The sequence below is a fragment of the Triticum dicoccoides genome, chromosome 7B (assembly GCF_002162155.2).
Source record: "Triticum dicoccoides isolate Atlit2015 ecotype Zavitan chromosome 7B, WEW_v2.0, whole genome shotgun sequence".
NCBI lineage: Eukaryota > Viridiplantae > Streptophyta > Magnoliopsida > Poales > Poaceae > Triticum > Triticum dicoccoides.
The window spans coordinates 638,215,873-638,287,961 of record NC_041393.1 but is presented as its reverse complement, the minus strand read 5'-3'; positions in this window follow the sequence as shown (position 1 = coordinate 638,287,961).

The following is a 72,089-nucleotide window of genomic DNA, read 5'->3' as shown; positions in this document are numbered from 1 at the left end:
CTTATCTCCGTCTCGTTCTTTTGAAGCATCTCGGCCTTCGCGGACCTCAAAAACCTATTCACGATGCCTTCGGTCATCGTGCGGACCATGGTCGGCGGGGTAGAGCAAAACGATATTTTAGAACCAAACAAAAATTTGGCATGACTTTCCCTAAAAATAGGACCAAAAAGAATGCTTAATGCCAAAATTCTCGCCGAAACGGAAATGAATCAACATTCCGGCAAAATATTGGCAACTATCGCATTTCAAATACCGGTACACCTCCAAACACAAACACATTTGCAACACCACAAACATATGCAACACCACGAACATACATAGATCTAGCTAGGCCGTAAAAAGTGCATGTGCACATTGTTGTAGGGAGAACAACATAAATATAGCTTCCCCCCTTACTTACCTATTAAAACAAGGTAATTTAACCACTTAATTTGAATGAATCTATGGTGGAAATGAGGTGAAAAAGAGGAGGCACCCGAGACAAGGAGGAGGTGGAGAGAATGAAGTGGGGAGAAAGTGAGTGTGGGTAGGAGAGGGCTGTCCAAAATATCTTGTTGCTGCCCACTTACTAATGGCGCACCAGCACTAACTGCGCCATTAGTAATCCAGGTAACTAATGGCGCACCTTCTGGCGGTGCGCCATTAGTAGTTTTGCAAAAAAAAAAATACTAATGGCGCACTGATCCGCAGTGCGCCATTACTAGATTAAACTACTAATGGCGCACTTTATCCTGATGCGCCATTAGTATGTTTGGACAGGCGCACTAGTTAAAAAAAATTTAATACTAATGGCGCACCCTTTGCACCGTTCGCCATTAGTAGTTACAACTACTAATGGCGCACTATGTCCGGATGCGCCATTAGTATGTTTGGACAGGCGCACTAGTTCAAATTTTTTTTTTGTACTAATGGCGCACCCTTTTCCCGGTGTGCCATTAGTAGTTACAAGTACTAATGGCGCACTTTATCTGGATGTGCCATTAGTATGTTTGGACAGGCGCGCTAGTTCAAAAAAAAAATTGATACTAATGGCGCACTCTTTGCCTGGTGCGCCATTAGTAGTTTCAACTCTAATGGCGTATCAGAAGGTGGTGCGCCATTAGTATATACTAATGGCGCACCTACTCTCTGGTGCGCCATTAGTGTCAATCCCATCTATAGCCCTTTTTCTAGTAGTGGTATTTAGCTCGTTATAGAGACCACCTAGACATTTGACGTGGCTTGTTCTCTCCTTGGCTGTTGCATCGTGTGTTCGGCGAGTGTATTGCCGGGCAGGCCTTCCGGATAGTTGGGTCCTTAAAGTATATAATAAAAAAAAGGAAACGGCAGAATAGGAAGCCCCTAGTGCGGTTGAGCCGCATTCTGGGCGTGCCGTGGTTGTGCCCCTCCCCTTATTCCCATGGTATTTCCAAAGCGTAATTATGTACGCGTGGTACCGCTATCGCCATCTGGCGAGGGCTGGGGTTGGGGTGGCACTGCTATGCTTGCTCGGAACGTGCCAGCCGGTTTTGTTGTAGGTTACTTTGGGCGCGCTTGACGTTGTCCGGACGTTTAACACCCAGATTGGAGAATTGCCTTGAGAGGCTACTTTGTACTTCCGTCGCCAGGGCCGCCGTGTGCTCCTCCGTTCGGAGAGAGCGTTCGGTGTTTCCATTTACCGTAATGACTCCTTGAGGGCCTGACATGTTGAGCTTGAGATATGCGTAGTGTGGCACCACATTGAATTTTGCGAATGCGGTTCGTCCGAGCAGGGTGTGATAGCCACTGCGGAATGGGACTATGTCAAAGATTAATTCTTCGCTTCGGAAATTATCCGGGGATCCGAAGACCACTTCGAGTGTAACCGAGCCTGTACAGCTGGCTTCTACACCTGGTATGATGCCTTTAAAGGTTGTCTTTGTGGGTTTAATCCTTGAGGGATCTATACCCATTTTTCGCACTCTATCCTGATAAAGCAGGTTCAGGCTACTGCCGCCGTCCATGAGGACTCTAGTGAGGTGAAATCCGTCAATGATGGGGTCTAGGACCAATGCGGCGAATCTGCCGTGACGGATGCTAGTGGGGTGGTCCCTTCGATCAAAAGTGATCGGGCAAGAGGACCATGGGTTGAACTTTGGGGCGACTGGCTCCAACGCATAGACGTCCTTGAGAGCACGCTTCCGCTCCCTTTTGGGGATATGGGTTGCGTATATCATGTTCACCGTCCGCACTTGCGGGGGGAAGCCCTTCTGTCCTCTGTTGTTCGGCGGCCGGGGCTCCTCCTCATCATCGCTATGCAGCCCCTTATCTCTGGTTTCGGCACTTAACTTGCCTGCCTGCTTGAACACCCAACAATCCCTGTTGGTGTGGTTGGCTGGTTGTTCGGGGGTGTCGTGTATCTGGCACGAGCGATCGAGTATCCGGTCTAAACTAGATGGGCCCGGAGGGTTTATTTTGAATGGCTTCTTCCGCTGACCGGGTTTAGAGCCTCTGAATCCGGCATTAACTGCCGTATCCTCAGTATTGTCATCGTTAATGCGGCGCTTGTGCTTGTTGCGACGTGACCTGCCATTTTTGTCCTTGGTATCCGAATTGCCAGGGCTCTTGGTTATGTTATTGCTACGAGCTAGCTAGCTGTCTTCTCCCGCGCAAAAGCGGGTCATGAGTGTCGTGAGGGCTGCCATAGATTTCGGCTTTTCCTGTCCTAGGTGCCAGGCAAGCCATTCGTCTCGGATGTTGTGCCTGAAGGCTGCAAGGCCCTCGGCATCTGGACAGTAGACTATTTGATTTTTCTTTGTTAGGAACCATGTCCAGAATTGTCTGGTCGATTCCTCTGGCTGCTGGATTATGTGGCTTAGGTCATCGGCGTCTGGTGGTCGCACATAAGTGCCTTGGAAGTTGTCAAGGAATGCGGATTCCAGGTCCTCCCAACAACTAATTGACTCTGCTGGCAGGCTGTTAAGCCAATGCCGAGCTCGTCCTTTAAGCTTGAGCGGGATGTATTTGATGGCGTGTAGATCATCACCACGGGCCATGTGGATATGAAGGAGATAATCCTCGATCCATACCTCGGGATCTGTTGTGCCATCGTATGATTCAATGTTTACGGGTTTAAAACCGTCGGGGATTTGATGATCCATTACTTTGTCTGTGAAGCATAGTGGGTGTGCGGCGCCCCTGTACTGGGCTATATCGCGACATAGCTCGGATGAGCTTTGTCTGTTGTGTTCGGCCTGGCCGTATTTATAATATCCGGCGTGACGGTTGTCGTCACATGACGTGGGGCGCCCACGCGATCCGTAGATCGATCTTGTTTGCCTTGCCTTATCCTCCAATATGTCTCACAGGTCAGTTGCGTTTCCCCGTGCTCTGGTATTCTTGGAGCGGCGCCGGGGTGCGGCTTGAGTTGAGGGCCGAAAGGCCTCTCTGTCACGGCCACGGGGTTGCCGATCGGGCGCATCGTACGCTGGTGATGTAGGTTTAGTTGCTTCCTCCTCCAGTTGGGGTAGCAGCCTGTGCTTTGGGTAGCTCTTGGAGGGGCGTTCGAGTTTATACTCTTCGGCTGCCAGGACTTCAGTCCATCTGTCGGCTAGCAAGTCTTGGTTAGTTCTAAGCTGCTGCTGTTTTTTCTTGAGGCTGCTTGCCGTGGCCATAAGCCTGTGTTTGAAACGCTCTTGTTCGACGGGATCATCTGGCACGATGAATTCGTCATCATCGAGGCTTGCCTCGTCTTCGAAGGGAGGCATATAATTGTCGTCCTCGACCTCCCTGTCTACCGCTCTCTCATGAGGGCTGGCTCCTCCGTCCTCCTGCGCTGAATCCTGCTGGAGGGGGTTGTCTTCGGCACTGTCTTGGGTGTTGTTGTCTCTAGTGCCGGACTCGCCGTTTTTGCTTTGGCGGGATTTAGAGCGGCGCCGCTGACGTCGGCGCTTGGGTTGCTTCTTGGAGGGGTCGTCCTCCATTTTTTCATCGCCATCCCCTGCTTTGGGGGTGTCCACCATGTATATGTGATATGACGAGGTGGCTTTCCAGTGCCTTATAGGTGCTGGTTCTTGGTCATCTCCTTCATCGGCGTCCATACCGTCGATGTCTTCGGAGTCGAAGTCGAGCATGTAGGTTCGGTCGTCGACAGTGGCTACAAAGTGGGTGGTGGGTGGTTTTCGAATTTCTTTGTCGTCCGCATCCCAACCTTGCTGACCATAGTCCATCCAGGGCTCTCCTGAAAAAGAGAGAGACTTTAGTGAATTCAGGATATCGCCAAAGGGCGAGTGCTGAAAGAAGTCCGCAGCGGCGAACTCCATGATCGGATCCCAATCGGGTTCGATCGAAAGGGGTGCGGAAGATTCGGAGTCCGGCACCTTGGAGTCACAGGCCTCGCAAGGGACTAGGCTGGTATTCGGCTCTATCGTCGTAGAGATTGCGGCTCCTGGGGCGGCGTCCAACCGTCCGTCCCCGACTGGCGCAGTCGGCTCCGAGCTAATGGTCGGAGCGGACACCTGAGCGGCGCTCTGGGCGCTGTCCGGCAGCAGAGCAAGATCATGCCCATCGTGACAGTGCGGCACGCTCGGCCGTGGCTCGAGTCCGTCGAAGATCAAGTCCCCGCGGATGTCGATCGTGTAGTTTAAGCTTCCAAATCTGACTTGATGTCCAGGGGCGTAGCTTTCGATCTGCTCCAGATGGCCAAGCGAATTGGCCCGCAGTGCGAAGCCGCCGAATACGAAGATCTGTCCAGGGAGAAAAGTCTCACCCTGGACGGCGGCGTGGTTGATGATCGAAGAAGCCATCAGGCCTAAAGGTGACGACACAGAGGAACTCTCAATGAAAGCACCAATGTCGGTGTCAAAACCGGCGAATCTCGGGTAGGGGGTCCCAAACTGTGCGTCTAGGCGGATGGTAACATGAGACAAGGGACACGATGTTTTTACATTCGGGCCCTCTCGATGGAGGTAAAACCCTACTCCTACTTGATTAATATTGATGACATGGGTAGTGCAAGAGTTGATCTACCACGAGATCAGAGAGGCTAAACCCTAGAAGCTAGCCTATGGTATGATTGTTGTTCGTCCTACGGACTAAAACTCTCCGGTTTATATAGACACTAGAGAGGGCTAGGGTTACATAGAGTCGGTTACAATGGGAGGAGATCTACATATCGTATCGCCAAGCTTACCTTCCACGCCAAGGAAAGTCCTATCCGGACATGGGACGAAGTCTTCAATCTTGTATCTTCATAGTCCGGTAGTCCGGCCAAAGGTCATAGTCCGGCCATCCGGACACCCCCTAATCCAGGACTCCCTCAGTGCTCCTCTATGTTTTTGGGGTATATGGATATATATATATATAGGTGAAAGAAGTCGGTCAGGGGAGCCACGAGGGGCCCACGAGGGTGGGGGCGCGCCCCGGACCCTCGTAGCCACCTCGAAGCTTCCCTGACGTCTACTCCAAGTCTCCTGGATTGTTTCCGTTCCAAAAATAACTCTCCCGAAGGTTTTGTTCCGTTTGGACTCTGTTTGATATTCCTTTTCTTCGAAACACTGAAATAGGCAAGAAAGCAGCAATTTGGCCTGGGCCTCCGGTTAATAGGTTAGTCCCAAAAATGATATAAAAGTGTATAGTAAAGCCCATAAACATCCAAAATAGGTAATATAATAGCATGGAACAATAAAAAATTATAGATACGTTGGAGACATATCAAGCATCCCCAAGCTTAATTCCTACTCGTTCTCGAGTAGGTAAATGATTTTTTTTTCTCGAATACGCACAAGCATGCGCATCATATATTGATAGAAGAAAGGGTGAAGAGACCCATCCACAGTTTGAGTACAATGCCAAAAGGCAAAAACACACCACGCTAATCCCTGGGATTAGAACCACACCTACTACAAACGAGAATGAGAGAACTTGCCTTGCCCTATCCCTAGCCAAGAAAGCAAAGAAGACAGGGCACCGAGCAAACAGGTCGCGTCACTACCGTTGCAAGCAACATCCAAGCCACACTGACAACTACAGAACTAACTAGATCGACGTACCTCCCACCACTAGTGCCTAGAAGAGTTGGCTGGTGGATGGTAGAACCTAGCTGGGCCTGAAGAAGAAGTCACGCAGGATGCGCCGCGATGGCATACATAGCACCCTAGAGGCCCACGTCCCAAGGGGCAACCCACACCAAAAGCAAGACGCTCCAAACTCTAGCTCCGAGCACTCCGCGAGCAGCCAAGGCGGCGCCTTCATGAAGGTAACGACACCGTGACGCCGCCGCCACCTGTTCCGGAGGGCCGGAACAAGGGTTTCCCCCGGCGCTCGAGAAGGGACATGATCAGGACCATGGCAGCGCCCCCAAGAAGGAAACGGCACCCACAGCCATCATCGCTGCCAGCATCGGCAAGCCGTGCGGAGATTTCGCAACGTCCATGATCAAAGTCCAAACCACCGGAGCCACGACCAGGGAGCAGATTGCCGGGTGAGTTCACCACTACAGGAAGGCGAGAGACACTCATCAACATTGCAGAGAGGTGACACCGGATGCCGCCAGCCTCCCCTCCACCAACAGCGACCACGACCGGTCGTCCTCAAAGTATGAGGCGGACCCGTCGGACCACCACCCAGAGCCGCCGCTCTAGCATCCGGAATCCATAGCAGGCCGCGTAGCCTACCGGAATTCCACCGCCGGGCGTGCCGACCGTCGGACAGAGCCAACCTTGAGCATCGCCGGCACCACGCCGCCACCACCAACCATCCTCAGCCACACCGGAGAAGGGAGCAACCCAGGTGCGCAACCACTACCGCTCGGGGCCGCCAGCCGGCGCCCGAGCCCACACCACCCGGAGGAAACCGGATGTGGGCCAGATGCCCGAGATCCGTTGCCACCAGCCGCCAAGGCCGCCCCCACGCTGCCCCTGCAGCCGTGGTGGCACAGCCACCACCGTAGTCCCCTGGGGCCGCCGCCCCAGCATCCCGCATCCGCCGCGCCGTCGGACACCCAGGGACGCTGTCGCGCCGTAGCCAGAGGCCTCCTCACGAGGAACGGAGGTGAGCCCGCCACCGCCGTCAGCCAAGTGAGCTTCGCTCGCCGGCCTCCTCCAGCGGCAGCGGGGAGAGGAGAGGAGAGGAGAGTCAAGGGCGGCGGCGGCTAGGGTTCGCCCGAGCCGCCACCCTGGAGGCAGCGCCAGTAGGTAAATGATAAAAACAGAATTTTTTATGTGGAATGCTACCTAGCATATTTCTCAATTTAATCTTATTTATTGTGGCATGAATGTTCAGATCCAAATGATTCAAGATAAAAGTTCATATTAACATAAAAATAGTAATACTTCAAGCATACTAACAAGTAATCATGTCTTCCCAAAATAACATGGCCAAAGAAAGTTTATCCCTACAATATCATATAGTTAGGCTATGTTTCATTTTCGTCACACAAAATACTTCCATCATGCACAACCACGGTTTTAGCCAAGCAATTGTTTCATACTTTTGAACGCGCTTCAGCTTTTTTAACTCTCATGCAATACATGAGTGTAAGCCATGGATATAGCACTATGGATGGAATAGAATATGATGGTGGAGGTTGTGTGGAGAAGACAAAAAATGAGAAAGTCTCACATTGACGAGGCTAATCAATGGGCTATGGAGATGCCCATCAATTGATGTCAACATGAGGAGTAGGGATTGCCATGCAACGGATGCACTAGAGCTATAAATGTATGAAATCTCAACAAGAGAAACTAAGTGGGTGTGCATCAAACTTGCTTGCTCACGAAGACCTAGGGCATTTTGATGAAGGCCATCATCGGAATATACAAGTCAAGTTCTATAATGAAAAATTCCCACTAGTATATGATAGTGAAAAAATAGGAGACTCTCTATCATAAAGATCATGGTGCTACTTTGAAGCACAAGTGTGGAAAAGGATGGTAACATTGTCCCCTTTTGGGGGGGGGGGGGCTTTCTTTTTTATTTGGCATTTTTTTGGCCTTTCTCTTTTTTTAAGGGACAATGCTCTAATAATGATGATCATCACACTTCTATTTACTTACAACTCATGGATAACAACTCGATATTAGAACAAAATATGACTCTATATGAATGCATCCGGCGGTGTACCGGGATATCACTACAAAAAAAAGACACATCCGTGCCATTTTGGGCTGAACGATTTTTTTCTGTCATACTTATGACACTTCTATGACGATAATTGTGAGAAAACCCGGTATCATCTTTGATGTGGTGGGCTTCTACTTCTATGACAAAAAATCATGACAGAAAATGGGATTTTCATCCTGGGCGGGCCGGAGACACAGCTGCATGACATTCTTTGGGCCGTCCATGACGGAAAAACCGTGGTAGAAGCGAGAGCGAGGAAAATTTTGGCGAGTTCCCGGTTACGGTGGGAGGTCGGGGGCCGAGCGATGCGCGTTTCTGTTGTACACATACGTGCGTGTGTGCGAGGCGTTGGCTCTAACTGAACCCGAGCGAGGCATTGGGCTCTAACTGAACCCGAGCGATTGCACTGCAGGCTACGCGTTACTGAACCCAAGCGATCGATCGATGTCTGTTAATTGAACCCGATCGAGCGATTCCTTCTCTATTGCTGCTAACTGAAGCCGATCGATGATGCCTCTAGATGAACAGTGAGTGTTGCTGGGGGGGTGGATGAATAGTGAGCGGTGGGGGTGGATGAACATGACCCTATGGCGTTGCCTCTGGATGAACATGACCCCGATCGATTGAACCAGTTGGGGCTGGATGAACAGGACCTCGTGGAGGGCTGGATGAACAGGACGACCCCGTGGAGGGCTAGATGAACAGTAGATGGTGGAGGGGTGGATGAATAGTAGCCCATGGAGGGGTGGTTGAACAGGAGCCCGTGGAGAGGGGTGGTTGAACAGTAGCCGGTGGAGTAGCGCACGGTGGAGGCTGGATGAACAGGAGCCCGTGGATGAACAGTCGCATGTGGAGGCTAGAGGAGGTCGGCGGTGGATGAACAGTAGCCCGTGGAGGCTGGAGGAAGTCGACGGTGGAGATGAACAGTATCCCGTGGAGTCCCGTTTTGCGGTACGCCACACCCCTCCCAATGAACAGCACCCCCGTTTCGACCGTAGCGGTCCAACACAAGTCCATTTCGTCCGTCTTGTGGTACGCCATGCCCCTCCAGATCAACAGGACCCCGTTTCGACCGTAGGAGGTCCGTTTCCTCCGTTTTGTGGTACGCCAGACCCCTCCCGATGAACAGGATCCCGTTTCGAACATGGCCAGTCGAACACAAGGCCGTTTCCTTCGTTCTGCGGTACGCCAGGCCTCGTTTCCATCGCCTGTTCCGTCCAGGCCCTCCCGGTGAACACGACGACGCAGTCCGTACTGACCCAGCCGGTTGGCTCCCCATGAACACGACGACGACAATGTTTCTCCATTCCGACCCAGCCATGTACACGATCCCTGGCCGTACATATGCGCGAGTAGGCGTTCGAGACCCCGCCCGTATGTACACATACGTGGCCGTATTTTCTTTCTTGCACACTGGTCGTTGTACGTACGTGTACATGCTACGTGCGCGCCTCTACTATGACACGTGCGCGCCTCTACATCCACCAATATGTACATACATGTTCGCGACCAGAATGACAACGCTACATACGCTTCGACCAGGTGGGTCCCGACTGTCAGGCACTTCCTTGCGTGCGAAGATGTAGCTGGTGGGTCCCAGCAGTCAGGGGGCGAATAATTTTTTGCCCGGATGCACTTCCTTGCATGCGAAGATGTAGCTGGTTGGTCCCAGCAGTCAGGGGGCGTATCATTTTTTGCCCGTAATATGGACGCACTTCCTTGCGTGCAAAGATGTAGCTGGTACATCCCAGCAGTCAGGGGGAAAACGTATTTTTCACGCAATACGGTGGCTCGTCCGGTGGGTCCCTGCTGTCAGGTGGAGCAATAATTATTTTGCGCGTAATAAGGAGGCCCTTCTTTGCGGCTACCGTGGACCCAGCTGTCAGCCTCTCCATGTACAGTACTCTTCCGATGGAAGTCGGTCCTTGACCACATTGACCATGCCGCACCGCTAGCACCACGGCGGTGGACGACAGCGAGGCCTAGGAAGGGGACAACATGGAGCTGGGGAAGACGCATCAGTGGATGCCCACGCGAAGAGGAGTACGAGGGTTCACTAGTTCGGCTGTGGTGTGAGGCTGTCGTTGCTGCAGAATAACAGGGGGTGTGTGTGAGTAGAGGGATGGCCTGGCCAGCGTTGGGAGTAGTAGGGGCGGTGAGGCCTCCGCGGCATCATAGCCGGCCACAGGAGGCAGGAGCACGCGGCGCGAACGATGCTGGTTTGGGCGGCTGGAGCAAGAAGACTAGAGGTTGAAGAAGCACTACAGTCGTTGGATGAACATCGTATGGTAACAGGAGCTAGAATCGTTCATATTGACTAAGTTGACAAAGCCCTCCATCCCTGTCAACTTGGTAGGCCCACAAATCAGCCTCCCACTATGCCGGGTTCCAGCTGGCAGGGGGAGTATTCATTTTTTTGTGTGTAATAAGGAGGCACTTCCTTGCGTGCGAAGATAGCTGGTGGGTTCGACCTGTCAGCGGGGGGCACGTTTTTTCGCGAAATACAGAGGCCCTTCCGGTGGGTCCCAGATGTCAGGTGGATGAATCATTATTTTGCGCGTAATAAGGAGGCATTTCCTTGTGGGCGGCCATGGACCCAGCTGTCAACCTCTCCACGCACAGTCTACTTCAGATGGTGTCGTTCGTTGACCATGTTGACCACGTCGCGCCGAGCGCATCCAAGGTGGTGGACGACGGCGAGGCCCCGGACAACAACGAGCCGGAGATGGGAAGACGCGGGACTAGAGTCGCAGACGGAGAGGTGTACGAGGGTTAACTGGTTCTAGTGCGGTGTGGTTCGGCAGTCGGTGGAGAAGAACAGGAGGTGTGGAGGATGGAGGGATGGCCTGGCCAACGGTGGAGTAGCGCTTCATAGCGAAGCGTGCTAAGTAGAGCTGCTAGCAGCATGTGGCGGGAGGTGGTCCCGACGGCGCTGGAGGAAGAAGACGCGAGATTGAAGATGGATGCCGGTCGTTGGATGCAAATCCAACGGCTAACATGTCAGAATCATTTGTTGACTAAATTGACAACGACTTGCATTGGCTTCGACCTATTGGCCCACATTTCAGCCTCCAAAAATGTGACACGTATTCAACCCATTTTTTCAGAATTTACTGTCTTTTTTTTACACGGTAGAATTTACAGTCAATTTGATCTTTTTTTGAATTACAGTCCATTAGCTCGGCTGGGTGAACAAATAATGTAGCGTCCATGCGGCCCATTTATTTTATTTCCTAAAGAATTACAGGCCATTTGCACTTTCTCGAAATATACGATTTTGCTGGGCTGATTCTAATTATAATGTTGGGTTGGGCCTGCAATGTTATAAAAAAATAAAAAAGGGTTGAGCATTTTGTTATAAATATATTTAAATAATAAGTGATATTATTATATTCGTCCTTAAATCTTACTAAGCATTTGTACACAATCACTAGGATTTTCGTGCCAAAACAATCCAGGATTTTATTGTTAAGAAATTAGTTTTATAAGTTAATAAGATGTGAGATTTTTTTTACATATGTAAGTATCTATTAAATATATGATGACAATAAATAATATATAATAACATATAAAATAATTTAAATATATATAATATAGTTAGAAGGGAAACATAAGTTGGACCTGGCGTTCTTATTCTTATATAGAAAAATAGAACAGACCTTTGCGTTTTCTTCAAAAAAAAAAAACATAAATTGGGGTGCCGATATTCAGGAAAAATAAAACCTCGGATGGGAGGTCCATAGGCCGGTCGATACATGACGGCCCTCAAGAAAATACAAACAGGCCTATGCACCTCCCATCCGAGGTCGTGGGCTGCGCATGTTAAAAATGAAAGCCTAGACGGGGTAGCCCAAAACCCAGCTGAAGCTTGCTGCCCCGGTGATAATAAATGATACCAGCCAGCTCCCCGGCTTCGTTGTGAATGTCTCTCCTATAGTAACTACGTTGAAGCACCTAAAAAAATGTAACTATGTTGGCAAACCCGTGGGCCCCAATGTTAGTATAGCATTAGGAGGAAGTATTTTTTCACTGAGGCACTTGCTTGCATATGGCCATAGACCTGGTGGGTTCCGACTGTCCGCCTCTCCATGTATAGTCCTCTCCAGATTCCTCTCGTTTGTTCAGCATATTCACAACGGCAGACAACGACATCGCGGCGAGCGCACAAAGGCGCAGGAGTGGATCTGACCACCTAAGGAAGTGCCTTATTAGTAACGAAACTACTGAACTAGCCTGGTGGCCAAGTGACACTACCCGACAGTTGTTCCGCCTGGGTTCGATTCCACCTGTGCAGGGAAAATATCTCCAAATTTTTTGCCTCTGCCTTTATTGACATGTGGGTCCCCATTGTCATCTACGCACACCACGTCCAACACTTGACAAAAATTCGTCCCTCGTTTTCTCTGTGTTTCGCACACTCGACATTGTGTGGGCATTTTGACTGTGCATCATATGAAGATGTGCTATGCATGAATGTTGATCAGCATGATGTTAACTGGCTGGTAGTTCCATTTTCGACCATGAATAAAACTTCCAACATGATGATAACCCTGTTTGAAAAGGCCGTGTTAATATAAATGCTCTGCCTCTGAAAGTTGTAGTTTCTCATCTCAAACTGAACTTGCAGTTTCTTATCTGAAACTGAAACTTGCAGTTTCTTCTCTGAGAATCACATTGTCTACACTTTTATACTCCTATGAAACTACATTTTTTAAGTGCTAAAAATAGATCTCTAGAATTCATAAAATACTTCATAAGCTCAATACTACAAATCTGAAATTCAAAAGACATTCATATCTGAAAGTACTCTCAAAATACACAACACAAAACACAATTCACAACCTGCAAATACTGACAACCCTAAGCTCCTCCTGACAATTCACAACATGCCCGACTATTGGGCTGGGGGGGGGGGGCAGTCCCCTCCTATTCATCGGCGGCAGATAGCCGCCCCGTGAGACGATGTGAACGGCGAGGGAGAGGATGGCGAGGAAGCGTCGTCGGGCCAACTGCTTTTCTTGTCTTGCAGTTGGGTTCGGTCGACGAAGACTCCACCGGCTCGGTCTGACAGGACACCGTCACAAATGGCACCCTGTAGATGCTCGATCCTTCAATCTCTAGTGGATGCTCCATCTGGGATCGATACTCCCACCACCGCTCCCTCATGCTCGGATTTGGTGATTCTGTTTGCTCCATGGCCCAGAGGAGCAGCTCTATGTACTCCCGCGCGACTCCCTTTGGGAGTATCGCCGCCTTTTCGCTCTGTTGTAGATATTTGGCCACGGATGTCGCCGTCGCCACTAGTTGGTCCTTGTTGTCAAACCAGGACTGTATCTCCAACATCCTAGCTAGCTTCACAGGGTCGCTGTCGGGGGTTGGGTGCGACATATGCCAAAGGATGGCTTATCATGGTGGGAGCGAGTAGAACGTCGCCGGTGCGTGGAAGCGGGATAAGGCGTAGACACATACGCCGGCGGACTTTACCCAGGTTGGGGGCTCTCCGTGGAGATAATACCCCTACTCCTGCTCTGTGGGGTCTCCGCATGATCACTAAGGCACTAGTGATACAAGGTGCTCCTTGAGCTGTGTCTAGAGGTAGGAGAAGGCAAGGCTAGCTCTTCCCTGCCCTAGGTAAGTGGATAGTTCTATAATAGTTGGAACCCTTTGCATGGGTGCCCTGGGGGGTTTATATAGGCCTACCCCCCAGGGGTACAATGGTAATACGTCCGGGTGCTGGGCCCGGCTGTCAGTGTCTCCGGCTTCCGGCTTTTCCGCCGATCGTTGGGGCCCGCCGCCTGGCGGGCCCCGCCGTCTGGTTGGTGGCTACTTACTGTAGCTGTGCCGTCGGTGACGAGGGCTTGGTCATCTTTAGCGTGGCTACAGTCCCACCGCCTGGTGGGAGATCACTGTAGCCACACCTGGTCTCATCAGCGTAATGGCATGCTTGCCTCGGGGCAAGGGACGGCCGCCTACTAGAGGCTGGCCCTCCCCGAGTCCGACTGATTGGGCTTCCGCAGTCTTATATGGAGTCTATGACCGATAGGGCCCGCCGCCGGCAGGCCGTACCGACAGGCCGTCGTGGGCAACAGGACTCCGCCTGCTCGGAGCAATGTCAGGGGAGATATGGCACAGTGCCCCGTCGTGCGGAGATCTCCGCTTGTACGGAGCACTATAGCCACGCCTGTCCCGGGCGTCGGGGGCGACGTTCTTCACTGTAGCCATGATCTAACTTGTACTCTCGATGGGGGCTCAGTTGTACCCAGGCTGCGAGGTGGCCGCCTACTTAATGCCGCCCTCTCTAGAGGCCGGTGGGCTAGAGCCGGCCACTCGCAGCACTGTAGGCTGGGGTTGGCCGCCCTCTAATAGCCGGCCGTAGAGCCAGCCGGCCCTCAGAGGGCGGAGCTTCAGCTTGGGGTCCAGCTAGGCGGAGCTGGCCCAAAGTCTTGACAAGTCCTGGGACCTGGGTGACGCTACCCATGACCCATTACTCTGACAGTAGTCCCCGAAGCCGGCGAGGCATCGCGGTCGAGGGGCCGTGAAGACTCAGTGGCTTCCCCCCTCGCCGAGCTCCAGAGAGTTCTATGATCCGCCTTGCGGCGCACCGACATCTTGGTCCGACTTGCGGTGCGTCAGCCTCTCTGGCCGGCCTCGACAAGGCGGGGTCGTCGGCCAATTTCGAACTTCACGGTGGGAGAATAGGTGGCATGCCTGCTAAGCTTCCCGGGTTGCCGCCCACCATGGGAACGCCATGCGGCGCACGCCAGCCCGGCCAGCCTGCCACCCCACGCTCCTGATGGGACGTGGCAGTGGGCCGGGCCCGCCACCACCGGGCCTCCGCACGCGGGCGGATCCGCTGTGCTGAGGCGGGCGGTTGCAATTCCCGCGGGCATTCATGGCGTAGTAAGTGCGCTGGCGAACGTGGGGTCGTGGGGTCGTGGGCACAGTTGATCCCACGACCCACGCCCCGTCCCCTCGACTTCACAGCCCGAGGGCTATAAGTAGGGGGAAGGGAGGAGTACGGCGAGGCACGCATGCTCCCTCCTACTCCTTCTTCCTCCTCTCGCTCTTGCTGCCTCTCGTCGGGGTGCTATTGTTGCCGCCGCCGCCGCTGCGCTCTTGCCCCGTCCGCAGCCCCGCACAAAGCCATGGCACGCGAGAAGGGCGGCGAATAGGACGACTCGACGGTCATTGAAGACCACATCACCTTCCTCCGCGACATCCGCCGGATGCCCAGCGCGGCATTCGTCAAGGCGCGGGTGCCGCCGGAGACGGAGATCTCGCCGGCGCCCCAGGGGGACGAGCGGGTCATCTTCTGCTCGCACTTCCTCCGCGACTTCGGCCTCCCGGTGAGCGGCTTCTTCCGCTCATTCCTCGACTTCAACCACCTCCAACCTCATCATCTGATGCCCAATTCCATGACCCTGCTCTCCGCCTTGGTCACGGCGTGCGAGGGCTACATCGGTATCCTCCCCACAATCGAGCTGTGGGGAGCGTTCTTCTACGGGAAGCTCGGCACCTCCGCCAAGGACACGGCGGCCGAGTGTGGCGGCTACGTCGTCGTGCACCGGCCGGCGAAGTGGAATGCCTTCCCGGTCATCAAGCTGGCCCAGTCGGTGAAGATGTGGCAGCAATCCTACTTGTACATCGAGAACGTAGATCCTGCTGCCGACTTCCTCAACCTTCTGCCCTACGAGGCCGAACCCCCCACCGTGCTCTGGCCCAACTGGGGGTACAAGCCGAAACCGGTGTCAGCGGACGCGGCGGCCGCCATCGGTCGACTCCGAGTGCTCTAGGAGTCAGAGGGCCTCGTGGCCTCCGACCTCCTCGTCGCCTTCATTGAGCGCCGAATCCTCTTGCTCCAGAGCCGCCCTCATCCGATCTTTCGGATGGGCGGGCACCGCGACCCGTGCCGGCTATGCCTGAAAGGGATGCCGCCTACCAAGGTTGCATGGATGGTGAATGAAATCTTCGACCTCAAGATGTCGGAGGTGGACTGGCAGTACGGGAAGCGGCCGTACTCCCGCCATAATTCGCCGCCCGTCGTAAGTCCCTCGATTTCTTCCTTTAGATTTGTCTTTTGGTCTTGCTTTTCTTGTGATTCGACTCCTCTCTTGAGCGCAGATTTATATGTTCGCAGCGGCAGCCGCCATCATGGGGCCGGGTGGTGACTACCACCCGGACAGAGCGGTGAGCGACGAGGATGACCCCGACTTGGGGGCGGCCTCCCTGGCGGACGACGCAACAGGCGGCAGCGGCGGCGGTGGAGGTTCCGGCACCGAGGAAGGCGGCGGCGTGGAGACCTGGCCCGATGACGACGATGACGAGGACGAGCCGCGCCCCACTCGGAGCACGGCCAACACTGGCGCCGGCCCCTCCGCTGGGCCACCAGCCCGTGGCGTCAAGTGTAAACGGAAGCAAGGTGCTGCCCTGTTCGGCAGCGCGCTGAAGAAGCCCAAGAACCCGCCGCAGCGACCAGGGGGAAAGAGGCCGCAGCCAAGGCGGCCAAGTATCAGAGGCAGCCGAAGGTGCCCGTCATGGTATCGGCGTAAGTGTCTTTCTCTGGACTTCACTCCTTCTGTCGATCCGGCCTAAAAGTAAATTCCTTGTCGTGTCTTCATATCTCAGGGCCCCTCTCACCCTCGAGAAGTTGGGCGCCGCCTCGGTCATCAGGTCGGCGATGACCTCCTCCACCAGCCGGCGAGTCGATCCAGCTGCCGACCTCTGGGAGGCGACATAGCAAAATGCGCAGGAGGCGCGCGATGAAGAGGCCGTCCGCCTGGCGAAGGCGGAGGCGGACAAGGCCGCAGCCTCCGCAGTGAGAAGGCTAGCGCAGGGGAAGGCCGAAGCCACAGAGAGGGAGCGGCTCACGGAGGCCGCGCGTCGCCAGGAGCCGCTGCTCGTGACACCATTGAACACCGCGCCCCCTCCGCCAGAGTTTGAAGCGACGACCGGGGGAGCCGGTGATGAGTACCCAATCATGGAGAGGGAGGGCGGCGATGTGGCCATGCCGGAAGTCTTCGTGCCGCCGCCACCGACTAGTGAACCGTGGGTCGAGCAGTCAGCCGAGCCGCCAGTGCCACCGGCTGAGAACGTGGTGGTGACGGACCTAACTCCTCAGGTCCGCACACCTGTGCGCTGCCGTCTTGAGAAGGTGGCCTAAGCGCCGCGACCGCTGGAGGCCAGAGCCGCGAGCTTGTCGGTCCCCGACACCGAGGCATCCAGTGCCGCGCCGACCGGTTGGGTGCGTGGAGGCGGGACGGGCGCCCTGAACTGGGCGTCCCTCGACGTCCAGGCCAAGCTCTGGGCCGAAGCCGAAGCCCTCAGGCGCTGCAACGAGACGTTCCTGGAATCACGAGCTGCTATCCGCGTAAGCTTCCTGCTTCTTCTTTCCTTTGATCTTCTTTCAACGTTCGTGGGGGTGCGCCAGCGCACCCACTGGATGTAGTCCCCAAGTTTCGGGCTGGCTGCTGAGCAGGCGGTCTAGAACTTCATCTTGTCGGAGTTAAAATGTTGATCTTGTCTGATGTTCCCCTCTGCAGGACTACCACAACCTTCGCGCGGTCGCCTACAACTCCAGGGTCCAAGAGCTGGAGACCCAGATCGGCCATCTGTCCGAGAGCCGGAGTAAGATTCTGTTCCTTTCTTCTGCGGGGGCGCGCCAGCGCACCCGCGGGGCGTAGTCCCTGAGGTTCGGGCCGACTACTGAGCAGTCGGGCCGAATCTCCCCAGTTATCTGCATCCTTCTTTGTTATTTGACTGAAGTTCTTCCTTCTCTTTCTTTCTTCAGAGGCCAATGCCGCCTTGCAGCAGCAGCTGGGCGAGGCCAACACCGCCCTGTGGGGCAAGGAGGCGGAGTGCGGCAAGCTGGCCGAGGAGCGAGACCGCCTGGTCACTTAGCTTGCCGAACAGGCGGAGGCCCTCAAGGCGGCAAAGTTGGAGGTGAAGACGAAGGAGGCCAACCTCCTCGCCGAGTTTGAGGTAGACCACTCTGCCTGGGCTGATAAGGAAGCCCAGACGATGGCCTACTTCAGCAGCATTGAAGACTTGGTCGATGGTAAGCTTTATTCTCTTGGTTTTTTGTTTCAAACCGTTGGCCCTTATCCAGGCCAACCCCTTGCTTATAACTTTGGCCTTTCTCTTCTTCTGTCCCAACAGACTTCTTCCCGGGCCACTCTGTTGCCGTGATCCAGATGATCAAAGCCCAGCGCGAGGAGCGGAGGGCGGAGGGTGTGCAGATCGCTGCCGACGCCCCCCAGACTCTTGGTGAGCAGATCCTTAGCATCCATGCCTGCCTTCGGCCTACCCATCAAATGTTGTGCCGCCTTCAGCGCATCGGGGCCCAGGCCGTCTCCGCCCTCTGGCCAGGCCTGCCGGCTCCATGCACTCCAAGCCAGACCACCGACTGGCTGGAGGTGGCGGCCGGCCGCCTGGAAGCCTGGAAAGGCTCAGCAGCCCGGGCAGGAGCGCGTCGGGCCCTGGAATTCGTCACAAGGCGTGGTACCCTGGGCTAGATCTATCCCAGTTAACCACCTTCCGGCTGGAGGCGCAGGAGGAGCTGGCGGTGGTGGAGGTTGAGCTCATCAATCGGGAGGGGGCGATCGCCAACTTCACCGACACCAGCGTCTTTGTCCCGGAGGTGGTCGAGGAAGGCGCCGAAGCGCCACAGGAGTGGCTTGGGTTGAACCCAATGGATAGCGAAGATTCAGCTGAAGTCATCGTTTCCAGCGATAAAGGGGAAGAAGGGGAGGAGGAGGAGGAGGAGGAGGAGGAGGAGGAGGAGGAAGAGGAGGAGAGCGACGTTGACCTGCCGGAGGTCGGGGCGGACGGTCAGCCCCAGCCTGACTGGGCCTCAAGCAACAAGCCGCGCGCCAAGGCGCCGACTGCTACTGGAGATGGCCAGGCAGGGATCGACCAGCCGCCCGTTCCTCCAACGGACGCCACCGATTCTGTCCTCCAGCCCTCTGTCGTCCCGACTGCCGGTGCCGACTCTTCTGCCCAGACGGAGCCGCCTGCCGCGTCAGGCGGCACAGCCGACTCCAGCGTTCAGCCGGAGCCTTCTGCCGCACCAACTGGCACCGCCCAGCCGGAGCCTTCTGTTGCTCCTTAGGATTTTCTCTTTTCCCCTGTTTTACTAGAGTCTTGAACAACTTGGTTAAATTTCAGTTCCACCTGTGGGGTGTATGTCGAACTTTGTTTGAATGCCGCCCGGTAGGCCTTTATCCTTGTAAATATTCTATCATTGCTTATGCTTGTTGTGCCGACCTCTAGCTTTTCTTTCCTTTTGCTCCTTGGTTTTTTCCTTTGCCGCCCTCCCTTGGCTATCCTCTTGCCAGCAAAGCAGCCGCTCTGCGGACTGCGGCTGGGTTGAGTACTTTTAGCTGTTTGTGGGAGGGCTAGTACTTAGCCATTCGGAGCGTTGGTATTAAAAGCATAGGCCGGCCGACCGGCTGCTCCACAGTCGGACGACTAGGTGCGATGCCGGCCTCTACTATATGCGTTTCTTCCTTAGTCGTTTTTCTTGTGGGGCACTGTTTTGCAACCCCTGCCCGCCATACAGTCGCTCTGCGAGCTGTGGCTTCAGACAAAGGAAGTTTTGGGTGCAGACCCACTACTTGTCCGGCTGTAGGAGGCGGCATATAGCAGAAAGCGGCAAGCCTCTGGGCCGACTGGTCGAACCAGGTGCCAGGAGGAAATAAAACTATACATACTTATAGGCGCAACACTTATCATATAGATAATAGAGGGTAGTCCCCGAGCTCTTCTCGGGGACCCGGAGTCTTTATACATAGTACAAAAGGTAGCGTGATACATACTTCTTTCAACTGTAAAACCTTTGGAGGAGATTTGCGTTCCATGGCCTCTCCGTCTCTTTGCCCGAATCATATCTCTTGCGCGCTCTGGGCTTCTGGGCATCAATCAGATAGTAGGAATCGTTGCGCAACACCTTACTGATGATGAAAGGGCCTTCCCAAGGTGCCGAGAGCTTGTGCTGTCCGGCTATTCGCTGGATCAGCCGGAGCACAAGGTCTCCCTCCAGGAAGGTTCTTGGTTTCACCTTGCGGTTGTAGTATCGGCGCAGACTCTGCTGGTTGATGGCCGACCGGCTGAGTGCCAACAGCCGGCCTTCCTCCAGCAAGTCGACACCGTCTTCTCGCGCGTCCTTGGCGTCCACCTTGGTGTACATGGTGACTCTTGGGGAGTCGAACTCGATGTTTGTCGGGATGACGGCTTCGGCACCATAGACGAGGAAGAAGGGCGTGAAGCCGGTTGACTTGTTCGGAGTTGTGCACAAGCTCCAGAGGACAGCCGGCAGCTCATCGAGCCAGCAGCCGGCCGAACGCTCCAGAGGCTTGACCAGTCGGGGCTTGAGGACGGACAGAATGAGGCCGTTTGCACGCTCCACTTGGCCATTTGACTGCGGGTGGGCAACGGGCGCTAAGTCCAAGCGGATGCCCTGTGTTGCGCAGAAATGAGCCAAGGCTCCTTTGGCAAAGTTTGTGTCGTTGTTGGTGATGATGCTATGTGGTATGCCGTATCGCGTGGTGATGTCGGTGATGAAGGTCACAGCAGTCGGCCCATTCAACTTCTTGATTGGTTTTGCCTCTATCCACTTGGTGAACTTGTCCACAGCGAAAAGCAAATGAGTCATGCCACCACGGGCCGTCTTGAATGGTCCTACCATATCCAGCCCCCAGACAGCAAAGGGCCAGGCTATGGGAATGTTCTTGAGTGCAGAAGCTGGCAGATGTGGGTTGGAGCGGAATCTTTGGCACCCTTGACATTTCTGAACTAGTTCTTTGGCCTCTTCTAGAGCAGTCGCCCAAAAGAATCCATGACGGAAAGCCTTGGCCACAAGTGATCTTGAAGCCGCATGGTGGCCGCACTCGCCTTGGTGGATATCCCTGAGTATTGCTTGGCCTTGGTCCAGCTCCACGCAGCACTGATAAACCCCGGTGACGCTTCGTCGCACTAGCTCTTTGTTGACTATGGTGTAGGCTGCTGCTCGCCTTTGGACTTGTTGGGCCGAGATCTCGTCAGTCGGCAGCTCTTTATTCACCAGGAACTTGAGGATTGGCTGAGCCCATGATGGCGCTGCAATTTCTTTGACTGCCACTATTGCAATGTGTATGAGGGTGGTTGGGCCGGGAGGCAGCGGGTTGGCAGCTGCTTACGCCTGCTGTGATGAAGAAGTCCCCGGGCCGACTGTTGAAGTCCCCGAGCCAGGTGCGGCTGCAGCAGTTCCTGGGCCAACTGCCCAAATCCCCGTGCTGGCCTCTGGGACTGTCAAGTCGGATCCGACTGCTTCGGGAGGAGCCGGCACAAAGATGGAATCTGATTCGGGAGACGGCTTGAGAGGGCCACGCAGGGTGACGCCGGCTGGTATTGCTTGTCGGGTGGAGCCAATCCGTGCCAAGGCATCTGCTTGCTCGTTGTCGTTTCTTGGCACGTGAAGGAACTCGCACCCATCAAAGTATCCATTGAGTTGCTGTACGAGGAAGCGGTAGCTTGCCATGTTTGCATCCTTGGCGTCCAAGTCGCCTGACGACTGCTGGACCACCAAGTTGGAGTCACCATAGCACAGGATCCGGCGGATGCCGAGTTCCTTGGCAAGCCGGAGCCCGTGTATGAGTGCCTCATATTCAACTATGTTGTTGGAGGCGGCGAAGTGGACTTGCAGCACGTATTCGAGCTTGTCGCCCTTGGGAGAGGTGAGGACGACGCCGGCTCCCAGACCGGTGCGCATTTTTGGACCATCAAAATGCATCCGCCAATGGGTGGAGTCTGGTGCAGGCGGCAAATACTGGGTCTCGGCCCAGTTGATGAGGAAGTTGGCCAACACTTGTGACTTGATGGCAGTGCGAGGCTGGTAGTAGATGGTGTAAGGGGCCAGATCAATAGCACACTTGGCCACTCGGCCAGAGGCGTCTCGGCTCCCGATGATCTCAGCAAGCGGAGCTGTGCAGACGATGGTTATTGGGTGTTCTTGAAAGTAATGTTTCAGCTTCTTGGCAGAGAAATACACGCCATAGCACATCTTCTGGTAGTGTGGGTAGTTTTGCTTGGAGGCGGACAATACTTTGCTCAAGTAATACACCGGTCTCTGGACCGGCAATGCTTTGTCCTCCTCCTTGCGCTCTACCACCATGACTATGCTGACAACCCGACTGGTGGCTGCGATGTAGAGGAGCATGGGCTCTTTCTCAGTCGGAGCCGCCAAGATAGGTGGATTTGCCAACATCTTCTTGAGTTGGAGAAATGCTTCGTCCGCCTTGTCGTTCCACTCGAAAAAAGTGGTCTTCTTCATGAGTTGGTACAGGGCAAGAGCCTTCTCGCCCAGCCGGCTGATGAAACGGCTAATTGACGCCAAGCAGCCGGTGAATTTCCGCACGTCCAGCAGTCGGGTGGGCACTCCAATCCTCTCAATTGCCTTGATCTTCACAGGGTTGCACTCTATGCTGCGCTTTGAGACCAAGAAGCCGAGAAGCTGGCCGGTTGGTACTCCAAAGACGCATTTCTCCGGGTTGAGCTTGATCTAGAATCAGCGCAGGTTCTCAAAGGTTTCCTTGAGATCTTCTAATAGCATGCCACGCTTCTCCGTCTACACCACCACATCATCCACATAGACATGGGCATTTCTACCGAGCTGCTTGAGGAGGCACTTCTGCATGCAATGCTGAAAGGTGGCGTTGGCATTTCTCAAGCCGAACGTCATAGTCAGGTAGCAGAAGGCTCTAAATGGCGTGATGAAGGTGGTCTTCATCCTGTCGGCCGGATTCAGCTTTATCTGGTGGTAGCCTGAATATGCATCCAAGAAACTCAGCAGCTCGCATCCGGCTGTGGAGTCTATCACTTGATCAATCCTTGGTAAGGCAAAGGGATCTTTGGGGCAGGCCTTGTTGAGGCTGGTGTAGTCAATACACATACATCACTTCTTGTTCTTCTTCAACACTAGGACTAGGTTGGCAAGCCATTCTGGAAAGAATACATCCATGATGAATCCGGCTGCTAGAAGCCGGGCTATCTCTTCCCAAACAACTCTTCTCTTCTCTTTCGACAGGCGGCGCAAGGGCTGCCTGACCGGCTTGACATCAGGTCGGACATGTAGTTTGAGCTCGGCGAAATCCGTCGGAACACCCGGCATGTCTTTGGGAGACCATGCAAAGATATCCCGATTCTCATGGAGGAAATCGACGAGCTCGCTTTCCTATTTGCTGTCTAGGTTCGCACCTACGACAGCGTGCCTCTCCGGGTGCTCTGGGTCCAAGGGTATCTTCTTGGTTTCCGTTTTTGGCTTGAACGAGCCCTCTACGTCCGACTCCTTGGGGGTGGGTGACATTTCCGGCGTCTTGCCTGCCATCGCCACCACCCGGTCTAGGAGCCGCTTCTCAGCTGCAATCATAAGGGACTCGGCCAGCCAGCTACTCTCCGCGGCGCAGGCGACCGACTTCTTGTAGTCTCCGACTACAGTTAGGATTCCCTTGGTACATGGCATCTTCATCTTGAGGTAGGCGTAGTGGGGGACTGCCATGAACTTGGCCAAGGCCGTTGGGCCAAGCAGTGCATGGTAAGGGCTCTCTAGGTCCACCACCTCAAACCAAGCTAGCTCTCGGCAGAAATGATTCTTGTCTCCAAAGAGGACATCAACCTGGATCTTGCCGATTGGTGAGCAGGAAAGGCCGGGGAATATGCCATGGAATACAGTCCGACTAGGGAGGAGCTGCTTCTGCTTGATTCCCAACTTCTCCATTGTGTCGCGGTAAAGGATATTTATGCTGCTGCCGCCATCTATCAAGACCCTGGAGAAACGAGCTGCCCGCCTTTCTGTTGCGAGGGTCGCATCCAGGACTAAGGCGTAGGAACCGGGGGAAGGCATTACTTCCAGATGGTCGGTCCTGCTCCAGCTGATGGGCTTCTCGGACCAGTGCATGAACTCTGGGGTGCTTGAGGCTACTGCATGCACCTCTTGCTGTTGTTGCCGTCTGCTGTGTCTATCATCGGCCACACTAGTGAACATGACATAGACTCTGTGCTCTGCAGGATACTCATCTTGAACAGCATCGACTGGCCGGGTCGCCGGCTGTTGGGGCGGAGGAGGCGGTGGGCCGGCAGGCGGAGGAGGTAGGAGGCCATCTCCCTTAGCAATCCTGGTGAGCCAGTGACACTTCCGAGTGGTATGGTTGGACGGCTTCGCGCCACTGTGAAACTTGCAGGGAGCATCAAGGGTCTATTCGTACGAGAAGGCGGGCAGCCAGTTGGGCTTGCCGCCCTTCTGTCATTTGGGCGCTGGCTGCCCCTCCGGCCGTTGATCCTCAACTGTCGCCACGTGCCGACTGCTGGAAGCCGGCTAGGTGGCCTCCCGCTTGTTGTCGCTTGGGGGCTGTCTCCGACTGGTCTCGCCAGCCGAAGTCCGAGGAGCCTGAGGTGCTACCTTGCCGAATGCATCGACTAAGGTCTCCGCCTTCATGGAGGAGTCAGCCATGGCGTGCTTGTCATCAATGATCAACAGTTCGTCAAAACTCACAGGCTCGTCGCAGAGAAGCCGGTGCTTGAGGAGGGTGCCTTCTCGGCACCCGGCGGTGAAGTACTCGATGGCCTATGCCTCGTGCACGCCCTCATAGGAGTTGAGCAGCTCGGCCCAGCGCGTGTGGTAGTCGCGAGTCGATTCGCTGGGCCCTTGGACGCACAAGGAGAGCTGCCGGGGCTTGGGAGGCTGCTTGTACGTGCTGGTGAAGTTGTGGATGAAGGCCTCGCTGAAATCCATCCAGCTGTTGATGCTGCGGGGCTTCAGACTGTTGAGCCACGTCCGGGCCGTCCCCTAAAGCATGAGAGGGACGTATTTCACGGCAACACGCTTGTTGCCATTTGCTATGCTGACGGCCGTGGAGTAGTGGACCAGCCAGTCCTCCGGCTTCACGGAGCCGGTGTATTTGGGCGTATCTCGCAGGAGAGTGAACCCTTTGGGGAAGGGATCATCTTGGATTCGGGGGCCAAACCAGGGCGGGCCCAGAGCGTCTTCTTCTTCTAGCGCCAGGGATCGGTTGAGGCGATCGATCCGGTGGCGGGCGTCATTCTCTCTGACTCCATCTCGGCGGCCAAGGCAGTCACCGAGTGTCGGGTGCGTGACACGAGGCGGGGTGGGGTGCCTCGCTCCACGAGGCGGAGGAGGCGGCTGGTCGCCTCGCTGCTCCACCGCATGTGGCTGTGGCTGGCAGCCGGCTCGTTGCCTTTTCCTCCGCGGGCGCCACCAGTCGGCGTCCAGGATGTCGCCCCATGATCTTGGCGAGGGGGCGACTCATTGTTTTGTCGGGCTGGAGCTTCAACGCGGCAGCCGGCCTCGTGCTGCACGGCGGCCGCGTCTAGGAGCTGCTGGACTCACTCCATCATGTGGCGGCACTCGTCGCCGTCGTATTTGTCCAGCTCATCCGTCACCGCCTGGGCGGCCTGGATGTTCTCTGCAGGCGTGGCGTAGACGGGGCGCTCTGCCCCGAACATGCTGGCGACAATCGCGCCATGCTGCCGAATCGTGCCGAGGCGGCTAGGCCTCTCAGGAGCTGGCGTGCCACCCACGGCACGATCCATCTCGCATCGGTAGGCGTCTGAGAGACGGCGCATGCTGGTCAGGCGGCCAGCGCTCTCGAGAAGCTGGATGCGGCGTGCATCTAGCACCTCAGCATCAGCGCCCTCCGGGATGGGCGCCGTTAGGTTGCGCAGGGCCGCTTCGAGAGGGTCTCGAGCGTGCTCGTCCGAGTGCTCTCCGTTGTTGATGACAAGTACCTCCATGACGGTGCTCCCGCCACTGTGCTCGCGAGGAGGCGGCTCATTGTAGACCACCATGTTGGTGGGAATGCGTCGAACGACTCCGTGTCGGAGTCGACGATCATCGGATCAGTGGATCCAACGGACTCCAGGTCCACAACAGGCTCGCTGGTGACATGGAGCTGGTCGAGGAGGCTGACGAGGCGGCTCTCAGGGGAGCTAGTGCCCGCGTCGTAGGCCGGATCGTCGGAGAGGTCGATCTTGCTGACAAGGTCGATGAGGCAGCTCGCCGCGCAGGCGATCTCCGCGCCGTGCAGCACGTCGGGGCTGACGCCGTCAGGCGTGCTGGGCTGGCTTTGCTCGCCAGGAAGGAACAGGGTTCCCGTCCAGAGCAGATCTCCGGAAGATGGTGCACCTTGCATCACGGTAGGCGCCAAATGTCGGGGGTTGGGTGCGACATATGCCAAAGGATGGCTTATCATGGTGGGAGCGAGTAGAACGTTGCCGGTGCCTGGAAGCGAGATAAGGCGTAGACACATATGCCGGCGGACTTTACCCAGGTTGGGGGCTCTTCGTGGAGATGATACCCCTAATCCTGCTCTGCGGGGTCTCCGCATGATCACTAAGGTACTAGTGATACAAGGTGCTCCTTGAGTTGTATCTAGAGGTAGGAGGAGGCAAGGCTAGCTCTTCGCTGCCCTAAGTAACTGGCTAGTTCTATCAGAGTTGGAACCCTTTACATGGGTGCCCTGGGGCGTTTATATAGGCCCACCCCCCAGGGGTACAGTGGTAATACGTCCGGGTGTTGGGCCTGGCTGTCAGTGTCTCCGGCCTCCGGCTCTTCTGCCGATCGTTGGGGCCCGCCGCTTGGTTTGTGGCTGCTTACTGTAGCCATGCCGTCGGTGACGAGGGCTTGGTCATCTTTAGCGTGGCTACAGTCCCACCGCCTGGTGGGAGATCACTGTAGCCACACCTGGTCTCCTCAGCATAATGGCATGCTTGCCTCAGGGCAAGGGACGGCCGCCTGCTGGAGGCCGGCCCTCCCCGAGTCCGACTGATTGGGCTTCCGCCGTCTTCTATGCAGTCTCTGCCCGATAGGGCCCGCCGCCGGCAGGCCGTACCGATAGGCCATCATGGGGAACAGGACTCCGCTTGCTCGGAGCGACGTCAGGGGAGACATGGCACAGTGCCCCGTCGTGCGGAGATCTCCGCTTGTACGGAACACTATAGACATGCTTGTCCTGGGCATCGGGGGCGACGTGCTTCACTGTAGCCATGCTCTAACTTGTACTCGCGATGGGGGCTCGGTTGTACCGAGGCCGCGAGGTGGCCGCATGCTTGATGCCACCCTCTCTAGAGGCCGGCGGGCTGGAGCCGGCCACTCGCAACGCTGTAGGCTGGGGTTGGCCGCCCTCTGATAGCCGGCCATAGAACCAGCCGGCCCTCAGAGGGCGGAGCTTCAGCTTGGGGCCCAGCTAGGCGGAGCTGGCCCAAAGTCTTGACAAGTCCTGGGACCTGGGTGAGGCTACCCATGGCCCATTACTCCGAAAGTCATCGTCTGCGATCCTCACCTATCAGTTGTACTCCTCCATCGATCTACTTCTCCACAGCACCTTCACTCGCCGGCGGTGGTTCTTGAATGGAAGAGGAGAGGAGCAGCGCTTGTTTTGGATTAGAACAGGAGAGGAGCAACGCTGGTTTTGGACTGGAAGAGGAGAGGAGGGGCGGTGGTTTTGAAATGGAAGAGGAGAGGAGCGGCGGTGGTTTAAGAGGAGCAGAGCGGAAGAGCGGCACTGGTCTTAGAAGTATTTTTTGTTGTTTTGTGTATTTTGGGTCAAAGTTTGACCATGTACTGTATTTGACAAGAAAAATGTGAATGCATGTCACCAAAAATAGTATCGTTTGGTTCATATCTGAATGTACTTTCAAATTATATTATTTTTGCAATGTATAACATATATTTTATATGCGAAAATCATGGTCAATTATGACCCAGAATAAAAGGGAGACTAGTTAATGTGGGGACGCTTTCTTAATTGAAGGGTAAATAAATTTTGATTTTGATGCAGTCACAGCGTGCCGGCCCTCTCGTCCAATCCTAAATCGCTGCCGCACGCTCCTCTCCCTCTTCTCCATTGCAAAACCACCTCCTCTTCTCTCCATCATCTCCATTCCAAAACCACCGTCTCGCCTCTCCCTCTTCTGATCTTCTCCATTGCAAAACCACCTCCTCTCCTCTCCATCATCTCCATTCCAAAACCACTGTCTCGCCTCTTCCTCTTCTCTATTGCAAGACCACCGTCTCTCCTCCCGTCTTCCAAAGCTAGCACCGGACCACTCAGAAGGACATCTATGGAGAGGATGCAGCAGCGAATCAGGCAGATCACCAATGGCGACCAGGCAAAGTTAGCCAGGTTGAAGGAGATCCTTACTTGGTTTGACAATGAGTGGGAGATTTCAAGGACGGTGCGGGCCATGTGACAATGTATGCGAAGGAGAGAGACGGTGGCGATGAGGGCGGAGATGTACATGTACTCCTCGACGACAGTCATGCCGTAGTCCTCCGAATTCATCAAGTATCTCCTCTGGGCGATGGAGAAGACAGATTCGCCCGAGACGACAGTCAGGCGGAGGTGGTGGGCGTACAGGTCGAAGGTCGAGCATCCAGAGGATAACGAATCGATCGAGTATGGTGTGCCATTCGTGAGGGCGCAGAGCCAGCCGGAGCCACGGGAGTATTCGTTCTCCCACCGCAAGAGGAGGTCGGATGGTGCGACTTCGCTTCCCCGCCGTTCTCCATGGTTCCCTCGACGCTCCCCTCGTTTCAATGACGACGGTAGGGTTTAAGGTAAGCTTCGCACTAACCTAATCTTCCACCTGCTCATGCTTACAATCAGTGTGGCAGCTAATGAAAATCATGCTTACAATCAGTCTCCGAGTACTATGCCAATCACCCTAAAATAGCTCTGGAACTTTGGGTCAAATTTGTGACACAGTGTACAAATAAAGAAAAATAGATTGGTGCTTCTTTCAGAAAAGAGTGCTCCCTAGAAAACTGCCAATATAGGCTACTAGTATTTGGTTAGAGGATTTGCTGCCGAGAAAGATCCGTCCACTGAGAGTGCCACACATCCCACTGGTGGTGGTGGATGCCAATGCGTGCATGCAGCATGGTTGGTGTCGGTAATTTTTACTTGGCACACCTCGCACTCTGCATATATGCCGGTTCCATACGTACATTTGTGCAGTTCCACCAAAATGCAGCTGTATAACCCTGTTTGCATAGATAATGAAAAATCATTATTACATTATAGTGGCACTAGTTGATGAAACACGCAAAATAAATAGAATAAAATATTGCGATAGTATCATAGTATGCCATGCTGCGAGGGCGAGATGGGCGCTGCGACGCCTCATACGGTACACCTCATACTAGAAATCGTCCCAAGTCTCCCAGATACACCTTCTGCCAGTGATGAACATCATGTACAGCGGTAGTACAAGGAGGCGCCTTGAGACATTCAAATCTCTATTTTTGTACAAATCAACTAAAATTAAGCACGTCAGTTTGCAGAAACGCTTAAACATTAATAATGGGACTAGTTGATGAAACATACATTAACAAAGAGAAGCACTTTCTTTATCTACATTGGAAATGAAATGATAGAGAGGACACTCGCTCTATTTTAACTGTATTATTACTTCATTTTATCAGTGACACTAGGGTCGAGCAGGTGGCAAACAAGGTGTACCATGCGTTGCAAGGATGGAGGCTGGGGGTGCTTAGACTGGGATGCTGAAGCTGGCTTTTCAGCCACCAACATGGATGATTCAATTCATGGGACCTTTTGGTGCAGTTCACCTAAAATGAAGCAATGTCCCGTGAGCCAGCAGCTTCTTCTTCAATTTTTTTAAGGAAAGGGCTCCAGCCCCGGTTCCATTTCCATCAGAAAACGAAACCCACAGAGCTTCTTCTTCATTAGTTGCAATAAAATTGAGCAACATCAAGGTTGGTTGTGAAGCTCCTGGAATGTTCAACTATAATTTGGATATCATTTGTGCAGTTCAACTAAGATCGAGCGTGAAATGTATATCTCTGTTTGCACAAAAAAGGTGGAAAGGAGGGTGACTAACAAGTGATGAAACATGCATCAAATGAAAAGAAACATGTTCCTTATCTGAATGGCAATCCTACAAGGACAGTAGCAATTTCTAAAGCAGTGGCATTGCTAGATATTAGTGTGGGCATTAGGATTAACTATGACAACCGTTAAATACGACATTACTTTGGGCATGGGAGAGTAGGCGGACCAGGACAGTTGCATTTCTAACGAAAAGAACCAACTTATCTTAATGGGAAATTTAGCAGGACATGTAAAAAAGTGCCATTGATTCATATTACTGGAGGCATTACATTGAAAGCAACATTGTTTTAACGTATCCTTACTTTTAACAGTGCAACCGCTACATTTTACCAGTGGCATTACATAAGAGTGGCTCGGGGCAACAAACATCAGAACATGATATCTATGTTGGTCCCATTTTTTGTTCGGTATAGCCACCTTATACTGTGTGAGGCTAGCAAATCTAGTGCTGGACTTACTCTGTTGACTTGTCCCCCAGTCCCCACTTTCTTTCCTTTTTCAACCAATAGATCGGGTTTAATTGAGTTTGTACTGCATTTCCCTTTATTTCCCTATTAGACCTAGAGACCAGTTGGATAGCCAGTCTCTGCTACTTTTTGCCCCCATTATTTCCTCTTTCGACCAAGTCCTAGATTCAGGTAACAAATCCTCCCCCACCCAAACCCCCTTTCTTCCTTGTTTGAACCAAGTAGTACTAGATTCGAGTGCATGAACTAGTTTTACCTCTTAAACGTAAAAAAATAGGTGGTTTTCGAACAGCCAATCGATCCTATCTACAAGGGGGCCTGAGAAATAGTAAAAGATACAAATGTAGTGATGTCAGGAGCTCGAGAAGTAGTGCAAGGCCAGTTTCGAAGGAAGTTATACCTGATGGTTGCCGGGATGTTGCTAGGTGGGCGGCGGGAGGCCGAATCTGCCCACACTACGGCAGCAAGGAAGAAGGGGTCGGAGGCCCTCCCTCGCCAGCGGTGCTTGGGAGAGAACGGCAAGGTAGGCTGATCGGTACGCGCCAGCAGTGGGTAAGAGCCATCGCCGAGAACGACCGCGTGAACGTTGCACCTTCTCACCTTCCTCGGTGGAGAGGATCCGGCTAGATCTGTGACTAGCGGTGAGCAAAGAGAGAGAGAGAGTGTGTGGCCACCGTTGTCGTGTTTAGATCTGGAGAGGATGAGACAGTGTGAAGAGAGCAACACTAGCAAGCAAGCGCGGAGGCTCCTGCCTATATAGTGGAGTAGTTCTAGTTTTCTTTTCTCTACCGGAGCCGGCTTGACCTCGTCAATGACTGTCGAGAAGTCTTCATGCACGTGGCCCGGAGGCGCAGTTGTCGTCATTTTGATCCGAAGCGCCGGATTATAACATATAACATGAAAAAATGCCACATGATAATAAATCATAACCTCACTACCCAAAGGAGACAACATGAATCCCGACGGAAAAACTAGACGAGGAACAAAGCTCAAATTAAAGATAAACTCGTAGAAAAGGGGTCCGTCGATAGATGCCCTAATTAACATAGCCGGCTTGACCTAGATGGCAGCCGAGTAGTCTTCGTGCATGTTCCCCCAATGACTAGCCCAACTCAGTTGGCGCTGTTTAACCCTCGCAGTGATCCGAAGAACATGCCACCTAATTTTGCGAGATGACAAGAAACCTTTTTTTAGATTTCTCACCACAACTACAGCCATGTACAATACAGCCTGCACGATATGTAGACGGTAGCCAATCCAGGCATGTCTGCTGGAGTCCGGTCACATGCATGGACGAACTAATCTTCCGTGTCTTGCAGGGATTGTCCAGGCACCAACGTAGTACAACACTTCTCTAGTAATATCGCTCGTCTCGCTCTTCTATTAAGTCACCTGACTTGCAGGGCCGGGGAGTGTGCCTATGGTCAGTTCTCAATTGCGGTCCCACATGTGTGTGCAAACGCAATATGACGCGCGTTCCATTCGGAGAGCAGCGTGCCAGACCGACACCGTCTGGGGTGCGACGCGAACGCGACGGGCGTGCCGTATACTCCGTACATGTGTACCGCCGTTTTCTAGAGGCTTTGCTCCATGGCGCAATCCATGGATACAAAATTAGTATGCTGTAGTATTTAAAAGTCGAGGGCGGGGCTTTTCCTGCGTGGTAGGTGGGGCAGTTCCGCCTAGTCGGTTCGACAGAGACGCGAGAAGATGAGGGAGTAGGCTGTTGCAAACATAGGGTTGTGTGATTTGACAGCGAGTTACTGCTAGACAGGTGGGGGCCCGTGATTTGACTTGACATTATCATTGTAACTCCGGCGCTACTACCGGCGTGAGTCTTCCGATTCCTGACCACCTCCATACAGGTTCCTCTCCCAATGCTCCACCATGTAGTAGAGGCTGGCTCTTGCATGAGAGCCCACTTATCCACTTTTTCCTTGCCTCTCTTTCCTCCACATATGCAAAAATGCCATGTAAAGCGCACTATTGTACTTACTTGCTCCTACAGGTGCTAAGCTTGCCACATAGGCATAAAGTCTGATGTGGCAAGTTAATCAAGAAGAGAGAGACTAGTTTGGTGACCCAAGGAAGAAATGGTGCTAAGCGCATGTACCTAGGTGAAAAGACAATTTTGAGTCTATAGCTAATTAAATGAAGCAAACTTAGAAACAAAAAACTAATAAGCACACCATTTCATTGGAAGAGGTCACTCCTTGGCAAATGCAATAAATACTACTCCCTGTGTCCCATAATATAAGAACGTTTTTGGCACTACACTAGTGTCAAAAACGTTCTTATATTATGGGACGGAGGGAGTACGAAGAAAGAGATTGAGAGAAGTAAAAAAAATACACTTATAGCCAACCTTATAGCTAACCTTGTTGTAGTATGAGTGACTAAGTGATGACTATGTATGACATGCCAACATCAGACAGCCTAACGCACCGTGTTAAATCTCCAAGGGCGCAACCGCGCGAGCGACGCGACGGTCGTGGTAGGCACAACCATGATATGGGCTGCTGGCAACCCTTGGATCTGAGATCAAATGGTCACATGCTAAGTTGTTGAAAATTTGCAGAATAACCCTCCAGGATAGTATATTCACCCATAGGTCTAGAATCACGCCATGCAACCGTTCGATCTCAGACCCAAGGGCTCTCGGAAGCCCGTATCATGGGAGAATGGAAAGCCACTACCCTGTCGTTCGCACGCTGGCAGTTTGCTCCTACTCGTCCCCGCACGTCCTTTAATACTACAGCGGTTCGCTCCTAGTTGTCCCGTCCTTTCACATTACGCCAGTTCCACTAATCCTAGCCCTCCTCCCAAATCCATGGCGTCCCAAATCTCCATGATTGGCGGTGAGTACAAGGTTAGAACCATCACCGACGATGAGTTCGACGTCATCTACACCCGTTCTTCCACGACGGTGAAAGGATGCCTTTCTCGCTTCAGACGCATGTTCGAAAACTCAGATGATGAGTGGGTCGCTGGGCTAGATGTTGAGTACACCACAGTCCTGGGACGAGAGAAGGATCTAAAGGACGAAGAGAGGAAGAGGCCCGCCGTGATCCAGGTTTGCGTGCATGACTTATGCTTGATCTACCACATATGCCATGCCGACGTTGAATGCCTGGATTTTAAGAACTTCCTCGAGAGAAACCTAGTCAAATTCATTATTATAGACTTTACGAACGATGAAGAAGTCCCGGATCGGATAGGCCTCATTGTAGGCAACCCCTTCGACCTCCAGAAGAATCGGTTGCTGCCCTCCGATGACCTTCAATGCTAACCCTGGCAGGAGCCATGGTTCATCTTTCATACCGTAAACTGGAGAAACCTCCATACACGTTTCATCGTTATGCATGGCAACGGAATGTACTAGATATAGACCACATCCACTATGCTGCACTGGATGTCTACCTTTGTTTTAATATCTACAAGGGTTGGATGAAGAGCAAGAGCCAAGTGTGCGGTTCAAGCAAAGAAGTATCGGCCAAGAGGAAGAGGGACAAGGACGAAGTCGAGGACGTGGAAGAGGACTCTGAGTAAGGTGGCAGTGTCATTGCTCATGGTGGTTCTAATGTAGTGTCTACTGGAATAGTTGCAAAGTTTAATTTCAAGTGTGCTTAATTTAATTTGAGGGGTGTGTTGTGCTGAGCCCCCAGCAGAACTATGTTATGTTTCTTCTCGTTACTTTAACTCTTAAGTACATACATACTAGTATTTCTTACATTTCATCTTTTAGTTGGTATAGTACTACCACTCGTTTCTTCACATTACATACGTACAATATATATGGCCAACATCATATAGCCAGCAGTTTAGTTGTCAAAGAATTTCAAGGTTCTTAGTTTTGTCAAAGAATTCCAGGATGCTTAGTTTTATTTGAGGGGTGGGTTGTGCTGGACACCATTATTGTGACTAGCCTTTTTAATAGTACTATATGCATAATTTGGCGACGAGCGCTCTCTATATGTACCACCTTTTTTTCAATTTCAAGTTTTGATCCATGGCGCAATCCATCGATACTACTACTATATAAAAGTATACATTTTTTAAAAGGTTAGAGGGCGGGGCAATCTAGCTTGGTTGGTTTCACGAGAGGCGAGGGCCTTTGTGATTTGTCGGCTCATTACTGCTGGAAGGCGGGGCCTTGTGATTTGACTGCTCGTATAAATGCGCCGACGACCTGAGGAGGAGCAAAGAACTGTGCAGTATACTCAAGTTTTCCACTGGAGTAGTACTACGACGGAGGAGCACGAAACACGGCAGCCTAGTGCCATATGGCGATAAAAAATGATCTAATTTGCTAGTTATCTCATTGTTAGTATTGTTCTATTCATTCCCTCAAAAAAAGCATTGTTCTATTCATGCCTCGCAAAGAACGTGACACGTGCGGTGAAACACCCGAAGCAAAAGATGAAACACAGGAGCAAAAGAAGAAGGAAGATTATCACCCCAAATGATCTAATTTGCCGTAGAGTCGTAACTGCTTCTTCATCGCCTCCACGACCTCCATCTCCTTGCGCGTCTCCTCTGCCATCTTCTTCATTCTATCCATGACGCGGGATTTCTCGATGCGAGCCTTCATCATCTGTTCCATGGCCGCATTACATACCTTGACAACAGCCGGGTCCTCGATGCGGAGCTTCGCCAACTCCTCCTTCTATTCCATGACGAGGGCCTGCAGCATCTTCATCGAGGAACTACTATTCTCATGCAGCTTCTCCCAGCCGGCGTTCTTCTCCTTCAACAGGTCGAGCTCATGGAAGAGCTTCGTCTTTTCCTCCTGAAGTTGCAGGATTTCACCGGTCGCCTTCTTCTCCGAGGCAATGCTCTTCTTCAGCAGCATCACCAAGCCGGCGGTCAACTCCCCCTGCTCATTGAGTTCAGCGGGCATGTCGTCGAGGCTCTCCTTCAGCATCTCCAACAAGCCTTGGATGAATTCCTTCTGCTTATTGAGGTGCTTATTGAGCTGATCGGGCATGCCGTCGAGGGATAATGACTCCAGCGCCGCTAGCTTGGCATATTCGCCTCAGCGGCTAGGGCGCTCCTGGGAGCCATCGCCTGCCCGTGAGAGATCTTTCGAGGTCTCTGCGTGGCAGCGAGCCCTCTTTTTTTCTGCAGCCTTGGTTGCCGCTCCCTTGTTACGAGTAGTTCTCGACCTAGAGCTCTGCTCACCGGCCATGGCAAGGACGGACGAAGAAGAATCACTTATGAGGAGGAAAGGTAGAGTAATTTTTGGTTAGGTAGTTCCCCTTTTTATAACCTAAGTACTAGCACTAGTACTAATACCTGCATAGTGGGAACACGTTCAGGTTTGGTACGTACTATTAGGTGTGAGCAGGCTTTCCAATGGGATGGGAACAAGGTAAAGATTAATTGATGGTTTTGGTTTCGAGGCCCGAAACGGCGCCCGATGAGTTTAGTGGAACATAAATTTCAAGTAGACTACACTGCTCAAATGTGTAAATATTATGTTACTGTCAAAAATTGGCACAAAATACGAAGGAGACCAATGGAAGTACTACTAACAACCCATGATTTAACTACTCGTAAGCGTGCAATGGAGTAGTAATGTCTTTGTTCCGCCCTCACGTCCACTCAATTTGCATGCGCTGTATTAATTGACCATCAATGAAGTGAATGACTTTACACGCATCAAATTATCACATGGGGTGGATCTTGGTACAAAATTGCGTCTGCCCGTGTACCCGCGTGTGCGTGCAAGGGAATGAGTGCATGCGTGGCATGCATGCACATCTTAGCTTCGTGCATGTACCGACGGTATGTCTCAGGGAGGACGAGTACATTCTTCTGGAACCAGCAGCATGTCACTGTGATCAATACACACAAGGAGGTCGCGACAACGCCTCCACATGTGCCACATGGCTTCATGAATGTAGTGTGCCATTGGAATTCTAGTTTACGTGTTTTGCACATAGTCGAAGTACTAGTATGGTACACATGCATTGCACGCATCAGATTTTGCAACCAAATTATGAATAAATACCACACTATAGCATGTAAGCTCTAAGTCATATATGCCTGATGTAGACCTCCGTTTAATACTTATAGTTCATCTCATTCAAAATCAATTAGTTTTTATAAAAAAGCTAGGTCCTCTTGGATTCATAGGATTTCCAAAAGGCGGGAATAGGAAAAACATGGGATTATAGTGGAATGTCGTCTTGAATCCTACAGGATTGTACGAGTGTTTGATTGTGCATAGAAAAAACGCAGAATTCTTTCAAAGAGGTTCGACTGGATGGGATGTTTCCTATGAAATCTATTGCAAATGAATCATATGGAAAAATTCCTATGGTTTACAATCCTACGAATCAAACAACCAAGATAGGAAAAATTCATAAGGATTAGAAACCTCCAAAATTCCTTTGAGAATCCTTTGAATCAAAGAAGCCCTTAATCTATTTTATGATTCATGGAATTATGCGTTGTAAAGCATGAAGTAAAAACAAATAATGGCAATTCAACTAGAAAAAAAGTTTGGGCAGTTATGATACGGAAGATTGTAGAACAAAAGAGAACCACTGTTGTTTTGAGGTTTGTGCATTATGCTTAAGTTTAACCATGGAGTCTGCTAGATTGTACATGTGGCAAAATCCGGTGGGGGCTAGAAGATGGTGCGAGGGGCCGAGTGGAGGGAGACTATGAAGAAATGCACAAGTGCGAGATCGATATTTAGAGAGAGGCGTGAGAACGTGCGTTGTTGCGCGCAGTGGCGGAGCCATGAAAAATAAATGAGCTAGGGGGCCAAGCATTGCTAATCCTTTACGAGGAGGGTCAATTCATGAACTTAAACCATTTTTAGCAGCAATTGTCTAATGATCACATTCATATTAGCCTCGATATATAGTGATGTTAGGGGGGGACAGGGCCCTTACTGCCCCCTGTCTTCGCCATTGTGCGCGCATCTGAGAGATGAAGTGGAAGGCATGGATGATGAGAGGGGGACATTGTATATATAATTAATGTGGATGTATTAGCTATATATGTTAATCCTATATAGAGAGGTATAGATTGATCGATGTGGGCGTGGGAAAGAGGGTGAGACCTCACTGGATGTATTGATTGATCGGTTTGTGTGGAAAACTATGAAAGACCTAGCTCTATACACACATACATAGAGGAACATCGATCGTTGCGCATGCACGCGTGAGAGATAAAGAATGCCCGATATGATGGAGAGGGGGGTGTGTGTGGGTGTGTGCCTTCATGGGAGACCGACCTGAAGAAAAAGATTGCATGTGTGCGATGGATAATGCCGACTGGTAGTGTGTGTGCATGCATGCATGAGAGAAAGTTAGTGGTACAATTATAAAGAGAAGACGACTGTGTGGGTGTAAAAGACTAGGTGAGGTCATAATCAATCTAAAGTTGAATTCAAATATTTGAATAAGAGGTCCTGATGTTTGAAACCCATGCATGCATGAATATAACGGAGATCTGCGCGGTGTGGTTTGGAAACGAGCATGTTGTAATGTGTACACATTGAACAAGGTCAGACTGATTTGAATTTGCAGACATCATTTGTCCACGTCGCACCTGTGCATGGACACACTATTCTAATTGGAGGTGATGGGTGGCTTTCGCATCACATATCTATATCTATACCCCTATATATTATATATTATATTTTTTTATATTGTGTGTGGGTAACTTTAACTTTGAAAGATGGTCGTTGGATGAGGCGAATCCGATGGTCCAAAGATGGAAAATTTGAGCACTACTGGCCGTTGGATATCATCCAGATTCCACCAGATTTCGTCACATGTATAATCTAGAAGACTCCATGGTTGAACTTAAGCATAATGCACAAACATCAAAACACAAGCACTTCTTTTTTTATAGAATCTTACATATCAGAATTGCCCAAACGTTTTTCTACATGATTTGCCATTATTTGTTTTTACTTTATGTCTTACAACACACAATTCCATGAATCTTAAAATAGATTAGCTTTCTTATAAAAACTAGATGATTTTGAATGAAATGAACTATAAGAATTAAATGAACATCTACATCATGCATATATGACTCAAAGCTTACATGCTATAATGTGGTATTTATTCATAATTTGGTTGCCAAATCTCATGCGTGCAATGCACGTGTACCTTACTCTAGTCTAAATGGTGTTTGTGTGTGTGTGGTGCGTGTTGAGGTGCAAATTGTCTTTTTTGGTACACGTTAAGCTTGTTCTCCCGAAATTTTAAGCCGCGCCTTGTTATGCCGAAAATTGAAGCTAGTGTCTCTGTCTATCGTGTTGCGAAACTCCCGCCTCTTCAACCCGCGCCTTGTTAGCCCGAAATATTTAAGATATATCTTTGTCTCGTTGTGCTCCGACAACTCCCTCCATCTCAACCCGCGCCTTGCTATTCCAAAATTACAACGCGCGCGAAAACTCCCACCTCCTGTGAAATCCCGACACGTGAAATGCCCGTGGTACCCCTGAACCGAAAGAACTGCCTCAAATCGGTGGGGGTACTGTAATGCCCCGAGACCGATGCTCCAGATGCCTTCTAGTTATTTTAGTCGTTGTCGTGTTTTTTTATGTTTGTTGCATTAGCATAATTGTTTTTGCATATTTCATTCCTATATGTTGTTGCCATGTTCATGATGAATGCCATTGCCATATTTTGCTCTTGCATCATGTTCATATTTTATTATATTGCATTGTGCCATCCTTGTAGTGTGCATATTCATCGTGTGCACATTTGTTGTGTGCTTGTTATCTTTGTGAACTCCTTCTCCTCATCTTCTTTGTTGTTCCATCTTGCCCTTCCATCTAAACCATCATCAAGTGCAACACCCCATCACTAGCCTCTTCCTTTCAATTCTCACACATTTATTGCAAGTGGCATTTTCCTGTCCCAGTAAAATGTTCACTTATTTTCTGTAAATCTGACATCATGCCTGCACCGTCTCTGCCAAATTGCACCCTTTTTTGAAGTAGTTTTGGTTGGGTTAAAAAATGGCTCAAGTTCGAATTTAATTCAAACTTGGATTATTTTTCTACCTCTAAAAATTGCCAAGTCAATTTATTAAAATTCTGCACAAATTCTAGACCCTAGGCATATTCTCATATCTATCTCAACCCTCTCCATTATTCCTGTGCTTTTCTGCCTTATTTTTCTGTCTGAAGAAAAGAGAAGAAGGGAAGCAACAGTGGGAACAGCGCAGCCCACCAGCACCCACTTCCCGCAGCCCAACTGGACCTCCCTCCTCGAAGCCGGCCCAGCCCCTCATCCTGATGCCTACCTGCTCTGTTGCTCGCCGTCTCCCTCTTCTGTCTACAGGAGCGCCCGGTGCTATGAGCCTGAGCTCACGGATGTCGAGGGCAGCCGTCCCTGCGCCCCTATATAACCAGTGCGCCCCTTAGGGTTTCCTCCTGTTTGCTCTTTCCCTCCTCGCGCCGCCATCTCTCTTCATCCCCTCTGTTTTCCCTTCTTCTTCAAGAACAAAGAACAGCTGAGAGCTTCGTCGTTGTTTGCGTGGTTGGAGGCTACCACGATCTATTCTGTCATGTCCATCTTCTTCCCCGACGTCGCCTTCGTCGACTCCGACCACTACGGCGCCGCAGGACGTTAAGACGGCGCGCCGGTGTCCTTTGCTTCCCCTGTGACATGGACACCAAGCCGGAGGCCGTTCTCTGCTCACCGTCGTCTCATCTTCTTCCTCGGGTGAACTTGTCGCCGGCCGTTTTCGTCGCCCCTTGCGTCCCCGAGCTAGAACGACTCCGTCAAGCCCCTCAATGTGAGCAGACGCACCTCCCCACTAGATCTTCTCGTCTGATTGTGCCTTGTTTCGTCCATCTCTGTCGAGCCCGAGCGCTCCCACGTTGTACCTCGTCTCTGGCGAGTGTTCCGATCTCTCCTCGTTACTCGTGTGCATCCAATAGGGACGAATCGTTCTGTAGAACCGATTCCCTCTTTCAGCTTGCCGTTTTGATCCTTGGTTCGTCGGGTCCGACCTCCTCCGCCGCTCCCTGTGCACAGCGCCGCCGCCTCCCCTGTCTTGCTATGCTTCACCCGCAACCCGCGCTCGTGTGGCAGCTCGCCCGTTGCCTCGCCTCGCTGTGCTTCGCCGCATGGCAGCAGGTTTCTGCCTGCGTTCATGCTCACTGCCACTGCCTCGCCGTGCCTCACTGCCATGGCCGAGACGAGCTCCTGCCTGAGCTTGTTCTTGAGCCCTTGCTCATGCCGTTTCTCGGCCCCTCTTGCAGCTCTCCGCAAGCACGCGTGCACTGTCTTTAGTTTCCGCACGCCCGCTGCAGGTTCTTAACCCCAACGGCCGTCGTTTGTGCTTGCCCTCGCCGTCGGTTGTCGCCGTGCAGCCATGGCCAAGCTCGACCTATTGTTGAATGCTCAAATGAGCCTGGGAGCTCTTTGTATCATTAATAGTAAGCTAGCCCAGTGGTTCCTCCCTCGTGCACACAACCAGGAGTTTGCCCAGTTTCCTTGTATTTTGCTCCCACACACTCAGCCGTTGGTCCTCAAATCCTCTTGGGCCTCATTCACTCTCGGGCCGCTGCACAGTGCTGCTTCGGGCCCGTGCATATTTTTTTCCAGTCTGTGTATTTTAGCATTTTCCAATGCATTCTCATTTACTGAAATGTCATCATCTTGCATTGCTCATATATAAATAACCATGCTTTGGATTTAAACAAACTATATATGTAAAATGCTTAGAATTTCATCTAGTTTCATAATCTGCTACTTTCATCCATGTTTAAAGTGTTCAAAAATTTTGCTTGTTTAAATTTGCTCAAATGCCATGTTAAAATGATTTATTTCATAACTAAACAACCGTAGCTCCAATTTTAATAAACTTTATATGTAAATGGGGTGGAAAAATGTCTAGTTTAACATGGTGCACTTCATTTGCTGTTTAACATTATTAAAATTGTGTTTAGGGCAGAACATTACCAAATCTAAAATATGCACATGGGGATTTTTCGGAATTGTTGTTTGTTGTTCCGGCCTCATTTAAACTTGCCTAGATAGGTAGTTCAATTATGCTTCACCTCTTGCCATGTTTAACAACATTTAATATTGTTTGGTAGCTTAAACGAGATTAAACTAAATATGTCAATGTGGTGTTTTGTCAATATGCAACTTGTTGCATATTGAGCTCCACTTAACTTGTAGTATTGTTTGTTGCACTTTTCCATGCCATGCCTTATTAAACCGTACATGCATCATACTTGTTTGTGCATCATGCCATGTTTATGCTTGTGTGTTTACCATGTTGTTTGCTTCTTTCCGGGTTGCTTCTCTCGTTAGCTTCGGTTTCGTTCCGGAGTTGTGAGGATTCGTTTGACTACGTCCGTTTGTCTTCTTCATGGACTCGTTCTTCTTCCTTGCGGGATCTCAGGCAAGATGACCGTTACCCTGGATCTCACTACTATCATTGCTATGCTAGTTGCTTCGTTCTATCACTATGTTGCGCCACCTATCTCTTGTTGATCAAGCCTCCTAATTTGCCATGTCAGCCTCTAATCTTTTCACCCTTCCTAGCAAACCATTGCTTGGCTATGTTACTACTTTGCTCAGCCCCTCTTATAGCGTTGTTAGTTGCAGGTGAAGTTGAAGATTGCTCCATGATGGACAGGATTATGTTGGGATATCACAATATCTCTTATTTAATTAATGCATCTATATACTTGGTAAAGGGTGGAAGACTCGGCCTTATGCCTGGTGTTTTGTTCCACTCTTGTCGCCCTAGTTTCCGTCATACTGGTGTTATGTTCCTTGATTTTGCGTTCCTTACGTGGTTGGGTGATTTATGGGACCCCCTTGACAGTTCGCTTTGAATAAAACTCCTCCAGCAAGGCCCAACCTTGGTTTTACCATTTGCTTACCTAAGCCTTTTTCCCTTGGGTTTCCGGAGCCCGAGGGTCATCTTTATTTTAACCCGCCTGGGCCAGTGCTCCTTCGAGTGTTGGTCTGAACTGAGTAGAATGCGGGGCCACCTCGGGGAAACTTGAGGGCTGGTTTTACTCGTAGGATGTCTCATCCGGTTTGCCTTGAGAACGAGATATGTGCAGCTCCTATCGGGATTTGTCGGCACATCGGGTGGCTTTGCTGGTCTTGTTTTACCATTGTCGAAATGTCTTGTAACTGGGATTCCGAGTCTGATCGGGTCTTCCTGGGAGAAGGAATATCCTTTGTTGACCGTGAGAGCTTGTGATGGGCTAAGTTGGGACACCCCTGCAGGGTTTAAACTTTCGAAAGTCGTGCCCGCGGTTATGTGGCAGATGGGAATTTGTTAATGTCCGGTTGTAGATAACTTGACACCAGATCCGAATTAAAATGCATCAACCGCGTGAGTAGCCATGATGGTCTCTTTTCCCGGGAAGTGAACACGGTTTTGGGTTATGTTTGACGTAAGTAGGAGTTCATGATCACTTCTTGATCATTGCTAGCTTCAAGACCGTTCCGTTGCTTCTCTTGTCGCTCTTATTTGCGTATGTTAGCCACCATATCATGCTTAGTCACTGCTGCAACCTCACCACTTTACCCCTTCCTTACCCATTAAGCTTTGCTAGTCTTGATACCCATGGTAATGGGATTGCTGAGTCCTCGTGGCTCACAGATTTACTACAACAACAGTTGCAGGTACAGGTTTGCGATGATCATGACGCGAGAGCGATGTTTACTTGTTTTGGAGTTCTTCTTCTTTGATCAGGGGATAGGTTCCTGGTCGGCAGCCTGGGCTAGCAGGGTGGATGTCGTTTGAGTTTTCTATTTGTGTTTCATCCGTAGTCGGATGCTGCTCTTATGTATGATGTATTGTTGTACCCTTGTGGCATTGTTTGCCTCTTGTATGTATCCCCATCTATTATGTAATGTTGATGTAATGGTATCCACCTTGCAAAAGCGTATCAATATGCGGTCCTATCCTTGGTGGGACCTTCGAGTCTCTTTAGGATAGTATCGCATATTGGGCGTGACAAGTTGGTATCAAAGCCTCGACCGACCATAGGAGCCCCCATGATTGTTGGCCGTTGTTGAGTCTAGAAGAAAACTATTTTGAGTCTTAGGATTATATATATCGAAGAGTAGGATTCTTTTTACTCCTCAGCCCCTTCGTCGCTCTGGTGAGGTCTCCTGACGTAGATGTTTTGTCTTTCCTCTCCTCAAATTTCACTAAAAAAATTAGGATCACGCGGGTAGGATCGTTCCGATATTTTTATGACGAGAACATTGTGCTTGGTGCCTCCTGACATTTAGGGGTTGTGTCAGTGTCCCGGGGAGTTGAGCTCTGAGGTGTTGTCGTCATAATTTTATCGTTGCAGTTCTGGAATACCTGAGTTTTGCCGACATTGAAAATCTCTTTTATGCAGTTGTTGGTGAGATAACCTTGATGCCACCCAGTACTGGGGCGGGAGTTTGGGAGTATTGCCATAGCTCGTATAGCGGATGCTTTTCGAAGGTTGAGGTACACGATTTCCGAAGGTTTCTTGGTTATGTGTTGACGGATGGATACAACAAGATGTAGGGATTGTTAGTTTGGGTGAGATATATTGCTTCCCCTGTATCCCCAACACCAGATTGCATAACCAGAAAGTTTCGGGAGTTTTATAGGTGGGAATTCAAGTAGCTCCTAGACTATCTTTCCGACAAATGCATGATATGGGATTGGGTAAATATCTATCATATGTATTTGTTCCGGCTTATTCTGCAAGCCAATCCTTTGTTTTGTTTTATTTGTGGTATTCGAGTTGCTTCGATGTCAAGTGTTGATCCATACCTTCCCTAAATGGTGTTCTCATATTTCTATGGGAGTGCTAATCCTTCTTGATTATCGAGGTTGTCATGTCCATTCTTTTTCAACCGGCGTGCTTCTCTTCAAGTGGATCCGATCATTTTCAACATCCGCAAGATCAACTCTAAGTTTTCTCACTAGTGTTTGTTTCATCCATCCCAAATCGTCTTTGTTTTCCCCGCCCTCCCACCCTTTTCTTCAAGGACTCAGATTTCTTAATCATGTATCCTTTTATTTGTGGGAAGTCTCTTCATTCTTTTCTTTCAATGTTCTTATCCGGTGATTTTCCATGAAGATGCTCAACAGTTTTAAGTTCATCATCCTTCATTGTTGTTTCTTCTCTGGTGGATCCAATTCAAGCTTTCGATATTCATCATATTCCTTTCCTCGTTTCTAATGCTTTCTCATGCCGATGTATCTCTTAATCATTGACCTCTCGCTTTCCATTTGTTCCGGAGTGTTTAAGATATCTAAGAAGATTCGTGCTTTCCATTCTTAATCTGTTCAAGCTATTTGGAGATTATTATCTCATTCAAGTCATTTAAATCAACTAGTGCAATCTCTCCGCAAGCTTCAACGGTGTTTCTTTTTAGTGAGCCCTAACCCACAGGTCTTTTTCTAGGATCTTACCTGACTCTCCTAATTTATCCAGAGCGACTCCCAAAGTCTTTCGAAGTTTGACACAAGAATGAAATTTCATCAGTCATATCTCTTCTCCAAGATCGTTTTCAAAATATTTTCATTGTTGCTTCATTGTTTCTATTCTTCTTTGTTCCGAAGTGCCTCAACAATTTTGGTGGTGTTTCTCTTCGTCATTCGAAGATAGAAGAAGAGTTTTTCCTCTATATCTTATCTGTTCTCTCGAAGATTCGCGATTCTAGTTTCATGCTACCCTCTCGAATTATTCCGTTTGTCAGATATTCTTTCTTACCCGTCCAGAGTATGTTAGGAGTTGTTTTTCCATTTCTTTTCACCGGAGGCCATCATTCCAGCTATCGTTCTCTATTTATCTGGCGCTTCGCTCAAATGTTCTTTAATCAGCTCGAGTTCTTCTCGTTCCCTTGTATCTAAATCCCCTCTAGCTTATTGGTTCTTCTAATTCTCCCCGGTGATTCATTCTCTTTCATCAGTCATTTCCGAATTCTTACGGTGGTTCGTTCAAGATTCTTTTTCTTTGATTATCATATTAATTCATTCGTTCTTTTCAATCCAACCGGTGGTTCATGAAGACCTTCTCAAGTTTGCGATATGTCACTTCTCAATCCTTTTCAACAAGAATAAGTAGTATGCCAAATTCATTGCTTGTCATCAATTTAATTTGATGAAGGATAAGCATACAATAAATCTTATTCTTATTTCATCCAAGTGAGTAATCCCTTCCTTCAGAGTTTGTTCTTGATGAATAAATTCTAGTTCCAAGTGTTTTCATCTTTTCTTTTCCGGAGTTAAAAATTACTCAGCCATTTCGGCAGAACCTCCATCTAAATCACCGCAAGCTTTAATCTTATTCTTTCAAACTTTATTCTATCTCATCATTCTTTTCTTACCGGAGTTCTTCATGGAGGCTCTACATGGTGGTTCATCAAGGATTCTTTTCATTCTTCAATTGTTCTTCAAGATTTCTCTTGAAGTTATGACCCACCAAGCTATTCTCTAAAATAAACATGGTGTTAAACACATGTTTTGTTTTGTGAAGTTCAAGCATTCTTCATCTTGCATCTGAAGTGCAATTCTTTCTACCGTAGCTTTTGAGGTGGTGTTATATCATTCTTGGCAATTTCCATTCAGGTTTCGCGATTCACATGTTGTCAAGAATGAGGTATTTTAAATCCATCAATCTCTTCTTTGGAGTTATCTTGGTATAGATTTCACCTAAATCCTTCCCTAAGGAATGTTGCTATTTGTGGTGCTTATCAATGAGCCGAGTTTTCTCCTATCCTCTCGGCAAAAGAAGTTTTCATCTCTTCTTTGATCTCAAACAAGCAATTGTTTTTCGTTAGTGGCAGAATTTCACCTCAAGTGTTGAGATGTTTCCATAAGCCCACTACAAGCTTATTCTTTTCATTGTTGATTTTCTCAACAACTCCATTCAATCCTTCCTTCTAAGTTCTTTTCATTCAATTCTTTCAATTCTTCCGGAGGCATTGCATTGTTTATCTCGTCAAGTGCCATCTCATTGGGTCGGAGTGTTCATGTTCTAATCCTTCCATTTTCAGTCGGAGTGCTGCCGGAATTCTTTTGTTCTTAATCCTTTCCTATCTTATTCTAACCGAAGTGGTTTCAGAGTCTATCTATTCCTTGAGCTTTTCATTCTCTTCATATTTGTCATTCCTCTTTTCTACCGAGTGCTCTCGTCCTTGTTCATATTCTCCCTTGAGCACTTGCTTCATCTCATCCTCTTTCTCTTCCGTCTCGTTCCTAAGATCTCGGGACGAGATCTCTTGTTAGTGGAGGAGAGTTGTAACGCCCCGAGACCGATGCTCCAGATGCCTTCTAGTTATTTTAGTCGTTGTCATGTTTTTTTATGTTTGTTGCATTAGCATAATTGTTTTTGCATATTTCATTCCTATATGTTGTTGCCATGTTCATGATGAATGCCGTGGCCATATTTTGCTCTTGCATCATGTTCATATTTTATTATATTGCATTATGCCATCCTTGTAGTGTGCATATTCATCGTGTGCACATTTGTTGTGTGCTTGTTATCTTTGTGAACTCCTTCTCCTCATCTTATTTGTTGTTCCATCTTGCCCTTCCATCTAAACCATCATCAAGTGCAACACCCCATCACTAGCCTCTTCCTTTCAATTCTCATACATTTATTGCAAGTGGCATTTTCCTGTCCCAGTAAAATGTTCACTTATTTTCTGTAAATCTGACATCATGCCTGCACCCTCTCTGCCAAATTGCACCCTTTTTTGAAGTTGTTTTGGTTGGGTTAAAAAATGGCTCAAGTTCGAATTTAATTCAAACTTGGATTATTTTTCTACCTCTAAAAATTGCCAAGTCAATTAGTTAAAATTCTGCACAAATTCTGGACCCTAGGCATATTCTCATATCTATCTCAACCCTCTCCATTATTCCTGTGCTTTTCTGCCTTATTTTTCTGTCTGAAGAAAAGAGAAGAAGGGAAGCAGCAATGACAACAGCGCAGCCCACCAGCACCCACTTCCCACAGCCCAACTGGACCTCCCTCCTCTAAGCCGTCCCAGCCCCTCATCATGACGCCTACCTGCTCCGTTGCTCGCCCTCTCCCTCTTATGTCTACAGGAGCGCCCGGCGCTGTGAGCCTGAGCTCATGGATGTCGAGGGCAGCCGTCCCTGCGCCCCTATATAACCAGTGCGCCCCCTAGGGTTTCCTCCTCTTTCCTCTTTCCCTCCTTGCGCCGCCATCTCTCTTCATCCCCTCTGTTTTCCCTTCTTCTTCAAGAACAAAGAACAGCCGAGAGCTTCGTCGTTGTTTGCGTGGTTGGAGGATACCACGGTCTATTCTGTCATGTCCATCTTCTTCCCCGACGTCGCCTTCGTCGACTCCGACCACTACGGCGCCGCGGGATGTCAAGACGGCGCGCCGGTGTCCTCTGCTTCCCCTGTGACATGGACACCAAGTCGGAGGCCGTTCTCTGCTCGCGTTGTCTCATCTTCTTCCTCGGGTGAACTTGTTGCCGGCCGTTTTCGTCGCCCCTTGCGTCCCCGACCTAGAACGACTCCGTCAAGCCCCTCAATGTGAGCAGACGCACCTCCCCACCAGATCTTCTCATCTGATTGTGCCCTATTTCATCCATATCTGTCGAGCCTAAGCGCTCCTACGTCGGACCTCGTCTCTGGCGAGTGTTCCGATCTCTCCTCGTTGCCCGTGTGCATCCAATAGGGACGAATCGTTCTATAGAACCGATTCCCTCTTTCAGCTTGCCGTTTTGATCCTTGGTTCGTCGGGTCCGACCTCCTCCGCCGCTCCGTGTGCACAGCGCCGCCGCCTCCCCTGTCTTGCTCTGCTTCGCCCGCAACCCGCGCTTGTGTGGCAGCTCGTCCGTTGCCTCACCTCGCTGTGCTTCGCCGCATGGCAGCAGGTTTCTGCCTGCGTTCATGCTCACTGCCACTGCCTCGCCGTGCCTCGCTGCCATGGCCGAGACGAGCTCCTGCCCGAGCTTGTTCCTGAGCCCTTGCTCATGCCGTTTCCCGGCCCCTCTTGCAGCTCTCCACAAGCACGCGTGCACTGTCTTCAGTTTCCGCACGCCCGCCGCAGGTTCTTAACCCCAACGGCCGTCGTTTGTGCTTGCCCTCGCCGTCGGTTGTCGTCGTGCAGCCATGGCCAAGCTCGACCTGTTGTTGAATGCTCAAAAGAGCCTGGGAGCTCCTTGTATCATTAATAGTAAGGTAGCCCAGTGGTTCCTCCCTCGTGCACACAACCAGGAGGTCCTGGGTTCGAGCCCGAGGAGCCCCAATTTTTGCCCTATTTCCTTGTATTGTTCTCCCACACACTCAGCCGTTGGACCTCAAATCCTCTTGGGCCTCATTCACTCTCGGGCCGCTGCACAGTGCTGCTTCGGGCCCGTGCATATTTTTTTCCAGTCTGTGTATTTTAGCATTTTCTAATGCATTCTTATTTACTGAAATGCCATCATCTTGCATTGCTCACATATAAATAACCATGCTTTGGATTTAAACAAACTATATATGTAAAATGCTTAGAATTTCATCTAGTTTCATAATCTGCTACTTTCATCCATGTTTAAAATGTTCAAAAATGCTGCATGTTTAAATTTGCTCAGATGCCATGTTAAAATGATTTATTTCATAACTAAATAACCGTAGCTCCAATTTTAATAAACTTTATATGTAAATGGGGTGGAAAAATGTCTAGTTTAACATGGTGCACCTCATTTGCTGTTTGACATCATCAAAATTGTGTTTAGGGAAGAGCAGTACCAAATCTAAAATATGCACATGGGGATTTTTCAGAATTGTTGTTTGTTGTTCCGGCCTCATTTAAACTTGCCTAGATAGGTAGTTTAATTATGCTTCACCTCTTGCCGTGTTTAACAACAGTTAATATTGTTTGGTAGCTTAAACGAGATTAAACTAAATATGTCAATGTGGTGTTTTGTCAATATGCAACTCGTTGCATATTGAGCTCCACTTAACTTGTAGTATTGTTTGTTGCACTTTGCCATGCCATGCCTCATTAAACCGGACATGCATCATACTTGTTTGTGCATCATGCCATGTTTATGCTTGTGTGTTTACCATGTTGTTTGCTTCTTTCCGGGTTGCTTCTCTCGTTAGCTTCGGTTTCGTTCCGGAGTTGTGAGGATTCGTTCGACTACGTCCGTTTGTCTTCTTCATGGACTCATTCTTCTTCCTTGCGGGATCTCAGGCAAGATGACCGTTACCCTGGATCTCACTACTATCATTGCTATGCTAGTTGCTTCGTTCTATCATTGTGTTGCGCTACCTATCTCTTGTTGATCAACCCTCCTAATTTGCCATGTCAGCCTCTAATCTTTTCACCCTTCCTAGCAAACCATTGCTTGGCTATGTTACCGCTTTGCTCAGCCCCTCTTATAGCGTTGTTAGTTGCAGGTGAAGTTTAAGATTGCTCCATGATGGATAGGATTATGTTGGGATATCACAATATCTCTTATTTAATTAATGCATCTATATACTTGGTAAAGGGTGGAAGACTCGATCTTATGCCTGGTGTTTTGTTCCACTCTTGCCGCCCTAGTTTCCGTCATACTGGTGTTATGTTCCTTGATTTTGCGTTCCTTACGCGGTTGGGTGATTTATGGGACCCCCTTGACAGTTCGCTTTGAATAAAACTCCTCCAGCAAGGCCCAACCTTGGTTTTACCATTTGCTTACCTAAGCCTTTTTCCCTTGGGTTTCCGGAGCCCGAGGGTCATCTTTATTTTAACCCCCCCTGGCCAGTGCTCCTTCGAGTGTTGGTCTGAAGTCAGTAGACTGCAGGGCCACCTCGGGGAAACTTGAGGGCTGGTTTTACTCGTAGGATGTCTCATCCGGTGTGCCCTGAGAATGAGATATGTGCAGCTCCTATCGGGATTTGTCGGCACATCGGGTGGCTTTGCTGGTCTTGTTTTACCATTGTCGAAATGTCTTGTAACTGGGATTCCGAGTCTGGTCGGGTCTTCCTGGGAGAAGGAATATCCTTTGTTGACCGTGAGAGCTTGTAATGGGCTAATTTGGGACACCCCTGCAGGGTTTAAACTTTCGAAAGTCATGCCCGCGGTTATGTGGCAGATGGGAATTTGTTACTGTCCGGTTGTAGATAACTTGACACCAGATCCGAATTAAAATGCATCAACCGCGTGTGTAGCCGTGATGGTCTCTTTTCGGCGGATTTTGGGAAGTGAACACGATTCTGGGTTATGTTTCACGTAAGTAGGAGTTCATGATCACTTCTTGATCATTGCTAGCTTCACGACCGTTCCGTTGCTTCTCTTCTCGCTCTTATTTGCATATGTTAGCCACCATATCATGCTTAGTCGCTGTTGCAACCTCACCACTTTACCCCTTCCTTACCATTAAGCTTTGCTAGTCTTGATACCCATGGTAATGGGATTGCTGAGTCCTCGTGGCTCACCGATTTACTACAACAACAGTTGCAGGTACAGGTTTGCAATGATCATGACGCGAGAGCGATGTTTACTTGTTTTGGAGTTCTTCTTATTTGATCAGGGGATAGGTTCCTGGTCGACAGCCTGGGCTAGCAGGGTGGATGTCATTTGAGTTTTCTGTTTGTGTTTCATACGTAGTCGGATGCTGCTCTTATGTATGATGGATTGTTGTACCCTTGTGGCATTGTTTGCTTCTTGTATATATCCCCATCTATTATGTAATGTTGATGTAATGATATTCACCTTGCAAAAGCGTATCAATATGCGGTCCTATCCTTGGTGGGACCTTCGAGTCTCTTTAGGATAGTATTGCATATTGGGCGTGACAAGTTGGTATCAGAGCCTCGACCGACCATAGGAGCCCCCTTGATTGTTGGTCGTTGTTGAGTCTAGAAGAAAACTATTTTGAGTCTTAGGATTATATATATCGAAGAGTAGGATTCTTTTTACTCATCAGCCCCTTCGTCGCTCTGGTGAGGTCTCCTGACGTAGATGTTTTGTCTTTCCTCTCCTCAAATTTCACTAAAAAAAATTAGGATCACGCGGGTATGATCGTTCCGATATTTTTATGACGAGAACATTGTTCTTGGTGCCTCCTGAGATTTAGGGGTTGTGGCAGTGTCCCGGGGAGTTGAGCTCCGAGGTGTTGTCGTCATAATTTTATCGTTGCAGTTCTGGAATACCTGAGTTTTGCTGACATCAAAAATCTCTTTTATGCAGTTGTTGGTGAGATAACCTCGACGCCACCCAGTATTGGGGCGGGAGTTCGGGAGTATTGCCATAGCTCGTATAACGGATGCTTTTCGATGGTTGAGGTACACGATTTCCGAAGGTTTCTTGGTTATGTGTTGACGGATGGATACAGCTGGATGTAGGGATTGTTAGTTTGGGTGAGATATATTGCTTCCCTTGTATCCCCAACACCAGATTGCATAACCAGAAAGTTTCGGGAGTTTTATAGGTGGGAATTCAAGTAGCTCCTAGAATATCTTTCCGACAAATGTATGATATGGGATTGGGTAAATCTCTATCATATGTATTTGTTCCGGCTTATTCTGCAAGCCAATCCTTTGTTTTGTTTTATTTGTGGTATTCGAGTTGCTTCAATGTCAAGTGTTGATCCATACCTTCCCTAAATGGTGTTCTCATATTTCTATGGGAGTGTTAATCCTTCTTGATTATCGAGGTTGTCATGTCCATTCTTTTTCAACCGGCGTGCTTCTCTTCAGGTGGATCCGATCATTTTCAACATCCGCAAGATCAACTCTAAGTTTTCTCACCGGTGTTTGTTTCATCCATCCCAAGTCGTCTTTGTTTTCCCCGCCCTCCCACCCTTTTCTTCAAGGACTCAGATTTCTTAATCATGTATCCTTTTATTTGTGGGAAGTCTCCTCATTCTTTTATTTCAATGTTCTTATCCGGTGATTTTCCATGAAGATGCTCAACAGTTTTAAGTTCATCATCCTTCATTGTTGTTTCTTCTCCGGTGGATCCAATTCAAGCTTTCGATATTCATCATATTCCTTTCCTTGTTTCTAATGCTTTCACATGCCGATGTATCTCTTAATCATTCACGTCTCGCTTTCCATTTGTTCCGGAGTGTTTAAGATATCTAAGAAGATTCGTGCTTTCCATTCTTAATATGTTCAAGCTATTTGGAGATTATTATCTCATTCAAGTCATTTAAATCAACCAGCGCAATCTTTCCGCAAGCTTCAATAGTGTTTCTTTTTAGTAAGCCCTAACCCACAGGTCTTTTTCCAAGATCTTACCTGACTCTCCTAATTTATCTGGAGCGACTCCCGAAGTCTTTCGAAGTTTGACATAAGAATGAAATTTCATTAGTCATATCTCTTCTCCAAGATCATTTTCAAAATATTTTCATTGTTGCTTCATCGTTTCTATTCTTCTTTTCTCCGAAGTGCCTCAACAATTTTGGTGGCGTTTCTCGTCGTCATTCGAAGATAGAAGAAGAGTTTTTCCCCTATATCTTGTCCGTTCTCTCGAAGATTCGCGATTCTAGTTTCATGCTACCCTCTCGAATTATTCCATTTGTCAGATATTCTTTCTTACCCATCCGGAGTATGTTAGGAGTTGTTTTTCCATTTCTTTTCACCGGAGGCCATCATTCCAGCTATCGTTCTCTATTTATCCGGCGCTTCGCTCAAATGTTCTTTAATCAGCTCGAGTTCTTCTCGTTCCCTTGTATCTAAATCCCCTCTAGCTTATTGGTTCTTCTAATTCTCCCCGGTGATTCATTCTCTTTCATCAGTCATTTCCGAATTCTTACGGTGGTTCGTTCAAGATTCTTTTTTTATTATCATATTAATTCATTCGTTCTTTTCAATCCAACCGGTGGTTCATGAAGACCTTCTCAAGTTTGCGATATGTCACTTCTCAATCCTTTTCAACAAGAATAAGTAGTGTGCCAAATTCATTGCTTGTCATCAATTTAATTTGATGAAGGATAAGCATACAATAAATCTTATTCTTATTTCATCCAAGTGAGTAATCCCTTCCTTCGGAGTTTGTTCTTGATGAATAAATTCTAGTTCCAAGTGTTTTCATCTTTTCTTTTCCGGAGTTAAAAATTACTCGGCCATTTCGGAAGAACCTCCATCTAAATCACCGCAAGCTTTAATCTTATTCTTTCATCCTTTATTCTATCTCATCATTCTTTTGTTAACGGAGTTCTTCATGGAGGCTCTACATGGTGGTTCGTCAAGGATTCTTTTCATTCTTCAATTGTTCTTCAAGATTTCTATTGAAGTTATGACCCGCCAAGCTATTCTCTAAAATAAACATGGTGTTAAACACATGTTTTGTTTTGTGAAGTTCAAGCATTCTTCATCTTGCATCTGAAGTGCAATTCTTTCTACCTTAGCTTTTGAGGTGGTGTTATATCATTCTTGGCAATTTCCATTCAGGTTTCGCGATTCACATGTTGTCAAGAATGAGGTATTTTAAATCCATCAATCTCTTCTTTGGAGTTATCTTGGTATAGATTTCACCTAAATCCTTACCTAAGGAATGTTTCTATTTGTGGTGCTTATCAATCATCCGAGTTTTCTCCTATCCTCTCGGCGAAAGAAGTTTTCATCTCTTCTTTGATCTCAAACAAGCAATTGTTTTTCGTTAGTGGCAGAATTTCACCTCAAGTGTTGAGATGTTTCCATAAGCCCACTACAAGCTTATTCTTTTCGTTGTTGATTTTCTCAACAACTCCATTTAATCCTTCCTTGTAAGTTCTTTTCATTCAATTCTTTCAATTCTTCCGGAGGCATTGCATTGTTCATCTTGTCAAGTGCCATCTCATTGGGTCGGAGTGTTCATGTTCTAATCCTTCCATTTTCGGTCGGAGTGCTGCCGGAATTCTTTTGTTCTTATTCCTTTCCTATCTTATTCTAAACGAAGTGGTTTGAGAGTCTATCTATTCCTTGAGCTTTTGATTCTCTTCATATTCGTCATTCCTCCTTTCTACCGAGTGCTCTCGTCCTTGTTCATATTCTCCCTTGATCACTTGCTTCATCTCATCTTCTTTCTCTTCCGTCTCGTTCCTAAGATCTCGGGACGAGATCTCTTGTTAGTGGAGGAGAGTTGTAATGCCCCGAGACCGATGCTCCAGATGCCTTCTAGTTATTTTAGTCGTTGTCGTGTTTTTTTTATGTTTGTTGCATTAGCATAATTGTTTTTGCATATTTCATTCCTATATGTTGTTGCCATGTTCATGATGAATGCCATTGCCATATTTTGCTCTTGCATCATGTTCATATTTTATTATATTGCATTGTGCCATCCTTGTAGTGTGCATATTCATCGTGTGCACATTTGTTGTGTGCTTGTTATCTTTGTGAACTCCTTCTCCTCATCTTCTTTGTTGTTCCATCTTGCCCTTCCATCTAAACCATCATCAAGTGCAACACCCCATCACTAGCCTCTTCCTTTCAATTCTCACACATTTATTGCAAGTGGCATTTTCCTGTCCCAGTAAAATGTTCACTTATTTTCTGTAAATCTGACATCATTCGTGCACCCTCTCTGCCAAATTGCACCCTTTTTTGAAGTAGTTTTGGTTGGGTTAAAAAATGGCTCAAGTTCAAATTTAATTCAAACTTGGAATATTTTTCTACCTCTAAAAATTGCCAAGTCAATTTATTAAAATTCTGCACAAATTCTAGACCCTAGGCATATTCTCATATCTATCTCAACCCTCTCCATTATTCCTGTGCTTTTCTGCCTTATTTTTCTGTCTGAAGAAAAGAGAAGAAGGGAAGCAGCAGTGGCAACAGCGCAGCCCACCAGCACCCACTTCCCGCAGCCCAACTGGACCTCCCTCCTCTAAGTCGGCCCAGCCCCTCATCCTGACGCCTACCTGCTCCGTTGCTCGCCGTCTCCCTCTTCTGTCTACAGGAGCGCCCGGTGCTGTGAGCTTGAGCTGACGGACGTCGAAGGCAGCCATCCCTGCACCTCTATATAACCAGTGCGCCCCCTAGGGTTTCCTCCTCTTTCCTCTTTCCCTCCTCGCGCCGCCATCTCTCATCATCCCCTCTATTTTCCCTTCTTCTTCAAGAACAGAGAACAGCCGAGAGCTTCATCGTTGTTTGCGTGGTTGGAGGCTACCACGGTCTATTCTGTCATGTCCATCATCTTCCCCGACGTCGCCTTTGTCGACTCCGACCACTACGGCTCCGCGGGACGTCAAAATGGCGCGCCGGTGTCCTCTGCTTCCCCTGTGACATGGACACCAAGCCGGAGGCCGTTCTCTGCTCGCCGTCGTCTCATCTTCTTCCTCAGGTGAACTTGTCGCCGGCCGTTTTCGTCACCCCTTGCGTCCCCGAGCTAGAACGACTCTGTTAAGCCCCTCAATGTGAGCAGACGCACCTCCCCACCAGATCTTCTCGTCTGATTGTGCCCTGTTTCGGCCATCTCTGTCGAGCCTGAGCGCTCCCACGTTGGACCTCGTCTCTGGCGAGTGTTCCGATCTCTCCTCGTTGCCTGTGTGCATCCAATAGGGACGAATCGTTCTGTAGAACCGATTCCCTCTTTCAGCTTGCCGTTTTGATCCTTGGTTCGTCGGGTCCGACCTCCTCCGCCGCTCCCTGTGCACAGCGCCGCCGCCTCCCCTGTCTTGCTCTGCTTCGCCCGCAACCCGCGCTCGTGTGGCAGCTCGCTCGTTGCCTCGCCTCGCTGTGCTTCGCCGCACGGCAGCAGGTTTTTGCCTGCGTTCATGCTCACTGCCACTGCCTCGCCATGCCTCGCTGCCATGGCCGAGATGAGCTCCTGCCTGAGCTTGTTCTTGAGCCCTTGCTCATGCCGTTTCCCGGCCCCTCTTGCAGCTCTCCGCAAGAACGTGTGCACTGTCTTCAGTTTCCGCACACCCGTCGCAGGTTCTTAACCTCAACGGCCGTCGTTTGTGCTTGCCCTCGCCGTCGGTTGTCGCCGTGCAGCCATGGCCAAGCTCGACATGTTGTTGAATGCTCAAAAGAGCCTGGGAGCCCCAATTTTTGCCCTGTTTCCTTGTATTTTTCTCCCACACACTCAGCCATTGGACCTCAAATCCTCTTGGGCCTCATTCACTCTCGGGCCGCTGCACAGTGCTGCTTCGGGCCCGTGCATATTTTTTTCCAGTTTGTGTATTCTAGCATTTTCCAATGCACTCTTATTTACTGAAATGCCATCATCTTGCATTACTCATATATAAATAACCATGCTTTGGATTTAAACAAACTATATATGTAAAATGCTTAGAATTTCATCTAGTTTCATAATCTGCTACTTTCATCCATGTTTAAAATGTTAAAAACTGTTGCTTGTTTAAATTTTCTCAAATGCCATGTTAAAATGATTTATTTCATAACTAAATAACCGTAGCTCCAATTTTAATAAACTTTATATGTAAATGGGGTGGAAAAATGTCTAGTTTAACATGGTGTACTTCATTTGATTATTGACATTATTAAAATTGTGTTTAGGGCAGAACAGTACCAAATCTAAAATATGCACATGGGGATTTTTCGGAATTGTTGTTTGTTGTTCCGGCCTCATTTAAACTTGCCTAGATATGTAGTTTAATTATGCTTCACCTCTTGCCATGTTTAACAACATTTAATATTGTTTGGTAGCTTAAACGAGATTAAACTAATTATGCCAATGTGGTGTTTTGTCAATATGCAACTCGTTGCATATTGAGCTCCACTTAACTTGTAGTATTGTTTGTTGCAGTTTGCCATGCCATGCCTCATTAAACCGGACATGCATCATACTTGTTTGTGCATCATGCCATGTTTATGCTTGTGTGTTTACCATGTTGTTTGCTTCTTTCCGGGTTGCTTCTCTCGTTAGCTTCGGTTTCATTCCGGAGTTGTGAGGATTCGTTCGACTACGTCCGTTTGTCTTCTTCATGGACTCGTTCTTCTTTCTTGCGGGATCTCAGGCAAGATGACCGTTACCCTGGATCTCACTACTATCATTGCTATGCTAGTTGCTCTGTTCTATCACTGTGTTGTGCTACCTATCTCTTGTTGATCAAGCCTCCTAATTTGCCATGTCAGCCTCTAATCTTTTCACCCTTCCTAGCAAACCATTGCTTGGCTATGTTACCGCTTTGCTCAGCCCCTCTTGTAGCGTTGTTAGTTGCAGGTGAAGTTGAAGATTGCTCCATGATGGACAGGATTATGTTGGGATATCACAATATCTCTTATTTAATTAATGCATCTATATATTTGGTAAAGGGTGGAAGACTCGGCCTTATGCCTGGTGTTTTGTTCCACTCTTGCCGCCCTAGTTTCCGTCATACCGGTGTTATGTTCCTTGATTTTGCGTTCCTTACGTGGTTGGGTGATTTATGGGACCCCCTTCACAGTTCGCTTTGAATAAAACTCCTCCAGCAAGGCCCAACCTTGCTTTTACCATTTGCCTACCTAAGCCTTTTTCCCTTGGGTTTCCGGAGCCCGAGGGTCATCTTTATTTTAACCCCCCCCCCCGGGCCAGTGCTCCTTCGAGTGTTGGTCTGAAGTGAGTAGACTGCAGGGCCACCTCGGGGAAACTTGAGGGCTGGTTTTACTCGTAGGATGTCTCATCCGATGTGCCCTGAGAACGAGATATGTGCAGCTCCTATCGGGATTTGTTGGCACATCGGGTGGCTTTGCTGGTCTTGTTCTACCATTGTTGAAATGTCTTGTAACTGGGATTTCGAGTCTGATCGGGTCTTCCTGGGAGAAGGTATATCCTTTGTTGACCGTGAGAGCTTGTGATGGGCTAAGCTGGGACACCCCTGCAGGGTTTAAACTTTCGAAAGTCGTGCCCGTGGTTATGTAGCAGATGGGAATTTGTTAATGTCCGGTTGTAGATAACTTGACACCAGATCCGAATTAAAATGCATCAACCGCGTGTGTAGCCGTGATGGTCTCTTTTTGGCGGATTCCGGGAATTGAACACGGTTTTGGGTTATGTTTGACGTAAGTAGGAGTTCATGATCACTTCTTGATCATTGCTAGCTTCATGACCGTTCTGTTGCTTCTCTTGTCGCTCTTATTTGCGTATGTTAGCCACCATATCATGCTTAGTCGCTGCTGCAACCTCACCACTTTACCCCTTCCTTACCCATTAAGCTTTGCTAGTCTTGATACCCATGGTAATGGGATTGCTGAGTCCTCGTGGCTCACGGATTTACTACAACAACAGTTGCAGGTACAGGTTTGCGATGATCATGACGCGAGAGTGATGTTTACTTGTTTTGGAGTTCTTCTTCTTTGATCAGGGGATAGGTTCCTAGTCGGAAGCCTGGGCTAGCAGGGTGGATGTCGTTTGAGTTTTCTGTTTGTGTTTCATCCGTAGTCGGATGCTGCTCTTATGTATGATGTATTGTTGTACCCTTGTGGCATTGTTTGCCTCTTGTATGTATCCCCATCTATTATGTAATGTTGATGTAATGATATCCACCTTGCAAAAGCGTATCAATATGCGGTCCTATCCTAGGTGGGACCTTCGAGTCTCTTTAGGATAGTATCGCATATTGGGCGTGACAGGTACTTTTGTAACTTACCCCACATTTCGGACAATCGCGTCCCTAAGCCATGGTTCCCCACTGCCATCCCATCCGACCACCCATTCGTACACCAAGGCCGCGAAAACCCGCGATGAAGCCCCACACCCTGCTCCGCCCGCCACCTAGCCAGAGCCTCTTCCCCGACGATGTCGTCCACAGCAACACCTCGACGTCCCTCATCCATCGTACCGGATGAGGATCCGTTGTCGATCTCGTCGTCCCGCCAGTTCAACCACCCCGTCCTCCACCTCCAAGGAGCTGCCCTGATGTTCCCCTCGTATTTCACGCCACCTCCATTCCCACACCGCCGTCTTCACCTGCACCATCGAAAGAGCATCATCATCACCGTTTCCTCGGATGAAGTTGCGGCCTAATCGGTGCCACCAAAGAGGTTGTACACTAATCGCCGCATTTTCTTCTTGATTCGATCTCACGGTGCTGCCGGCGCTCAGTCCCGAGCCGACATGGCGCGGCTCCATCCACGGTGGCGTCGCTGGCCACTTCCTCCACGACATCGCTCCCTCGGTGGCGACGTCCATCAGTAGGAGCAGCTACTGCTTTAGCTCTCGCTTGCGCTGCTGCTCTGCTCTTGCTCTTGGTCCCCTGCCTGGTCTGCTTTTGCTATTGCTCTTGCTCGCGCTGCTGCTCTCGCTCTTGCTCTTGCTTGCGATGTTGCTCCGATTTAGCTACACTTTAGTCGACTGATTTGACTTTTGGGTCAGTCAATTTTCAGGGGGTGTGGGGGCTCAGCGGGGTGAAGGAAGAACCAGCCGCAGCGGGGAGGGGGGCTCGCCGGAGAGGTATCCCACTATCTATCTTAGGGTTCAGGGTGGGGGCGGTCACTGACGGTGGCGGGGCATTGGCGTGGGGATCGCTGGAGAAAAAGCTCGGCACAGGGGGGCTAGAGGGATGGCCGGGGCGGCGGTGGACCGACGTTGGGGAGTGTTTTCGGGGCGGGTGGGGCGGCACAGCGACGACCGCGGGTGGCGTGGGCTGCTGTTTGGCCGGTGATGGCTGGCGGCCCAGGGGTGTGGAGGTTGAAGATGAACTACAGACCCTTGATTTCGTATCCAACGGCTGCAAAATCGACTGACCAGAGATGAAAAAGTCAATCGACTGACGTGTAGCCTCACCTTGCTAGTGCATTCAGTTTCGACATCAAAATTCAGTTTCGACAGCAAAATTCAGTTTCAACAGTTAAGTTTAGTTTCGACAGTTAAGTTCAGTTTCGATAGTTAAATTCAATTTCGATAGTTAAGTTTGGAGATGAGCGGCTAATGTATTTTACATCTAGCACTTTGTGGTTTTGTATTTTACGTCATGTATTGGAGATGCTATTAGAATTCCACACAGGTTAACCTTGTCTCTCTTGTCCTGCTTCAGCCTCGGCGTCGTACAACTCACCGGAGCTGCTCCAACGACGAAACCCTCCATCACAGTGGAGCAGTACCTCGGGCTCCATCTCCAAATGCCTAAGATCTTCTTCCCCTCCTCCTACAGCCAAGTAAGCCGGAGCATCCTCACCGGCCAACCCAATCACGCTGAGATCGACATGGCTTCGCCAAAGAGGTTGTACACTTGTTGCATCTCTTTTTTACTCTACATGTTATACATATATTGTCCACTGAGCACTCATAATAACGGGAAATACGATTATTTTATCCTACTATATGACAAGCAGTGAGGTACCAGGGAACTTAGCTATCTGTGATGGACTCTCTTGAACGCCATCATTATTTATCTCTGCGCATTTGAGCTGTGCATTTGTCGATGGGCCTGGGAGTTGAGCTAGTGTGCCAGTGGCCTGGGTCCAAAGTAATATAAGTAGCACAAATACATTTTTTTAGTGTAGGATTTTCCTTGCTCAAGCCTGCCTACTAGAATCGCCAGTGCTTGAAAGGAAAAGTGAATGAAAAACATAGGAATTGGAAAGTTTCCTATGGTACTACTTTTCATGAATTTGGTGCAAAGGAATGGAGCAAAGGAAAACTATAGGATGTGTTCCTTTAGTGTCTCCTTGAAAGAAAAACCGTAGGAATTCTAATTTCCACTTGTCCTCCTTTTCATATTCCTATTCATCAAACACAAGACTAAGACATAGTAGCATAATAGCATTATAACCGTAAATTTTCTTGTGGTTTGACTTAATCTCACCATGCTTTTTTGCATCCTATGATCTTCCAATTGTTGTGAATCAAACACCCAGATTGGCAGAAATCCTGTGTTTTTAAATTCTCTATTTTGCACGTGCATTCCTATCCTATTCATGTCTATTTCCTATCCCTGCATTGTTAGAATCCTCAAATTCAAACAAGCCCTTACTCAATTACTTCGGTTACAGATATGTGTCAAAGAAAACCTTGTGTGGTTTGTCGTGTTCATCCGGCGTTGTGTTCCACCCCAGCTCAGCTGCTCCAACGATGGAAGGGTTCACCACAGCAGGGATCCGCTCTCCAGACTGTCTTTCGCCGCCTCAGATCTTGTTCCCCACCGCCGGCAGCCAAGACAACTGCATTACCATCATCAACTGAGTAGATGACCTTGAGGACTACACGGGTCAACAAGAGAGGTCGCACTCTTCCGTGTCTGCTTATGTTATGCATCGCTTAATATGATGACATGCTACATTATCGTCGTGTTCACCTATTAGACTCTGAGTCGGGTCCAAACTAATGCTGAAACTTGAATTTTTAAATGGTTGTGGGGTACATATTGGGGTAGCAATCAGTACTATCTGTCTACTATCTGGTTAATCTCGGGTGTCTACTATGAGTTTCATGTTGGGTGCAAACAAACATTAAAGGAGCCATTATTTGTATTTTTTAACTAAAGCTATTATCTACCTACTATCATTGGTTTTGGGTCTATCCACAGTTTGCAACCATCACTCTAAATTTGTGCATGCACTCCTTACATAATCTCACTATGTTTTATGCCTATGCATGCCAGTTATTGTACACAATGGAACTGATCATGTAGAGCAAAAGAGACAAGCCATGCATGGCAATAAAATTTCATGCAGGCGTCGCTCCATGGTGGGCGCAAAGGCAGCCCCCCTCCACCCATTTCGGATCGTAATCAAGAGGAAGATAACTGTTCTGAGGGGGATTCATAAGGAGAAGAGCACTCCTATTTACCCCATGAGGTCTTCGCTCTAACTTGGCATGCTGATGTTGGTAATATCATGCATATGGTGCCTTGCATTGCTTACTGTATACATTAAAGATGTCATCTGCTTAGTTTAGACATGCTTTGTGTCAATGCCATCTATTTAGTTTCTTTATCGTATATGTGAATCATGCAATGCCATCTTGTTTATCCAGGCATCATATGTGTGAATTTTGCAATGCCACCCTGGTTAGCCAGTCATCTTATATGTGAATTATATCATGCCATCATTTTTTATTACGTGTTAAATTTTTCAACAATTTTAGTACATTCAATTACTCTTCCTGTGCATCAGCCATTCGGCACGGTCATGGAAAAATCTAGAGTGGAAACAAGGTTTTTAGAGCAAACAATGCTATCTGACGAAGCGCATGTCTTGCTGGTTACCGATAGCTCCTCAGAGGAGGATTCAGAGATAGATGACCAGTCATATCCCCCCCCCCCGAGGTGCATGCTCTAACTTGGCAGGGTTATGTTGCTCATATCATGCGTATGGTATCTTGCATTCCTATGTCATTTGCTTAGTTTAGACATGCTTTGTGTCAATGCCACCTGTTTAGTGTCTAATTACCATATATGTGAATTATGCAATGCCATCTTGTTGCAAGACATTATATATGTGAATTATGCAATGTTATCTTGTTGCAAGGCATTATGTATGTGAATTATGCAATGCCATGCTGTTTAGGCAAGCATCATATATGCGAATTATACCATGCCATCCTTTTTTGTATTTCTCATTGCTTTTGTCGACAATGTTTGTATATTCAACTGCTCTTCCTATGCATCAGCCATTTGAATTGGTGCTGGAGAAATCTGGAGTGAAAACAATGTCTTCGGAGAAGACAATGCTACCTGCTGAAGCAGATATCTTGCTGGTTACAGATAGCTCTTCAGAGGAGGATTCAGAGGCAGATGACCAGTCCTATTATCCCCCTGAGGTGTATGCTCAAACTTGGCAGGGTTATATTACTCATATCATGCATATGTTGCATTACAATGCTTAGTTTTTAGATCATATACACAATATTGGATGCCATCTCCTTAGTTGACACATCATATATGCGATTGCCCTATGCTCACTTCCTTAGTATATAAATCATATATTTGAATTATGTCATGCCATGATGTTTACATAGACAACATGCCTCTGAATTATGGCATGCCAACCCATTTTCTAAAGACATAATATAGTTATATCATCTCATCCTATTTACATAGTCATCATATTTTAAATTATGTCATTCTATCCGTAAATTATATCACGTCATCATGTTTCCATCGACGGCATGTTTGTGATTTATGGCATGCCAACCACTTTAATAGACACATCGTATAGTTATATCATGTCATCCTGTTTACATAGTCATCATATTTTGAAGTATGTCATTCTATCATGTTTAGTTAGCCATCATACATGTGAAATTGTGTCATGCTATCCTGTTTAATTAGCCATCATATATGTGAAATTATGTCCTACTATTCTGTTTGGTTAGACAACATAAATGTGAATTATTTCATGCCCTGTTTTCATCCCTACTATCCATTGCACCTGTCTATCTTACAATGTATATACATTCAATTACTTTTCTTGTTTATCATCCCTTTCAATTGGAGGGAGTGATGGCAGTATCTGTGGGAGTAAAAACACGGTCTTCAGAAAAGATCGTGCTACCTGTCAATGCAGATAGAACCACATTTGTATTTTCCCAAGAACCAGCCCCACCACACATAACCCACACTCATGCAAATTGTACCCCTACCCAATTGGACAGAGAACCAGCTACACCCCTTCTAACCCCAACCCCAGCAGATAGTAACCCGGTTCACCGTCTCCACCACAGAGCACCCAAACACGAGCAGTTAGTAAGGCAACTACAGTGCCCAAAGCATGAGGACCACCACTCCGAACCCCAACTCAACACTTAAAGCGGAAGATGAATTGTTCTCAGGCCAGGTTCCGTAGCTATGGTTCATACTACTTTGATCTTGCATCATTGTATTTACTCATACCAACTAATTTCAAATTTGAAGGATGCAATTGAAACTCCAATGGCGCAACAGGTATGTTTTAAACCTGTTTCTTTAACATGTTTGGCTGTTTGCTGTTGTAACTTGCTCTATGTTGATTATAGTTTGAATTGAATAAACAGTTGTGTTCTCATGCCATGCACATTACAAGTGTTGTTATTGCTGTGTAGTTTCCCACACTTATATTCTATCTATGATGCTTTGTCTTAAATAGATATGATTCGAACTGTATCTATCTTGATTTGGCAACATAAACTAGAATGATATAGACCATACGGTGACCATACTACATAGATATATGTTTGTTTCATGCTGTTATCCTGTCCACCTTACTACTGAACTGGTTTACCAAAATGAGTTTCATATACTACATTGTAAACCTGTGATGTGTTTGTTTGTTTCTCTTTTAGAACGCGGATAAAATATTGGAGAAGAGTACCCCGTTATGCAATGGTAAAGGAAGTAATGCAGATAAGGTTCAAGATAGTGAGATATCCCTGTTGGTCTCCAAGAAAGCTGATAAAAACTATATTGAAGACACTGAGACAAACCCAAAGTCCTGTCTTGATGTAGTGTTCGAGTTACTGGCTACTACTGCTAGCACCAGCTCTTCGAACTCGTTGCCTGAATCAGTTTGGCTTCTTGAGTCTCAACTTCAAGTTGAAAGACATCGATTAGATGTTATGCGACAGGAAGCCGAAGGACTGAGGAAGTCCCTGCAGAATTCAGATGCATACTTTCTGGTGCAACAACAACTGCTGGAGGACTTAAGCGCCAAACAAGAGAAATTTAATAAGCTTCCTAAGCATCTTGCCAACATTATGGGTACCTAGGATATTGTTTCTTGAGCTCTTCTGAAGTGGTTTCAGTTCTGGACTTGTTTTGCTGCGGTGTTTATATGCTGTTGTGTTCCCTATATTTGCACTGGTGGCGAACTTTGCTGCCCAATGGATGTAATATGTGTAATAGCCGTGATAGCCTAGCGTAAGTTGCTTGCTTATTTATTTCCTTATTGCCTTGTTTATTTCTTTGCTTGTAGTCAGTGCAGTTCTTTTTCCGTGGTTTGCTAGTGGCCGCAATAACCTATTTTTTAAAACTAGGCCACAATAACCATGGGCTACATATTTACTGTAGTTACCATTTCCCTCCTACAGGTCGTAGAAACAATGGGCCTTCTATGGGCCATAGAAACAATGGGCCTTCTACGGGCCGTAGAAACAATGGGCCTTCTACGGGTCGTATCATCAATGGGCCTTATACGGGCCGTATGATCGATTGGCCAAACATGGGCCAATAACAGACCGCATTATGGCCGTAAACGGGCTAGAGTTGGAATCGTTAGTTCATGGGCCGACCATAACGGGCCATTGTTAATAGGCCGTATTTGATGACGCTATGAAAATGGCCCAAGTATTAACTGACCACAAACGGGCCGACTGTAACCACGGGCTGAATTTGGCCCACAAGCAGAAAATGACAGTAACGGGTCGTAAGTAAATAAATGTTGGAAATGAGCCCAAGAGTAAATGGGCTCTGAGAAGGCCAAAAGATAACATGGGCTGGAAATGACCCTACGGAATAACGGGCTGTTAATGGGTATAAAGTGATACACTGTTCATTACGGGCCAGTTTCACCATGGGCCATTAATGGGTATAAAGTGATACATTGTTCACCGCAGGCCAGTTTCACCACGGGCCATTAATGGGCCAAGAGTTACAAAGGGCCTCATATGAGCTGAAAGACGTCATGGGCCATACATGGGCCAGAAGTGAAAACAGGCTGGAATCATATTGGATGGCCCAGATGACGCTACTGGGCCTAATTCGGATAGGGCGTAGCAGGTCTTGGGTTAGCGGGCTGTAAATGGGCTATATGCGAACAAGCCGTTAACAAGCTTTCCATGGGTCGGCCCGCCACCTTTTGACCAAGTCAAATGGGCCAGCCTTTTCACAGGAATGGTCCTCTATTGGGCCGTGCCACGTGTCGACGTATCATAGGCGCCTTCTGTCCAATGAGTGGATGACATCTCTCCCAACGATGAGCCGACCCGTGTTTCCTCCAGCCAATGATGATTTTACACGTGGAAAATCCCCATTGGTCCGGGCTGTTAACGGGTTATCGGATCCAAAACCCGACCTGATAGCTTAACGGCGTTCTGTTACGGTGGATGCCACGTGTCGGTCACCCTTGACGAAAGCACTTATGTGACGCGCGATTTATCGTCATGGAAGTGGACACTTCCATGATGATAATTTTGGTAATGTCATGGAACACTTCTACAACAGCACAGGTATGACTATCTTGATTCTGTCATAAAATCGTCATGGATGTACATGCATGACAAAAAACGCGACCTATTGTGACAAACACGTATCATCACGGAAGTGTATTTTTTTGTACTGTATGCAATGAATCAAGAGTGACATGTATGAAAAATTATAATGGTGGCTTTGCCATAAATACGATGTCAACTACATGATCATGCAAGAGCAATATGACAATGATGGAGCGTGTCATAATAAAACGGAATGGTGGAAAGTTGCATGGCAATATATCTCGGAATGGCTATGGAAATGCCATAATAGGTAGGTATGGTGGCTATTTTGAGGAAGACAAGGAGGTTTGTGTGTGATAGAGTGTATCGTATCACGGGGTTAGGATGCACCGGCGAAGTTTGCACCAACTCTCAAGGTGAGAAAGGGCAATGCGCGATACCATAGAGGCTAGCAATGATGGAAGGGTAAGAGTGTCTATAACCCATGGACTCACATTAGTCATAAATAACTCATATACTTATTGCAGAAGTTTATTAGCCCTCGAAGCAAAGTACTATTATGCATGCTCCTAGGGAAAGGGTTGGTAGGAGTTAACCATCGCGCGATCCCGAGCTCCACTTATAAGGAAGGCAATCAAAAGAGCACCCCATGCTACAAACTTGTTACACAACTTTTACCATACGTGCATGCTACGGGACTTGCCAACTTTAACACAAGTATTTCCCAATTTCATAATTACCCAACTAGCATGACTCTAACATTACCACCTTTATATCTCAAAACAATTATCAAGCGTCAAATTGATCATAGTATTCAATGCACTTTCTATGATAGTTTTTATTATACCCAACTTGGATGCCCATCATTCTAGGACCAATTTTATAACCATAGCAAATACCATGCTATTCTAAAGGACTCTCAAAATAATATAAGTGAATCATGAGAGATCAATAATTTCTACAAAATAAAACCACCGCCGTGCTATAAAAGATATAAGTGAAGCACTAGAGCAAAATTGTCTAGCTCAAAAGATATAAGTGAAGCACATAGAGTATTCTAATAAATTCGGAATCACGTGCGTGTCTCCCAAAAGGTGTAAAGCAATGACGACTGTGGTAAATTAAAAGCAAAGACTCAAATCATACAAGACGCTCCAAGCAAAACCCATATCATGTGGTGAATAAAAATATAGCTCCAAGTAAAGTTACCGATGAATGAAGACGAAAGAGGGGATGCCATCCAGGGCATCCCCAAGCTTAGGCTCTTGGTTGTCCTTTAATATTACCTTGGGGTGCCTTGGGAATCCCCAAGCTTAGGCTCTTTCCACTCCGTATTCCATAGTGCATCAAATCTTTACCCAAAACTTGAAAACTTCACAACACAAAACTCAACAGAAAACTCGTAAGCTCCGTTAGTATAAGAAAATAAAACCACCACTTAGGTACTGTTGTGAAATCATTCTAAATTCATATTGGTGTAATATCTACTGTATTCCAACTTCTCTATTGTTCATACCCTCCGATACTACTCATAGATTCATCAAAATAAGCAAACAACACAATGAAAACAGAATCTGTCAAAAACAGAACAGTCTGTAGTAATCTGTATCATTCGAATACTTGTGTAACTCCAAAAATTCTGAAATAAATTGGTGGACCCGAGGAATTTGTTTATTAATCATCTTCAAAAAGAATAAACCTAAAATCGCTCTCCACTAAAAAAATGGCAGCTAATCTCGTGAGCGCTAAAGTTTCTGTTTTTTACAGCAAGATCATAAAGACTTCACCCAAGTCTTCCCAAAGGTTCTACTTGGAACAAACACTAATTAAAACATAAAACCACATCTAACCAGAGGCTAGATGAATAATTTATTACTAAACAGGAGAAAAAGCAAAGAACGAAAATAAAATTGGGTTGCCTCCCAACAAGCGCTAACGTTTAATGCCCCTAGCTAGGCATGATGATTTCAATGATGCGCACATAAAAGATAAGAATTGAAACATAAAGAGAGCATCATGAAGAATATGACTAGCACATTTAAGTCTAACCCACTTCCTATGCATAGGGATTTTGTGAGCAAACAACTTATGGTAACAATAATCAACTAGCATAGGAAGGCAAAACAAGCATAACTTTAAAACTTTAAGCACATAGAGAGGAAACTTGATATTATTGCAATTCCTACAAGCATATATCCCTCCCTTATAATAATTTTCAGTAGCATCATGAATGAATTCAACCATATAACCAGCACATAAAGCATTGTTTTCATGATCTACTTGCATAGAATTTTTATTACTCTCCACATAAGCAAAATTCTTCTCATCAATAGTAGTGGGAGCAAACTAAACAAAATAACTATCATGTGAAGCATAATCCAATTGAAAATTAAAATCAAGATGACAAGTTTCATGGTTATTTTTATTCTTTAGAGCATACGTGTCATCACAACAATCATCATATATAGGAGGCATGCTTTCATCATAATAAATTTGCACATCAAAACTTGGGGGACTAAAAATATCATATTCATCAAACATAGCATCCCCAAGCTTGTGGCTTTGCATATATTAGCATCATGGATATTCATAGAGTTCATACTAACAACATTACAATCATGCTCATCATTAAAAGATTTAGTGCCAAACATTTTATAGATTTCTTCTTATAGCACTTGAGCACAATTTTCCTTTCCATCATTCTCACGAAAGATATTAAAAAGATGAAGCGTATGAGGCAAAGTCAATTCCATTTTTTTGTAGTTTTCTTTTATAAATTAAACTAGTGATAAAATAAGAAACTAAAAGATTCGATTGCAAGATCTAAAGATATACCTTCAAGCACTCACCTCCCCGAGAACGGTGCAAGAAAAGAGCTTGATGTCTACTACGCAATCGTCTCCTTGTAGACGTTGTTGGGCCTCCAAATGCGGAGGTTTATAGGACAGTAGCAAACTTCCCTCAAGTGGATGACCTCAGGTTTATAAATCTGTGGGAGGTGTAGGATGAAGAAGGTCTCTCTCAAACAACCCTGCAACCAAATAGCAAAGAGTCTCTTGTGTCCCCAACAGACCCAATACAATGGTAAATTGTATAGGTGCACTAGTTCGGCGAAGAGATGGTGATACAAGTGCAATATGGATAGTAGATATGGATTTTTGTAATCTAAAAATATAAACAGCAAGGTAACTAATGATAAAAGTGAGCACAAACGGTATTGCAATGCTAGGAAACAAGGCCTAGGGTTCATACTCTCACTAGTGCAAGTTCTCTCAACAATAATAACATAACTAGATCATATAACTATCCCTCAACATGCAACAAAGAGTCACTCCAAAGTCACTAATAGCGGAGAACAAATGAAGAGATTGTTGTAGGGTTCGAAACCACCTCAAAGTTATCATTTCTGATCGATCTATTAAGAGTTCGTAGTAAAATAACATGAAGCTATTATTTCCGTTCAATCTATCATAGAGTTCATACTAGAACAACACCTCAAGATAAAAATCAACCAAAATCCTAATGTCACCTAGATACTCCAATGTCACCTCAAGTATCCATGGGTATGGTTATACGATATGCATCACACAATCTCAGATTCATCTATTCAACCAACACAAAGAACATCAAAGAGTGCCCCAAAGTTTCTACCGGAGAGTCAAGATGAAAACGTGTGCCAACCCCTATGCATAAGTTCACAAGGTCGCTGAACCCGCAAGTTGATCATCAAAACATACATCAAGTAGATCACGTGATATCCCATTATCACCACAAATAAGCACATGCAAGACATACATCAAGTGTTCTCAAATCCTTCAAGACTCAATCCGATAAGATAACCTCAAAGGGAAAACTCAATCCATTACAAGAGAGTAGAGGGAGAGAAACATCATAAGATCCAACTATAATAGAAAGCTGGCGATACATCAAGGTCGTGCCAAATGAAGAACATGGGAGAGAGAGAGAGAGAGATCAAACACATAGCTACTGGTACATACCCTCAGCCCGAGGGTGAACTACTCCCTCCTTGTCATGGAGATGGCCACCGGTGAGGGATCCCCCCTCCGGCAGGGTGCCAGAACAGGGTCCTGATTGGTTTTTGGTGGCTACAGAGGCTTGCGGTGGTGGAACTCCCGATCTGTGGTGCTCCTCAATGTTTTTGGGGTATATGGTATATATATATATAGGTGAAAGAAGTCGGTCAGGGGAGCCACAAGGGGCCCATGAGGGTGGGGGGCGTGCCCAGGGGGGTAGGGCGCGCCCTGGACCCTCGTGGCCACCTCAAAGCTTCCCTGACGTCCACTCCAAGTCTCCTGGATTGCTTCCGTTCCAAAAATAACTCTCCCTAAGGTTTCATTCCGTTTGGACTCCGTTTGATATTCCTTTTCTTCGAAACACTGAAATAGGCAAGAAAACAACAATTTGGGCTGGGCCTCCGGTTAATAGGTTAGTCCCAAAAATGATATATAAGTGTATAGTAAAGCCCATAAACATCCAAAATAGGTAATATAATAGCATGGAACAATCAAAAATTATAGATACGTTGGAGACGTATCAGGAGGCCCTATATAAGGGGGTCTTCTTCCCCAATGAACTTTATCCCTTTAGCTCGATTTCTTCCCTCATTGTTGACCTTCTTCGAGCTTGCTATCTCTCAATCCATCCATGCATTCTTGCTAGTTTTTTTGGGGGGGGGGCACAGAGGACAACTAGATCTACGTTTCCACCAATCACTTTCTTCTCTATGTGAGGGGAACCCCTTGGATCAAGATCTTGGAGGTCTTCATGTTCTCTTCTTCGTTCTTCCTCTCATTTCCCTCCCTAGCATTAGTTGCTTTGGTGGGATTTGGGAGAGAAGGACTTGGGCAGTCCATGTGCCCTTGCCATTGCATTTGGTGCATCGGTTTGAGTTCTCCACGGTGATACGTGGAAGTTTCAAGTTGATAAGCTTATTACTCTTGGGTGCTTGGTACCCTTGAGATTGTTCCTCTTGGGTGCTTGGGCGCCCTAGACGGTTGGTGGTGTTCGGAGCTCAATCATTGTGGTGTAAAGCTTCGAGCAAGCGTCGGTGTCTCCAATTAGGTTGTGGAGATTGTCCCGAGCAATTTGACGGGTACCGGTGACCACCCCCAAGGGTTTCCAAAGTGTACAGGTTCAGTGACTGAGGGAGTCCTGGATTATGGGGTCCTCGGGAAGTCGGCCTATGTGACATGGGCCGGACTAACGGGCTGTGAAGGTACAAGAACAAAAGGCCTCCTCTCGTGTCCGGATGGGACTCTCCTTGGCATGGACGGCAAGCTTGGCGTCCGGATGAATAGTTTCCTTCCTCTGTAATCTGACTTTGTTCACCCCTAGTCCCCTCTGGTGCCTATATAAACTGGAGGGGTTTTAGTCTATAGGCCCCGATCATAATCATACAGGCTAGACATCTAGGGTTTAGCCATTACAATCTCGAGGTAGATCAACTCTTGTAACCCCTATATTCATCATAGTCAATCAAGCAGGAAGTAGGGTATTACCTCCGTTAAGAGGGTCCAAACCTGGCTAAACATTGTGTCCCCAGCCTCCTTGTTACCTTCAATCCTCAGACGCACAGCTCGGGACCCCCTACCCAAAATCTGCCGGTTTTGACACCAACATTGGTACTTTCATTGAGAGTTCCTCTGCGTCGTTGACAAAAGGATCGATGGCTCG